The sequence below is a fragment of the Phoenix dactylifera genome, chromosome 9, assembly GCF_051530095.1.
Source record: "Phoenix dactylifera cultivar Ajwa chromosome 9, Ajwa_hap1_PhDact_Kaust_v1.1, whole genome shotgun sequence".
NCBI classification, from domain to species: Eukaryota; Viridiplantae; Streptophyta; class Magnoliopsida; order Arecales; family Arecaceae; genus Phoenix; species Phoenix dactylifera.
This window is the reverse complement of record NC_143198.1, coordinates 8,000,993-8,073,081: the sequence shown is the minus strand read 5'-3', so window position 1 is coordinate 8,073,081 and position 72,089 is coordinate 8,000,993. Positions and strand designations below refer to the sequence as shown.

General features: G+C 46.4%; 2 protein-coding genes and 1 non-coding gene across 3 annotated transcripts; 1 reads left to right on the top strand and 2 right to left on the bottom strand.

Moving 5' to 3' along the window:
• Nucleotides 1-13,917: 13,917 nt before the first annotated feature.
• On the top strand, nt 13,918-14,023 carry LOC120109622 (small nucleolar RNA R71). Its single transcript, XR_005510440.2, has one exon. It is a non-coding gene; the product is annotated as a small nucleolar RNA R71 (small nucleolar RNA).
• Nucleotides 14,024-25,466: 11,443 nt separating this feature from the next.
• Nucleotides 25,467-30,875, bottom strand: LOC149752815 (uncharacterized). Its single transcript, XM_089925447.1, has 2 exons — nt 27,618-30,875; nt 25,467-25,793 (listed from the first exon to the last, which is right to left on the bottom strand). Exons 1-2 carry the CDS (start codon nt 30,873-30,875, stop codon nt 25,467-25,469), a joined length of 3,585 nt encoding a protein of 1,194 aa, XP_089781573.1.
• A 14,059-nt stretch (nt 30,876-44,934) lies between these two features.
• Nucleotides 44,935-45,486, bottom strand: LOC149752814 (uncharacterized). The gene has a single exon (XM_089925446.1). The coding sequence runs from the start codon at nt 45,484-45,486 to the stop codon at nt 44,935-44,937; it is 552 nt and encodes a 183-aa protein (XP_089781572.1).
• Nucleotides 45,487-72,089: the final 26,603 nt, after the last annotated feature.

Here is a 72,089-nt window from a genome sequence, read left to right as displayed (position 1 = left end):
TAAGTTGTGCATTTTCTTTAATAAAAACTTCTTTATCCTTAACTAATGTATCATACTTACGGAGGTGAGTTAGGTTAGTTAGTTTTAATTCTTTGTTTTTAAGGTTTATTGTCTTTTACTCGTCCATTAATTCATTGAAGGCATCATATAATTCATCAAACGTAAAATCTAAATGTGTTCCGGATGTTACCTCAATGTCGTTAGCCATAAAGCAAAAGTTGGCCTTTTCTTCTTGTTCTTCATCCGATGATGATGATAATGTGTCAGAGTCCGATAGGGTGGAGACGAGGACTTTCTTCTTCTTGTACTTGCTTCTCTTCTTCAGCAAGGGACACTCAGCTCTGAAGTGCCCCGGCTTCTTACACTCATAACAACCAATCTCCTCATTTTCTCTTTTCTTACCTTTATCCTTGTGATAGAAATTTGAGGGGCCTCTCCTTTGATGTGAGGACTTCTTCCGGTTGATGAATCTTCTGAATTTTCTTACAAGGAGAGCCTCATCATCATCTCCCTCATTATCTTCTTCTTCACTGCTACTGCTGCAAGATAAGTCTTTGTTAGTAGAAACCGATTTTAAAGCTATTACCTTTTTCTTGTGAGAGGACTCCTCTTCATTGTGTTGTTTCATGGTGAGCTCGTGCGTCATTAGGGATCCAAGAAGCTCCTCAAGTGGAAGCTTGTTCAAGTCCTTGGCTTCTTGGATTGCTGTCACTTTGGCTTCCCATGACCTTGGTAGACAGCGAAGAATCTTCCTGACAAGCTCACTGTTAGTATAATTTTTGCCAAGGCTTTTTAGGCCATTGACAATGTCAGTAAATCTAGTGAACATGCAAGTGATTGTTTCATTAGAATCCATCTTAAATAGTTCATACTTATGAACTAATATATTTATTTTGGATTCTTTGACTTGATTCGTGCCCTCATGGGTCACTTCAAGTCTATCCCAAATCTCTTTTGCAGAATTGCAAGTAGAGACCCTATTGAATTCATTTCTATCTAATGCACAGTAAAGCACATTCATTGCTTTGGCATTGAGTTGTTCCTTCCTCATGTCATTGTCATCCCAATCCTTTTCAAGTTTGGGTACAGTGACACCCTCTACATAGATGGATGGGATGTATGGTCCATTTAATATAATGGTCCACATCTCATAGTCTTGAGCTTGGATAAATATTCTCATCCTAGCCTTCCAATATGAGTAGTCGGATCCATTAAAGAATGGGGGTCTTTGGGTAGACTGGCCCTCAATGTGGGAAGATCCAAATGGGGTTGTCTTTTTGATCTTTTACTCTTTGTGTAAAAGAGTTCCCGCTCTGATACCACTTGTTGCCCAGATAAACAACCCAAGAGGGGGGATGAATTGGGTTTTAAAATAATTATTACAATTATTTGATTTGTGAAATACTAATTAACACTTTTTGCAAGTTGATTAATTAGATGCTATGTGCTGTGAATGAATTGAAAGTAAGAGAGAGACACAAACAATCACAAACACAAAGATTTTATAGTGGTTCGGAGCTAACCCTTGCTCCTACGTCCACTCCCCAAGCCTCACTTGGAAATTCACTATAACCCCTCGGATTACAGCCGGTTGTTTTACAAGCTCACAACCAAACTTGTTGTTTTATGAGGTCACAACGAACTCGGTCGGTTTTCCCAGGCTCACCGACTAGAACCACCCCGATTGTTTTTTCGGGATCACAATCGAACCCTTACACCGTTGGTTTCAACCTAGGCTCACCAACAAACCTATACACCCTTGATTCAATCCCCTGATTGAATCAAGTAAAGACCAGATGGAAAGAACAAAGACAAACAGAAAAATAGAGCTTCTAAAAAGCAGATATACAGCGATATAAATAAGAGAAAAGTTAAGAGCCCTCAAACACGTTTATGATGAAGTATAGGAGGGCTTCTTGAACTCTGGATCTCCTCTTGAATGTCTTGAAGACTTGAAGACTGGAGGAGACTTCTTTAATGCTGGGAAGAGTCGGTTGAATGGAGTTAGTGGACCTCTTCCTTCTTTTCCGTTCAAATCCGTTTGCAGATGAAGGATACTTGTTATCTTTGAGTGGAATGTCACACCTCTACTTTGCTACAGTCCTCTGTGGCTATTTAAACCATTCCCCACGGAAACTAGCCGTTAGACACACTTTTCTAGCCGTTCTGCACATTCTGCACATCCTGATAATGTGTCCGTTGGGGTTGGAGTCGACTCGCACGATCTGAAGTCGACTCGGCTGTAGCAGGAGTCGACTCATGCTTTTCTGGAGTCGGCTCGGCAACTGTTCCGGATTTGAATTAAAGTGAGCTTCTCGACTGGGAGTCGACTCGACTTAATCCGGAGTCGACTCGCCAAAACCTGGAGCTGACCTGGCAATTTTGGAGTCGGCTCATCCCATGGAATCCATATATCTATTTTTCAACTTGACTCATTTGAGTCGACTCGAAAATTCTGGGAGTCGACTCGGCGCTCAGAGCCCGAACTCCCGATCTTCTGTCTTATGGCTCGTCCAGTCTTGGAGTCGACTCGAACTGTTCCGGAGTCGACTCGGCTCTCAGTTTTCGAAACACAGCCTTCTGTCTTTTTGGTGTAGCGCTGCCTTGGAGTCGACTCGAGCTGTCTTGGAGTCGACTCGCGTCTCAGAGACAACAATTCTGTCTTCTTGTCTTTTAGGGGTTGCGCTATCTCGGAGTCGACTCGGGCATTGCGGGAGTCGACTCGGCTCTCAGTGTCCGAAAACTGCTCTCTGACTTTTGCCTTGTATACCACTGAGAGTCGACTCTCGCTTTCTTTGGAGTCGACCTGCCAACCATCGGAGTCGACTCGCGTTTCTCAGGAGTCGACTCGGCTCTCAGGGTCGAGAATTGCTCTCTGACTTTTTGTCTGTAACTCCCTGGAGTCGACTCATACTACTCAGGAGTCGACTCGGCAAACATCAGAGTCGACTCACGCTCTTCAGGAGTCGACTCGCCGACAGATTTTGAATTGAGTCTTTCTGTTCATCTATCTGTTCTCAGTCGGAGTCGGCTCATAACGTTCCGGAGTCGACTCGAGCCTGTGCCAGTGCTTCTGATACGCCTGGAGTCAACTCGTAATATCCCGGAGTCGACTCGAGTCTCAGACTTTGGTTCAACTTGACTTCTTAACTTATCCAAAATATCTTGAACCAAATCTAGATGCGCTTAACCATAAATTTATAAGATTTTTACTGAAACACTAGATTGAATTCATTAGTAAGCATAAAGTATACTCAAATGCTTTGAGCTCATCAAAATCAAATAGGGTTATGATCAATCACTCCACAAATACGACAAGAAAATGTGCAAAAATAATCTATGAAAATTGGGTTGCCTCCCAACAAGCGCTAAGTTTAACGTCTTCAGCCAGACGCAGTGCTTCCTTAATCATATCATACTAGGTTCATGCCGAGTTCTCCAAAGAAGAAAATTTGTGAGAAACTGACTATCGGGCACAGAGTTGACTGCTTCTATGGCCTTGTCTATATCAAAGTCAAAATGGGCCAAGCATGTTTTCAGAGGGTCATCTGCTAAAATATAAGGAAAGGCTTCTTCTGCAAGATCGTCCATTTTATCTATTAGGAAGCACTCAACTTCCTTTGCGGGTTGATCAGAGGCATGAAATATATTTAACTTGACCTTCATATTTCCAAAGGATATATTCATCACCCCAGTTCTACAATTTATACTTGCATTGGCTGTAGCTAAAAAAGGACGCCCAAAGATCTTGGGGATTTGTTTCTTAGGATTAGGCTCATGTTCCATATCAAGAACGATAAAATCTACTGGAAAATAGAATTTGTCTACCTTGACAAGAACATCTTCAATTATCCCACGTGGTGTTTTTACAGATCGATCAGCCAATTGAAGGGATACCGAGGTTGGTTTTAACTCACCTAACCCAAGTTTCTCGCAAACTGAGTAAGGTAAAAGGTTGACACTTGCCCCTAGATCTAAGAGTGCTCGATCAATGAAATTACTTCCTAAGACACAGGAGATGGTGGGAGCACCAGGATCTTTAAATTTTGGAGGGGTGTTGTGTTGGAGGATGGAGCTCACTTGTTCAGTTAGGAAGACCTTTTTAGGTACATGTGTCCTAGATTTTCGTTTCTGTGTACAAAGGTCTTTGAGAAATTTGGCATAAGATGGAACTTGTCTAATAGCATCAAGAAGTGGGAGGTTGATTTTGACTTGTTTGAAAACCTCCATCATCTCCTCTAGTGAAGTTCCCTTTTTGCCAAAGGAAGAGGGTGAATTGAGAACATCAGGAAATGGGACCTTTGGAATGTGAGTTGTGGCAGATGGTGGATTAGCTGAAGAAGAAGAAGATTTTGGATTTTCATGTGATATATTTCTCTCATCTTCTTTACCTTCCTTATTGTTACCCTCCCCAATCTTATTGTCTACTACACGTCCACTCCTTAGGGTAGTCAGAGCATTGGCTTGTTCATGATGAATTGTATTTGGTTGATTTTCTTGAGCTATGCATTGGATTACTCACTGGTTGGCTTGGAAGTTTTCCTTCCTCTCGCTTGTTCAGTGCATTAGCTAGTTGCCCCATCTGGGATTCTAGCTTGGCGATGGATTGCGTGTGAGAGTGCACCAATTGTGTAATAGTTTCCAAACCTTGAAGGGAGCTCAACACTTTCTCCTTAAAAGCTGTGTTTTTTGGGGGTGCTGGAGGAGGGACATGTTGAAATTGTGAATAGTGAGTAAGAGGACGGTTCGGATGAACATTCCGGAATGGTTGAAAGTTTTGGGAATAAGGTTGGGAAGTATTGGGAGTCTACTGTTTCCAGGAGAAGTTTGGATGGTTGCGCCATCCCGGGTTATAAGTGTTAGAATATGGATCATTACCCGGTCGGGACTGTGCTTGGGCAGCATTAACTTGTTCTTGCACAAATTCAGGAAATTGTGCTGCCGAAGGGCACTCAAAGACAGTGTGAGATGGACTAGAACAGAGAGTACATACTTGTGCTTGGTGAAAGTTTGGAAGCTGTTCTCTAGACATTAGCTGGTCCAATTTGCGGGATAGTGCATCTACTTTCTCGGATAGACCTATGGACTGGCTAACTTCATATATGGTTCCTTTTCTTTGAGAACTCGGGGGTTGCTTGACGAGCGGAGGAGGCATGGTGGAGGAAATTTTCATTAAGGTTCTCAAACAATTGCCATGCCTCATGTTCACTTTTAAGCATGAAAGTACCCCCACAAGAAGCATCAACCATTTGACGATTTCGTTCGGACAGTCCGTCATAAAAGCATTGCACTAATTGCCACTTGGGTATTTGATGATGCGGGCATTTCCGGAGTAAATCTCTAAATTTTTTTCAAGTCTCATGAAATTCTTCTCCGTCAGATTGGGAGAAGCTCGTGATAGCACGCCTAAATTGGTTTGTTCTTCCTATAGAAAAATATTTTTTTAGAAATTCATGTTGCATTTGAACCCATGAAAGAATGAAATTAGCTTCTAATGAATGGAGCCACTGCTTAGCTCTATCCTTAAGATAAAAAGGGAATAACCTAAGTTTCAGAGCGTCATCAGTGAAGTTTTGAATTTTTACAGTGGTGCAGATCTCAAGGAACTCATCTAAATGTTTGGATGGATCTTCATTGTTAAGTCCATAAAAGGAGGGAAGCATTTGGATGACACTAGACTTAATCTCAAACTGTACAGCAGCAGTGGTATCAGGTAGTCGGATACAAGATGGAGAGGTATAAATGGAAGGAGTGAAGTACTCCTTTAACAGCTTGGATTGTTCTTCAGCCATCTTGATAGGTGAAGCAGATCTTAGGGTTCTATAAGTGCGGATTTCGGCTCGAAGGGCCCTAATAGAACGTTCTATTTCAGAGTCAAAAGGTACTAATTCAGGAGATCTGGAACGACACCCTAGCATACACTAAGACTCCTCTGATCAGTACAGTCAAGCATGCACTAAAAAGAAAAACACAATTCCTTATGTTCACCCTAAAATCACTAGACAGCTCCTAACTGGTTTGAAGAGGGCACCTAAGCCTCCAATCCGGTCTAATGACTGAGCTGACCAGGTAAGCTCCCAGGTAAGTGGGGGGGTCACGATGCGTTGCAAAGGTCCCACTTAAAAACCACTTGCCTCGAACAGATGAACTGTCTCCCTTAAAGGGACAAAGCTTGCCTAGACATCAACTGAGCCACAGAGCGAAATTGGTGCAACTTTCGGTGATCTTCGTCCTATTAAGCTCGAATGTCCCTAGGGGCGAACGTCTAATTGATTTTAATTAAGGTGAAAGCTATGTGAGAATTGATTCACCTAATTTGGGCAAGAATCTGGTGATGAAATCCAGTTCTTATCTTGTTGGGGTGATTGCCCTTACTATGTGCGGATTAATTGGTGTATGTGTATCAAGCATGCATTCATACTTTTTGCTGAATTTAAAATCAAACAATCACCACAAAAGGGAATTAATTTAAATAAGAAAGGTTTAGAGGTTACCAAAGAAAATTTCTCCAGCAATTTTTTTTAATTTTTTAATTTTTTAGGCAAACCTCTACAGCATTCCTTTTCCAGCAATTCCCTTTTTGATCGTCCCAGATGTCCTCTTCGATTCCTGATCAAGAAAAATCAAAAATTAGTAAGAGAGAGAAAGGAGATAAGAAAAGTAGCCAAAATAGAAAATATTTTTATTTTATTTTAAATTTTAGATATATATTATTATTATTATTATTATTTTATTTTTATTTTTTTTATAAAAAAATTTATGAAAAGAAAAACAACTATGCTAGCAATCCCCGGCAACGGCGCCAAAAATTAATAGTCAACTTTAAAGACCACACAATAGCACGTATCTGGTAGGATAGTGATTTCAGGTATCAATCCACAGGGATTGGGATATAGTTGTTTTCTTAAAAATAAAAATATTTAAAAGGAAGAGTTTGGAAGAAAATTAAACTAAGGAATTTAATAAAGAAAATACAATTAAAATGATATCAGTTTGAGGGAACCTAGGGCAAGGAATTCACCACTAACATCGGAACAAGGATTAATTATATTTTAATTTACTCTTGGATAAACATGCAAATTGGCTACAAGCCTAATAAGCATCTGAATAAAATTTCACAAAAGTAATTTAGGCATAGTCCATCTTCAGTTAGCATGAAATGTCTACCCTCATCTAAGGTGGCAGCACATCGCATCTTCCTTAAGCATGAACTATCTTATTTTTACTTCAATGATCATGAAGAACAGCTGTATAAACTTCACATTTAAAATCACAGAAATTAAACGTGAGATAAAAGAAGATATCCATTAAAAACCATAAGTTCATACAACCCCAAGAATAGCAATAAAAAAAATACAAAATCCTTATCCTTTTGCTAGGGCTGCATCCAGCCCTAGTGAAAAGCTTAGGCTTCCATGCAGTGGTGGACGGCAGCAGCAGCACAGCAGCGGGCTCCCATTCCTTCCCTCATTATTTCTTCCTTTAGGAAATATTCCCAAAACACCCGAAGTCTTCTCCCTCCTTTTATTTCCGTGGGACTTGGCCTGTGAAGAGCTTAAGGATGGATCGGAAGAGAAGAATGGAACGGAAGAGAAGAAGAATGCCCCCTCCTTCACATCTGGTTCCCTTTTATAGGCTGCCGGCTCCTCTTATCTCATCACGTCGTGGGAAGATAAGAGCCAAGAAACTGACACGGGTGAGACGAGTAGATGATTTGATTCGGGCGCTGGAAGCAAAGGTTGCTTAATCTGATCCTCACGGGCACTTCGGAATCCACTGATGCTCGAAATGAAGCTCCCAGTTCTGTTTCCGTGAAGTCTGGGAAGTGATGAGCTGCTGCCGTTTCACCGCAGAGGAGATGCGTATCAGATTTGTTGGGAGCGAATGGAAGAAAAAATGGCACGGGATGCTAAGATTTGGTTGGTTGGCTTCATTCGGAAGAGGTGATCCAGGAGACAGTTTATGGAATCAGTCTAAAATGATGGGAGGAAGTTGGGACTCGTTGGATTCATCATGGTTGGGTGGATAGGCTGGCACTCTGTTTGAAACAGGGGATACGTGAGTGGACATGATCCGGAGAAGAATGGGAAAGACGTTGGGAGGAACTGAGAAGATAAGGATGATAGTTTTGAAGCAGGGGAGAATGCATTCGGACGTTGGGATGCTTGACGAGCGAGATGAAGACTGGATCAACATGACGTGAGGCTGGATATGGCACGGGATGCGGAAGAAGCTATGATCCGGTTCTAACATGTGAAGCTTGGGAATCTAGTTGGGATAAAGATTGGTTGGTTTGGGAGGAAGTTTGGATTCAGCTGGGTCTTGGTTCCAAACGGGAGAAGATCACGAACGGGATGTGGGCTGCGGAGGACGTGGATCATGCACTGATCGGTTATTTCAATTTCAAAAATAAACCACGCAATAGCACGTATCCTGTAGGATAGTGATTACGGGTGTCGGTCCACAGGGATTGAAGAATAAGTTATTTTTCTTTTAAAAATAAATCAACAAGAAGGATTTGCTAACTTGATTTAACTAAATCAAACTATGAGTACAGATTGAAATTTTATCAAAGTAAATAGATCTAGGATTTGGAATCCACCACATAGCATTGCATCAAGGATTGTGTTCTTAATCTTATCTTTTGGAGAGGCATGCAATTTTGGCTACAAGCCTTATAAAATAAAAGCATAAAGAGTTTTAGGAAGATCCATCTTCGGTATAGCATGAAGTGTCTACCTAAGTATGCTAATCTAGGGTGTAGCACATCTCATCTTCCTAGGCATGGATCATCTTAGACTACTTTAGCAACATGAATAGTAAATGGCATGCTCAAGGTTTAAACATCATAAAATAATTTTTCATTGAGAATGAGAATTTAAACAAACTCCAAAAAGATTAAAAGAGTAAGAACTACAATGCCCTGTTACATTCCTAGGGCTTCATCCAGCCCTAGACTAGGTGTTCAGCCGTGCATGGTGGCCGGATGTCCTTCCATCTTCAAATGAAAGCCTTCACCTCTCATTCTTCCCAGAATAACACAAACTCTTCTCTTTCCTCCCCTCTCTCTTCTTTTTTTTTAATTTCTTTCTCTCGGCTTTCTTCTTCTTCTTCTTCACCGAAACAGGGGTTCTCCCCTCTTTTTTTTCTTCTCAACCGAGCTCTCCCTCTTTTATAGTCATCCAGTGTGCTCATTCGGGAAGGGAGAAGAGATCACGGGCGGCTAATTTCGGGGCGTGATGCTGGAGGGCAGCTTGCGGACGAAAATGGCGAATGGCTGGATCTCGGGAGGAAAGCATGATCCGTGGAGCGCCGGGTTGAATGCAGATGGCCGGATCAATGGAGCTGGCCGCTGGATCGATGGGAGGTTGACGTGCAGATGAGATAAGGTGAGATGGCCGCGGGATCGACGGAAGGAGCTGGACGAGCCGATCACGGACGGCTGGGCAGACGATGATCGCGGAGAAGGCTGAATCACAGAGATTTGATGGCGGAGGAGCTGGGAAGAGAGGCTGCACCGGTTGATGGCGGAGAAACAGGATGCTGGGGGGGGAGCGGAAGAAGAAAGTGATCGGATCCATGGCGTGATACGCTGGGATGCGATGCTGTCTCGGTTGCTCGGAATGGCAGCCGTGCAGGGGCGCTGGTCACGGTGTGGAGCTGGAAATCCGGAAGAGGAGATGCCGCACGTGGTTGATGGCGGAGGAGCTGGGAATCCGGAAGAGGAGATGGCATGAACGCGGTGGGCACGACGCGGGATCGACGGGAGGAAGGTGGACGGCCCTGATGCAAGGAGGGAGGAAGAAGATAAACAGTGGCTTATATATTATATATTTTTTTTGTAACACTGTTCATATGAACAGTGTTTTTCACGGAACACTGTTCATATGAACAGTGTTACCTCGGAATACTGTTCACCTGAACAGTGATTCCGGTAATTTTTGGGAAAAATTATTTTTCTTGCTTTATTTTGACATGAAAATGGGCATATATAAATTTAAAACAAGGATCTCCTCTATTTTGCTTAGTTTGGAAATGTGATGCGGAGACGGGAGTTTCTGAACCGTTGGATTGCTTGGATAGTGGTCGCGGGAAAGGAATAGGATTGGTTTGGGAATTGGCTTTGGATTTGAGGTAGGTTATGATCTTTAATTTGCTTGAACTTGATCTCGAGCCCAATGTTATTTAAATTCAATTATTGCTAAACTGCTTCAGACCGGACTCGATAAAACTAAAAACAGGACCGTGACTTAATAACATTAATCAAACATTTTCCCCATACAAAAATAATTAATTATAGCTTTCAATCTAATTAGGACCAAAACCCATTTAATTATAGCCTTAGCTTGATTACAACTCCATTAGGTTACCAAATCGGGTCAACACAATCTCCTCCTTATATGTTTTCATGAAAGATTATAACCAGGAGAGAGACAAGTTTAGAGTCTGTTTTGAGAAAAGAATTATTTACCTCTTACCATAATTTAAATTTAATTCAATGTTTATTCAATTTCATGGTAAAATATGTATTTATCAGTTTAAAAACATTGATAAGTGCTATGGAAAGATAACTAAATTATAAATTATTAAGCACTTATCACACCCCCAAACCTATGTTTTGCTAGTCCTCGAGCAAAATTAAAGAAGAATTCTAACTCACTTTCGCAGGCATCGCGGTTACATTTACCATATGTAACAAGGCTTTAAACCCCTAGGTTACCCTAGTGGACGAGTTATAGTCTCGTGAGGGTTTCCAGTGAAGATACCCACAAACTTCAATATCATTTATTGTTATGATTAATTTGTTGTTGTTGTTGTTGTTTTTTTTTTTTTTAATTCGATTGATGAAACTTCAAATTCCAAGTGCATACTAGCTAGAAAAAAAAAACTTTTTTTTTAAATTAAAATCTAATTTAAGATACATAAATGATAAGAATTTCAAAGCACACACGGTTTTATTTACTAAGTCAGCCCAAATTCTAGATTAGTATGCAATCTAAGTTAAAGTCATTAAGTTTCCTTTTAGGGAGTTGTAAGACTTATTTATACTGGAGTGCTCGGTGAAATCTGGGCCGTACCCAAGCTAAGAGTTCGGATCTCCAAAATATCGCTAATACCAGTAGTTTCCAAGGATTGGTCGAAGGAACCTACTCACTGATTCAAAATCATCTTATCTGCAGGATTTCGAGAGTTGTGGATGTTTACTTTAGTACCTCACGGGCTTTATCTGTAATATTCCAGTTTACTCGAATTTTTACAACGACGGCTTTCACACTATTGTCTTTTCGGTCAATACAGCATTTTTTCCTTTTTTTTTTCTTTTCTTTTTTAAGAAAGATATATAAATTGTGCACTTTTACTCTTGTGGTGATTTCTCCGTGTAACGAGCAATCAGTCGACAACTCTCACACTAGTTGGCATAAGGTGTCGGGCATCAAGACTCCCCTACGGACTTATGCTCGGAGTCCTCATCACAAGCCCACTTGACCTTTGACAATAGGTAGCCCTTTTCGATGTTCCTGACTAAATCCATTATTATTGATGATTTTTTTTTTTTTTTGGACTAGATAAGTATGATTCATCAGGGTCCAAGGTTGCTACCATACTCTCAACATAATGTCGAGCCTAGACCTTAGAAGAGTCGGCCAGTGTGTAGTGAAATTCCAAAGTATTAATTAGTTTACAACTCCCTAAGAGAGACTTAATAAAAAGAACTTAAATTTGTATTACTTCCCACTAGTCATTGGGCTTTTTAGATTTTATATACCTTGTGTGTTTATCATTCTCGCATAAATGTATATAAATTAGAATTTTTTTTTAACAAAAACTTTTTTTTAATAATTTTTTTTATTATTTTATAAAAAATGAAAATAAACACATAAAAAAATATTTTTATTTTTTATTTTTTTTCTTTTTTAAAAAAATAATTTTTTTTATTATTATTTTTTATTTTTTTATTTTTTTTTATTTTTTTTATTTTTTTTTATATTTTTTTATTTTTTTATTTTTATTTTTATTTTTTTTTGGGATGAAAATCAAGATGAATACCCCCAAACCTAAACCTAACATTGTCCTCAATGTTAAGAAATAATCTAAGAAAATTGGGTTGCCTCCCAACAAGCGCTAAGTTTATTGTCTTCAGCCAGACATAGTGAGATAGTTTTTGCATCTCCTTCTATGAGGTCATCTATTTTGTCTATCATATAACACTCAATTTTTCTTGCGGGTTGGTCGGCCGCATTGAACACATTTAATTTTACCTTCATGTTCCCAAATGATATGTTCATTACCCCTGTTCTACAATTGATGCATGCATTGGCTGTTGCTAAAAAGGGCCGCCCAAGGATCACAGGGATTTGTTTATTAGGATTGGGCTCATGTTCCATATCAAGGACAATGAAATCTACTGGAAAATAGAATTTATCTACCTTGACAAGAACATCTTCAATTATCCCACGTGGTGTTTTTACAGATCGATCAGCCAATTGAAGGGATACCGAGGTTGGTTTTAACTCACCTAAACCAAGTTTCTCATAAACTGAATAAGGTAAAAGGTTGACACTTGCCCCTAGATCTAAGAGTGCTCGATCAATGAAATTATTTCCTAAGACACAGGAGATGGTGGGAGCACCAGGATCTTTGAATTTTGGAGGGGTGTTGTGTTGGAGAATAGAACTCACTTGCTCAGTTAGGAAGACCTTTTTAGGCACATGTGTCCTAGATTTTCGCTTTTGTGTACAAAGGTCTTTGAGAAATTTGGCATAGGAGGGAACTTGTCTGATGGCATCAAGGAGTGGGAGGTTGATTTTAACTTGTTTGAAGACCTCCATCATCTCTTCTAATGAAGTTTCCTTTTTGCCAAATGGAGAGGGTGAAGTAAGAGCTTCAGGATATGGGGCCTTTGGGATATGAGTTTTGGCAGAAGGTGGACTAGGTGAAGAAGAAGAAGAAGGTTTTTCATTTGACACATTTCTATCCTCTTCTTCATCTTCCTTATTGTTGTCCTTCCCAATCTTATTGTCTACTACACGTCCACTCCTTAGGGTAGTCAAAGTATTGGCTTGTTCATGATGAATTGCATTTAGTTGATTTTCTTGAGCCATGTATTGTCCCCTAGGATTACTTAGTGGTTGGCTTGGAAGCTTTCCTTCCTCTCGCTTGTTTAGTGCATTAGCTAGTTGACCCATTTGGGATTCTAGCTTGGCGATTGATTGCGTATGAGAGTGCACTAATTGTGTAATGGTTTCCAAACCTTGAAGGGCGTTCAACACTTTCTCCTCAAAGGCTGTGTTTCTTTGGGGTGGAGGAAGAATGTGTTGAAATTGAGTTGAGGGACGGTAGGGATGAATATTTTGTTGGGTTTGAAAATTCTGAGAATTTTGAAAATTTTGGGAATAGGGTTGGGCTGTGTTCGAAGCTTGCGGCTTCCAAGAAAAGTTTGGATGATTTTGCCATCCCGGATTATATGTATTGGAAAATGGGTCATTACCCGGTCTGGGCTGTGTTTGAGCAGCATTGATGTGTTCTTGCACGAGTTCGGGATATTGGGGTGCTGAGGGGCACTCATGAATAGGGTGGGATGGGCTAGAACAAATAGTACACACTTGTGCTTGGGAAGAGTTCATGTAATGCCCACCTATCATCAGTTGGTCAATCTTATGGGACAATGCATCTACCTTGCTAGACAGGTCCATAGAATGACTTATTTCACAAATTGTCCCTTTTCTTTGAGAACTCGGGGGTGCTTGACAAGAACATGAAGCATGGTGGAGGGAGTTTTCATTTAGATTTTTAAATAATTTCCATGCTTCATGCTCATTTTAAAGCATGAATGTCCCCCCACATGCGGCATCAATCATCTGACGGTTTCGTTCAGTCAATCCGTCATAGAAGCATTGCACTAGCTGCCACTTAGGTATTTGATGATGTGGGCATTTACGGATTAGGTCCCAAAATCTCTCCAAAGTTTCATGAAATTCTTCTCCCTCAGTTTGGGAGAAGCTTGTGATAGCACGTCTAAACTGGTTCGTTCTTCCTATGGGAAAGTATTTTTTTAAGAATTCTTGTTGCATTTGACCCCAGGAATGAATCGAGTAGGCTTCTAAAGAATTCAACCATTGCTTGGCTCTATCTTTAAGGAAGAAGGGGAATAATCTAAGTTTCAGAGCATCATCAGTGAAATTCTGAATCTTGACAGTGGTGCAAATCTCAAGGAATTCATCTAGGTGTTTATATGGATCTTCATTGGTGAGCCCATAAAAAGATGGAAGCATTTGGATCACACTAGACTTTATTTCATATTGTACAGCTGCTACCTCAGGTAATCGAATGCAAGATGGGGAAGTGTAAATAGTGGGAGTAAAATATTCCCTCAGGAGTTTTGGTTGTTATTCAGCCATCTTAAGAGGTGGGGATGATCCTAATGTTTTGATCTTAGCTCGAATGTTCCTAAGGGTTCGTTCTATTTCAAGGTCAAAAGGTAATAGGTTTTGTACTCTAGAACGACTACCGTGCATACACTAGTACTCGATCAATCAAGCATGCAATAAAAGAGAAAAGCATATCAATCCTAGTCTTTGTCCTAAAATCACTAGACAGCTCCTAACTGGTTTGAAGAGGGCACCTAAGCCTCCAATCCGGTCTAATGAACCGAGTTGACCAGGTAAGCTCCCAGGTAAGTGGAGGGGTCACGATGCGTTCGCAAAGGTCCCACTTAAAACCCACTTGCCTCGAACAGATGAACTGTCTCCCTTATAGGGACAAAGCTTGCCTAGACATCAACTAAGCCACAGAGCGAAATTGGTGCAACTTTCGGTGATCTTCGTCCTATTGAGCTTGAATGTCCCTAGGAGCCAACGTCTAATTGATTTTAATTAAAGATGACACTATGTGAGATTGAGTTCACCTAAGTTGGGCAAGAGTCCGGTGATGAAATCCGGCTCTTATCTTGTTGGGGTGATTGCCCTTACTATGTGCAAATTGATTTGTGTATGTGTATCAAGCATGCATTCACAATTTTGCTATAATTAAAATCAAACAATCACCACAAAATTTCAAACCAATAATTAATTTAAATAAGAAAAGTTTAGAGGTTACCAAAGGGAATTTTTCCAGCAATTTAATTTTTTTTTTTTTTGCAAACCTCTACAGCATTTGTTTTCTGGCAGTTCTCCTTTTGATCATCCCAGATTTTTTTTCCTCGATTCCTGATAAAAAAATAAATAAATAAATAAAAATTAGTAAGGGAGAAAAAGAAGATAAGAAAAGTAACAATAATAGAAATTTTTTTAAATTTTTTTTAATTTTTAAATAATTTTTTTAATAAGAAAAATAACTATGCTAGCAATCCCCGGCAACGGCGCCAAAAATTGATCGGTTATTTTAATTTCAAAAATAAACCACGCAATAGCACGTATCCTGTAGGATAGTGATTACGGGTGTCGGTCCACAGGGATTGAAGAATAAGTTATTTTTCTTTTAAAAATAAATCAACAAGAAGGATTTGCTAACTTGATTTAACTAAATCAAACTATGAGTACGGATTGAAATTTTATCAAAGTAAATAGATCTAGGGTTTGGAATCCACCACATAGCATTGCATCAAGGATTGTGTTCTTAATCTTATCTTTTGGAGAGGCATGCAATTTTGGCTACAAGCCTTATAAAATAAAAGCATAAAGAGTTTTAGGAAGATCCATCTTCGGTATAGCATGAAGTGTCTACCTAAGTATGCTAATCTAGGGTGTAGCACATCTCATCTTCCTAGGCATGGATCATCTTAGACTACTTTAGCAACATAAATAGTAAATGGCATGCTCAAGGTTTAAACATCATAAAATAATTTTTCATTGAGAATGAGAATTTAAACAAACTCCAAAAAGATTAAAAGAGTAAGAACTACAATGCCCTGTTACATTGCTAGGGCTTCATCCAGCCCTAGACTAGGTGTTCAGCCGCGCATGGTGGCCGGATGTCCTTCCATCTTCAAATGAAAGCCTTCACCTCTCATTCTTCCCAGAATAACACAAACTCTTCTCTTTCCTCCCCTCTCTCTTCTTTTTTTTTAATTTCTTTCTCTCGGCTTTCTTCTTCTTCTTCTTCACCGAAACAGGGGTTCTCCCCTCTTTTTTTTCTTCTCAACCGAGCTCTCCCTCTTTTATAGTCATCCAGTGTGCTCATTCGGGAAGGGAGAAGAGATCACGGGCGGCTAATTTCGGGGCGTGATGCTGGAGGGCAGCTTGCGGACGAAAATGGCGAATGGCTGGATCTCGGGAGGAAAGCATGATCCGTGGAGCGCCGGGTTGAATGCAGATGGCCGGATCAATGGAGCTGGCCGCTGGATCGATGGGAGGTTGACGTGCAGATGAGATAAGGTGAGATGGCCGCGGGATCGACGGAAGGAGCTGGACGAGCCGATCACGGACGGCTGGGCAGACGATGATCGCGGAGAAGGCTGAATCACAGAGATTTGATGGCGGAGGAGCTGGGAAGAGAGGCTGCACCGGTTGATGGCGGAGAAACAGGATGCTGGGGGGGGGAGCGGAAGAAGAAAGTGATCGGATCCATGGCGTGATACGCTGGGATGCGATGCTGTCTCGGTTGCTCGGAATGGCAGCCGTGCGGAGGCGCTGGTCACGGCGTGGAGCTGGAAATCCGGAAGAGGAGATGCCGCACGTGGTTGATGGCGGAGGAGCTGGGAATCCGGAAGAGGAGATGGCATGAACGCGGTGGGCACGACGCGGGATCGACGGGAGGAAGGTGGACGGCCCTGATGCAAGGAGGGAGGAAGAAGATAAACAGTGGCTTATATATTATATATTTTTTTTGTAACACTGTTCATATGAACAGTGTTTTTCACGGAACACTGTTCATATGAACAGTGTTACCTCGGAATACTGTTCACCTGAACAGTGATTCCGGTAATTTTTGGGAAAAATTATTTTTCTTGCTTTATTTTGACATGAAAATGGGCATATATAAATTTAAAACAAGGATCTCCTCTATTTTGCTTAGTTTGGAAATGTGATGCGGAGACGGGAGTTTCTGAACCGTTGGATTGCTTGGATAGTGGTCGCGGGAAAGGAATAGGATTGGTTTGGGAATTGGCTTTGGATTTGAGGTAGGTTATGATCTTTAATTTGCTTGAACTTGATCTCGAGCCCAATGTTATTTAAATTCAATTATTGCTAAACTGCTTCAGACCGGACTCGATAAAACTAAAAACAGGACCGTGACTTAATAACATTAATCAAACATTTTCCCCATACAAAAATAATTAATTATAGCTTTCAATCTAATTAGGACCAAAACCCATTTAATTATAGCCTTAGCTTGATTACAACTCCATTAGGTTACCAAATCGGGTCAACACAATTAGGGCTGTCAAACGGGCCGAGCTGCTCGGGCTCGGCTCGGGCCCGGCTCGGTAAAAGCCCGGCTCGAGCTCAGCTCGTTAGTCAAACGAGCCCGAGCCCGAGCCCAAAATGAGGCCCGTTTAAATCTGAGCCCGAGCCCGAGCTCGAGCCCGAGCAGCTCGCGAGCCCAAACGAGCCCAACAGAGAGCTCCAAAATCGAATTGGATTGGTTTGGGTTGGGACTTAGCCCGTTAATCCAAACCCAATCCGTTAATCCTTCCCTCCCACCTGACTGGCTGACCACCTCCTCTTTTTTTTTTCTTTTTTTCTTCTCCTTTCTTCTGGGTTTATCCAGAAGCTTCCGGTGCCCTCCCCTCCCCTCTTCCGGGTATCCCTCCCCTCCTCCCCTCCGGGTGTCCCTCCCCTCCCCTCTCGCCTTTCTCCTCCGCCGCCGATGACTCGCTGCCTCCCTCCGCCGCCGATGCCGAGCTCGGTTCCGTTTCTCCCCTCTCTCTTTTCCCCTCTTTGCCGACTCCTCCACCGGCGATCGTCGCTTTCGCGAGCTCTCCAGATCCGAGCTTCCTCCGCCGCCCTTCGTTCGTCTCAGAAGAAGAAGGCACCGGTCGTTAGGGCTGTTAACGACCGCGAGCTCTCCAGATCCAAGCTCCCTCCGCCGCCCTTCGTTCGTCTCAGAAGAAGGCACCGGCCGACGAGGTGCGTCTTCTCTTTTTTTATTTCTTTCTTCTGAGTCGCCTTCGTTCGTCTCTCCCTCTCCCTCTCTCCAGATCCGAGCTCCCTCCGCCGCCCTTCGTTCGTCTCAGAAGAAGGCACCAGTCGTTAGGGCTGTTAACGACCGCGAGCTCTCCAGATCCGAGATCCCTCCGCCGCCCTTCGTTCGTCTCAGAAGAAGAAGGTGAGTCATTCTTCTCCTTTTTTTTAATTTCTTTCTATCCTTCTTCTCTTCTTCTTCTCTTTCCTTCCTTCATTCATCTCCGACGAACCGCCGGAACTGAGCTCGGCTGGCGGCTGCTCGTTCTTCTCTCCGACGGTCGACGGAGACAGGGACGGGGATGGCCGGATGGGGCTGGGGATGGGGCGGGCTCGGGCTCGCCACTCGGGCTCGGGCTCGGGCTCGGGCAAACGAGCTTCACGAGCCCGAGCCCGAGCTATGCCGCCCGAGCCCGAGCCCGAGCCCGAGCCCAATCCTGGGCTCGGTACCGAGCCCGAGCCCGAGCCGGGAAGTTGGTGAAACGAGCCGAGCCGAGCCTGCGGAGGCTCGGGCTCGGCTCGGCTCGTTAACAGCCCTAAACACAATCTCCTCCTTATATGTTTTCATGAAAGATTATAACCAGGAGAGAGACAAGTTTAGAGTCTGTTTTGAGAAAAGAATTATTTACCTCTTACCATAATTTAAATTTAATTCAATGTTTATTCAATTTCATGGTAAAATATGTATTTATCAGTTTAAAAACATTGATAAGTGCTATGGAAAGATAACTAAATTATAAATTATTAAGCACTTATCATGCACGCGTGAGCTTCTTCCGTGATGCTCGGCATGACTGGAAAACAGGAAATTTGGATGATGGTTGAGAGGAAACCGTGGACTACGTTGGGATGCTCATGGGATAATGATGAGAAGAGATGGAGTCAATCCGAAAGTTGGGAGGAAGGAACTCGTGATGAGCGTGATTCGGAATGGGATATGGCCGGGAGCGCATGGGAGCTGTCCGTGAAGAAAGGGAATGGTTGGATAGTTGGGATCTCTGTTCTTCCGTGGCGGATGCAGGGGATTGGAGTTTATCCGGGTTGTATTTGGACGTGGAGATCACATGGGATCCGGCTTTGGGATCCGTGCAACTAAGATAGTATGCTTTGAGATCTGAGAAACAAATAATTGAAGAGATTTTATTGTTTTTGAGATTAAAATTGGATTATGTGGAAAAAGAGTTGGAACGAGTGGGAAGAAAATTAGGTAACTGAATCAAAGGGTCTTGATTTGCGGGGTGCATGCGATTTGGGTTCAGAGATCATCCTAAATCAATTCGACTTGACCTGCATTCATTAGACTCAACCAATAATAAAAAGAATCAAACTTGAATAATTTATTTAAAATGAAAGGATCAAGGAAAACACATTTTTTTAGTTAAATTTATAAAATATGTGAATTAAAATAATGATAAGTGCTATGAATAAGATATTAGTTTATGCATTATTTAGCACTTATCACAAAGTCAAAAGAAATCCACAAGGTGAAGTGGAGAAATACAAAGCACGACTTGTGGCTAAAGGCTATAAGCAAAAGGCCGGAATTGACTACGAGGAGGTTTTTACTCCCGTTGCTCGAATGGAGACCATTCGCTTGGTGATTTCTTTGGCGGCTCAAAATAAATGGAAGATTTTTCAACTTGATGTTAAATCAGCCTTTCTTAATGGCTATTTGAATGAAGAAGTGTACATTGAGCAACCCAAAGGTTATGTCAGAAGTGGACAAGAAGATAAAGTGTTGAAATTAAAAAGAGCACTCTACGGTTTGAAGCAAGTATCTAGAGCTTGGAATTTAAGAATTGATGCTTATTTCAAGACAAATAGGTTTGTTCAATGCCCCTATGAACAAGCTCTCTATATCAAAGAGAAGGATGGGAACAAATTACTTGTCTCATTGCATGTTGATGATCTTATCTTCACCGGTAATTCTATACAATTGATCAAAGAATTCAAACAAGCAATGGTAAAGGAGTTCGAAATGACCGACATGGGACTTATGTCCTACTTTCTTGGTTTAGAAGTGAATCAATTAGAAGATGGAATTTTTCTTTCTCAAGAGCACTATGCAAAGAAAGTGATTAAAAGGTTCAAGATGGAAGATTGCAATCCTATTAACACACCAGTAGATTGTGGTGTAAAATTGTCTAAGAATGATGAAGGCAAGGTGATTGATCCTACACTCTACAAAAGCTTGGTAGGATGTTTGAGATACTTGACATGTATAAGACCGGACATATTATATGGCGTTGGTTTGGTGAGTCAGTTCATGGAAGAACCAAAATCATCTCATTGGAAGGCGGCAAAGAGGATCCTACGTTATGTTCAAGGTACTCTAAGCATTGGCTTATTCTTTTTTTTATTCTAATAATTTTCAACTTGAAGGCTATTCTGATAGTGATTGGGGTGGAGACTTGGATGACCGAAAAAGTACTTTCGGATTTATATTTTTTATGGGTAATACGGCATTCTCATGGATGTCTAAGAAGCAAGCGATTGTTACTCTCTCAACTTGTGAAGCAGAATATGTTGCGGCATCTTCATGTGTTAGTCATGCAATATGGCTAAGGAGCTTGCTAAAAGAGATTAATATTGATCAAAATGAAGCTACACAAATTTACATTGATAGCAAGTCGGCAATTGCTTTAGGAAAGAATCCAGTTTATCATCAAAGGAGCAAACATATAGATGTTCGTTTTCATTCAATCCGGGAGCATGTGAAGAACAAAGATGTGGAGCTTATTTATGTGAAGACTCATGATCAAGTTGCGGACATTTTTACTAAACCACTTGGAGTTGATCTCTTCAACAAATTCAAAGATTTGCTTGGTATGCAGGATGGAAGACAATTAAGTTTAAAGGGGGGTGTTGGAAATAGATAAACTTAATTATGCATGGATTCAAGAGATATTATTTAAGACATTTGTGTTTCCAAAAAGACCTTTTATTTTACCTATGAAATTTACTTAGAATTCCTCTTCATGAGTAAAACCGAAGTGTCATTCTTAAATATGACTCTTACTATTTTGTATAGAGCCTACTTAAAGGGTTGTAAAATCCTCTTTATAAAGGGTTTGTTACTTGAGTCATAATGTATTGAAGAGAGTTGCAGAAATTATATATAGAGTAAAGTCCTCTTCATTCCTTAGTGAAAAATACTACAATATTCTTCTCCTCCATCCACCTCTTCAGAAAATTTGTCCCTATGTGCACTCAGCGTTTGGGCATAGCTAAGACATCCGAAAACGTGTAAATGATCATATGTTGTTGCAACATTAAAAAGTCGTTCATATGGAGTCATATAATTAAAACTGGGTGAGTGAATTTGATTAATTAAATAGGTGGCAGTGAGCACACATTCACCCCAAGTGGAAGGCTGGCTTGAAAACACAAGTATCTACCTATGTTAAAGGTGATGATGCTTGCGTTCAGCCACTCCATTTTGTTGGAGTGTGTCAACACAAGTTATCTCATGAATGATTTAAAAAATGGTTGAGTGTTATGTGAGAGAAATTCTTGGCCGTTGTTGGTTCTAATGTGTTTAATTTGACTATAAAATTAAGTTTGCATATGGCAGAAAAATTTTGAAGACATTGTAGAGTTTCAGATTTTAATCTTATTAAATACACCCATGTGACTCATGAAAACTCATCAGCAATACTCAAAAAATAATGTGCACCGTTGATGTAACTGCCCCAAATGTCACAAAATATGGGATTAAAAATAAATGTGCTTGCATTAGCAACTAATGAGAAAGGGAGCCTTGTATGCTTGGCTCGTGCACATACATCACAATGTTCCACTTTATTCAAATTACACAAAAATTTTAGCAAACATGCAGAAGATGGGTGACCTAATCTTTGCTGCCAAATGGAAGGAGAAGAACCATAGGTTGCATGGAGGGCGGCAGTAGGTGGTGTTTTGGTGAAAGAGCTAAGTTTGTAGTAATATAGCCCGTCACGTTGTTCACCCACTCCAATCAGCTTCCTTGTGGTTAGGTCCTGGAAGATGCAAAAGGTAGAGAAAAAATAGCAGCACAATTGAGTGATTGTGATTTTGCTGATCGACAAAAGATTAAATCGAAAATTGGGAACAAAAAGAACATCTTGAAGTGTCAATGTGGGAGAGACTTGAAAAGTGCCAACATGAGAAACAGGAATAACATCACCTGTAGGAAGTCTTACTGGACTTGAGCGACTAACGATTGAAGGTTTTGTAAAAGATGAAGATTGGTTAGACATGTGGTCTGAAGCTCCGCTGTCAACAACCCAATCAAGAGATGAAGAAAATTGACTTGAATTAGATATAGAAGCAGAAGTATTACCAGCAAAGTTGGCTGCAGGATGCGTGAGAAAGTCCATTAATTGGCGATATTTCTCCTCGGTGAGACCAAGAATTGCACTTGGTGGTTGAGAGGCCATGAAACTACCAGATGCTTGATAGGCCGTTGGCCGCTTGCTTAGTTCCATCCGCTGAGTAGAGCGATTTTGGTTCTAGTATGGCAGGTAGCCAATGATCTTGTGGCAGCTTTTCTTTTAGTGTCCAGTTTTTCCACAATTGTCGCATTTGGCACGTCCCTTGCCTCGGCCCTCTATGTCGCCAGAATTAGTTGGAACAGAACGATTGACACTCATGGCGGCAATATCAGAAGTGGGCAATGAAAGATGTAAAAGTCGTTGGGTCTCTTCCTGGTGGACAATGGAGTACTCTGTGCTCACAAGAGGGAGTGGTTCCATGGCCAAAATCTAACTTTGAATTGTTGCATATGAATCGTTCAATCCCGTGAGGAACTCTTTGTAGCCTGCATCTCAACAAGTTCTTTCATTGCACCACATGTACACTCAGGGACAGATTGCAAGGCATTTATTTCATCCCAAAGTGCCTTAATATTGTTGTAGTATTGAATGATTGGCATACTCTCCTGGCGCTAGTTTGCTATGTCCCGCTTGAGACGAAATATCCGTGGATTGTTGTTTTGTGAAAAATGGGCTTCAAGATCAGTTCAGACATCATGTGGTATACTGCAATAAATTAAACTACTAGTGAGAGATTTGTCAATATTGTTGAGGAGCCAAGAGATCTTTTCCATAGTTGAATTGCTGTTGCATCACCCGCAGGTTTTTTGAGTGTTCCATCTACAAATCTGAACTTGTTTTTGGCATTGAGTGCCATTTTCATGGCTGACCACCATGTCAAATAGTTGTCGCCAGTCAACAAGGAGGAAACAAGGGATGCACTTGAATAATCTGCTGAATGAATAAAGTAAGGAGAAGCAACGTCGCTAATAGATTACGACACATCGGTCGAATTTGGAGTTTTCGACTCTGAAGGAGGAACATTGGCCATGGTGAAGCCCAAGTCGTGACATGCTAGGTACAAAAGAAAGAAGACCGCTCTGATACCATAATAAGAAATGAATATTACCACATGTTTGAATGGAGAGAAAATTGCTATGTTTGATACTAGGGGCACAGGGTTTACATATATAGTTACAAGAGGACACAAATGAGATGAGCTCCTAAAATCAAGATATGTACAAGAAAAAGGAAAGTTGTACACGCGGTGCTTTAAATATGAAAGTATGTCTCAAAGGCCAATACTAGAGGTTGAGTAATATTACAGGAGGAAACAAATGCGACATGTGCTCCTAAAATCAAGACCTGTACAAAAAAAGGGAAAGCTACACATGCGTTGGCCTCTAAATTTAGAAGTATGACTCAAGGGCCATAGCTGGAGGTCGGGCAATAGATATAATGTCTTAGTGGTTGCAATAAGGCTGGGTGTTGGATTGAGCCATTCCTTCATCAAAATTGAGATGGTATGATTTATGGAAGTTAGCTTCAATTCTGTAATCAATCAATAGGAAAAGTTATAAGAAACGTTAAAATCAATTTGATAGCATAAACATATGCCTGACCATTGTTCTTCTTATATAATTAAAGAGAGCAAGTCACAACAAAAAGATCCAAATAACAAATAGGTGATATAAAAATAATTGGTCTCATTAACAGGATTTGAAACCATAACCTTCAATTATGGAACTATATCAACAAGGAACTTGATTCCAAAAGTTTGAATTATTAAGAAAAAGGTCAACAATGTACAACGGTCTTAAGAGTTAATATAAAGTCTCATAGGATATCAATATTATGAGAGAATCCTTATGTCTTTTGGTGATTTAAGTGGTTAATGTTTGACACCTCAATAAGGAGAAGGTTGGCAAAAGAGTTGTCGTAGGTACATTTTCTATGTAAAATGAGCCTCTTAAGTAGATTCCATTTAAAACCAAGAGAAGATAAGTTAAGCTAGAAAATCAATTTCTATAAAAATTAAACCATTGTCTTTTTAATGTTGTTGGAGATCATCAAACCGAAAAATTGTTTAATCCTAAATTACATTGATTTTGAATAATAAATATTCTATCTAGGTAGGTAACTATTATCAAGGTGAACTGAGTTGGTATATCTAGATTGGTAACACCAAAACCGAAGGTTGGAGAAATGTTAACAAGCACAATATGTGTGGATAGATATGTTTGGAAAAGCATATAAGAACCAAAATAATGAAATAACAGTTGCTATAGAAACCATATCAAGAATAGACTTAGACATGAATATTAATTTTAATAATTAAAAAATATTTTTTTTGTAAAGCTTAGACAAAAAAATAATTAAGATAGTCTTATAAAATCATAAGTTTGGCATATCTTAGGATATACCAGTTATACAAGTCGCACCGATGGATCCCAGACTAATGCAAAACATTCTCACAAAAGAAAATAAAGCTCTTATTGATTATTAACAGTCAAGTAATGATGTCTACCAAATTTACTCAAGAAAGCTGAAGGTGGTGACAAGGGTATGCCCTTGGAGTTCATATAGTCCACATTCTATGATTTTTATTTTTGTTCATGTACCAATATGGTGCAGTTCCATTATTTTAATATTCAGCAAAAAAACAGGGGACCACCAAAACATTTAGCATTGGTGCCTATTCTCAAAAAAAATCAGGGTGGCCTCTCTTCTTTCGAGAGCAATCAATATCCTATGCCTGATGTACCAGCTCAATAGTACATTAAGCCAATTTATTTCCACCTCGTGGACTCTCTCATTCCAAAACCCTAACCTCTAGCTGTCCAGCCTCAACTCCCCCTCCCTTCTTCCTCCCCTGCTGCCATGGCCTTCGTCGTAGCCGTTCTACACCCTCTCGTCACCATCCAGCTTCTTGAAGACGACATGACCATCGACTGATCCAACTCCATCCCCTTCCCCGACATCCTCAAGGCCTTGATCGAAATGACATCATCCACTTCATTTATACGAACCTCTCCAAAAACCGTCGACAACCCTACGTCATCTCCAAACGTGTCGGCCAATAGACGTTCGTCGAGGCCTGGGGCACCTGCCATGCCGTCTCAGTGGCGGCCCCCATCATGTTGGCCAGCGAGCCTTTAGCAACATAGTTTGCAGTGGGTGAATGTTCAGGCCCACCAAGATCTGGCGCCATTGGCATCACTGCATCAATATCAACCAGCATTGCCTCACCATCATCTTCGACCTCGCAGCCCTTACTGCCCCCTTCCTCATCATGGCCCGTGACTACCACATCAAGTCCATGCTCGAGCTCTCCCTCATCATCGATGACTCTTCCGATGGTTTCGGCGGGCCGCACTAACTTGACAAAGGGTTTCAGGGGAGAGATGGAATCCCTGGGGCTGATTCTCCTCAAAAGCGGTGGTAACCAAGATGAAGGGATTATAATGGTGGATATTAAGATTCGGAAGCTTCATTATAGAGTAAAAGTGCTCCGATTTGAGATCAAAGATCTCGATGTGGCGGAAATTAGTGCCTTTTCTTCACATGACAATGGTGATCTGCTTCCTGTCGTATGACACCATCGGCATGAAGTTGTGGAGCCCTAGCAAAGGATCCGGCAGCTGACAATGAAGCCCAACGGGAATTCTCCAGATCTACTATGAGATCTGATTGAAAGATTCTTCACCAACTGTCGACTTTGCGATGTAACAACATGGTCGACTCACCGGATCATTTGTATACCGAGATAGATAAAATGTCTATATGGCAGCATATTATTGGTCCGGTGTATCATTGAGTATACTGGGTGTAGAATATAATTTCTGTCACAATTACTTTCGCACACTATGATATATGGTGCACGGTTCATTATTCTCCTGATGATTGTCACAACCCTACAGTTCTGTCAAAAGTTTACCATCAAATCCCTTTATTGCACCTCAAAAGCTCCATTCTAGAACCAGTAACAAGCTATGTTGAGAAAAGACTCGTTGCAGCCGACCATATCGTCGGCGATCTTTCTAAGATGCGCACTTTCCAAGCATTGCTTTACAATTGTTAACATCAATAAACAGTTCGAGCGCCCACAGGACATTATTTCCCCTCCTTGGTGATTTGTCTTGAATCAATGAGATATTGCTTCAGTCAAGATATACAAGTAGGTTGTCCTTTTCTATTTTAACTTGATGAATGCACTTTGTCTCGATTGAAGTTTGTCGTTGTGCTTGTGGATAGCTCTATCTCGTTGCTGGGGTATGCTGTGAGTGTTTTCTCGTAGTGGGAAACACTTGAGCACCTATTCCTCCGTTGTCGCTTTGTGGAGTTGCTGGGTAAGTTTCTTCATTCTCTGTGGATGAACATGGGGGGGAGGGAGACAAGGTGGTCGCGCAAAGATGTGCAACTTTTGGGATATTTTGGTATCCGCACCCTGCTGGTTTATCTGGCGCGGGCAAGCACCAGTAGGAGGGTCAAAAATATCCGTTTCAAGGCGCTTCTGCTGAGGGGTGGATGAGAGAGGCAGGGGTGGCCACTGGCCAGCTTTTTTTTTTCTTCTTTCTTTTTGTTTTTTTGGTAAACGGCCAGCTATTTTTAAATATGGGTCATAGCATGGCCTGAGTGCTTGTGTTATCACCCAACCCAAGCATGAAGGGAGTGTCTTTTTAGGCCTTCAGTTGGTAATGATTTAGACGGTTCTGCTTGTCCGATTCCTATTGCGGGCCTGATAGGCCTAGCCTGGTACTTCTTAAGAACGTAAATAAATTGAAATGGACCAGGTCATAAGCGACCCCAACCTAACTCAGTTTTTTGTTCGGATCCTAATATTAGACGCAGACCCAATGCAATAGAAGATCGGATCGATTACTACAATTTTTGATTTAACGAGTCTTTCGGATCGGGTTATATTCATGTATGATCCGGTCCCAACCAAAAAAGTTTGAGTTCGAGACGGATCCAGCTCATTTCCGGATTTCAGCTCACTCTTTAAACTGCTCCCTCTTCTAAACTAACAGTAGAATCCTGAAATGGCTCGCCATTCTTATTGCCATCCTTTTTTTTTTTTTTTTTTTTTTTGATCAAAGCGGTATTTCATTCATATACCTCTAACGTGAGTACAACCAGACATATCAAAGAAAAGCAAACAAAATAACGCGTGTGGAACACCATCTAAACTAGACCAAAAGACCTCCCCAGTGTGCCGGGCAACATAAGAGGCGACCCAATCTGCTGCACTGTTCGCCTCTCGGTAAGCATGGGCAACCTGACAGGAGATCAGCTCCTGCACCAAACTCCTAGTGTCCCGTATAAGAGGGTGACCATCACCATATATATCCACACCACGCAACCGGTCAATCACCGTAGAGCAGTCACCCTCGAGAACAAGTCTCTCGGCCCCCAGGACTCGTCTCGCAAACCAAACACCCTCCCAAGCAGCCTGCAGCTCTGCTCCCACCGCCGAAACTCCAAAGGTACTCCGACCCCCAGCAGCAATAAAAGTGGCCCGGTGGTCCCTGATAACGAAGCCCACACCCCCAGAGGCACCATCCTCCGCCATACCACCGTCAAAGTTCACCTTAAGATAACCAGGGGGTGGGGGTACCCAAGAAAAGAAACTGAACCTGGACGCTGAAACAGCAGTGCAGGTACCCCAGGTGTCCCTAGTCCTCCCAGGTGGAGCCGCCGCGGTCATCATAGATATCTCTGCTGCCTGTCTCAAGGCTCTCTCCATCACAACCCGTGGGGTCGACCGCCCACCCTCGAATAGACAGTCATTCCTGGCTAGCCATATGTGGTAGGCCAGATACGCCACAAGGGAGCCAGTCTCAGCATCACTCGGCCTCCGAATAGACTGACTCAGGAACCGGAGCATGTCCTCCACCGTCTCCCAGATAGGCGGCAGTAGCGCCGAGGCCTCTCTCCAACACTGCACAGCTGTAGGGCATCGAAGAAGGACATGGCCAACCGTCTCCTCGGCATCCAGACATACCTCGCAGAGTGAGCCCATCCTCATCCCCCGCCGGGCCAACACGCTCCTGGTCGGAAGGCATCCCCAGGCTACCTTCCAAAGAAAAAGCGCCACCCGGGGGTGCACCCTCATCCTCCAAATCCATCCGCCCTCAATCCGTCTCTCCGGCTCCCTCCTAGTCCACGCATGAATATCCCTGGCACGTACACGTGATCGGCCTGTCGGTAACCAGATCAGTCTGTCCGGCTCTGCCCGGGACGGAATCGGTAATGCCAGAATCCGCTCCACCAGCTGCTCCCCAAAGGTCTCCCGAATGAAAACCTCATCCCAGCTCCCCTCCCCCGGTACTAGTAGGTCACCAACACGACGTCCCAACAACCTGCTCGTATCCACCAATGCCGGTAGCCTGCTGATCGGTAGCTCAGTCACCCAGCTATCCTCAAGAACATCCACTGACATACCATCCCCAATGGCCCACCGGATGGCCGGGAGCACTGAGAAAGCCCTGGCACTGATCTCCCTCCAAATAGGGGACTGGAGCCGCCCCGCCCTAATACCAACCGTCAAAGCCCCGTACTTAGCCCTCATCAGTGAGGACCATAAACTATCAGGCTCCAGCATGAGACTAGCTGCCAACCGCATCACCGAGGCCTCCCGTCGCGAAACCAGTGACGGCACCCCCAAGCCACCACAACTGACCGGCTGACAGACCACCTCCCAAGCAACTAGATGTACTCTGCCTCTATCACCACGCCTCCCCCATATAAAGTCCCTGATAAGCCGCTCAACTGATCTCAGCGAAGCTACGGGAGGGACAGTGTGGGAGATAAGATATACCGGGATGGCACTAAGAACTGACCGTGCCAATGTGACTCTGCCCATCATGGATAGTGAATGCATCTGCCACCCCTCCAGTCTATGTCTGATACTATGCTCAAGAGAGATGGTATCTCCACTACGCATACGCCGCCCAAGAATCGGCACCCCCAGATATGTCAAGGTGCCCACCTGTTCGCCCACTCCCAGGGTCTCCATGATTCCGGCCTTTACCTGAGCCATGGTCTTCGGACTGAAAAGAATAGAAGATTTGTCCAAGTTGATCCGTTGACCAGAAGCCGAGCAGTAGGCTAAGAGGACCCTCCGAATCACATGAGCATTCTGCCTTGTCGCCCTAGCCAACAGCAAGCAATCATCAGCAAAGAGTAGGTGGGAAATCGGCGTAGCCCCCTGCACTGGCCTGTAAACCTCCAGAGTCTGTGTACCCACTGCAGCTCGAAGAGCTCTGGATAGTGCATCTGCACAGATAATGAAGAGCAAGGGGGACAACGGACACCCCTGGCGGAGTCCAACAGATGTCTGAAAGAAAGGAGATGGTGTGCCATTAACCAGAATGGAGAAAGAGGTCCCCATCACACAGCCCATGACCCACCTAATCCACACCTCATGGAAGCCAAAACTCTGTAAAGAATGTCGCAGAAACTCCCAGCACATCCTATCATATGCCCTCTCCATATCAAGCTTGATCCCCATAAGACAGCGCCGCATCGGAGCCTTCACCAGATCAAACATGAACTCTTGGGCAATTAGAACATTATCTGAAATGTTCCTCCCTCCTATGAAAGCACCCTGCTCAGGACAAATAATACTGGGTAAAATCCCTCTCAGTCTCATTGCCAAGATCTTTGCCGTAATCTTATATAAGGTAGAACATAGACTGATAGGCCGAAAGTGTCCAGGCTCAGTAGCATTCTGGCGCTTGGGAATCAATGCGATAAAGGTCCTCTGCCACTCCGGACTCATCACCGCCGTACTGAAAAACTGCTGAATGGCCTCAATAACATCAAGTCCTACAATCGACCAATACCTCCGAAAGAACACAGGTGGGAAGCCATCCGGCCCGGGTGCTTTGTCCCCCTCTAGGGACCACAATGCCTCCTGAATCTCCTGCCCCGATACCGGCCTTATCAGTGCTAAAGAGTCCACATCAGAAACCCTCTCAGAACATGGGGGGAGCTCAGTATGCATGCCACTCCCTGTCCGCTCTGTCCACCTATTTCTGAAGAACTGCTCAAGCACCCTGCATATCATATTCGGGTCCTCTGTGGAATGTCCATCCTCGTCCCTGATAGTTCTGATCCTATTCCGCTGTCTCCTGATCAATGTAGACTGATGAAAAAATTTGGTGTTCCTGTCCCCATCTTGGATCCACTGTACTCTTGATCTCTGCCTCCAGAAGATCTCCTGTTGACCAAGGAGAGCATCATGCATAGATAGGAAGGATCTCAATTCTGACAACTCCGCCTGTGATAGTCCTCCCCCCGAGGCCTCTCGAATTTGTAGATTTGCAATGGCCTCCTCTAACTCCTCAATTCTTCGGAATATGTTCCCTACCTCCATCCTGTTCCACCGCCGAAGGTGTCTTCTAGCCAACTCAAGTCTGCGAGAAATCCGATACATAGCATCCCCCCGGACCGGCATGTTCCAAACCTCACTCACAACACCCCAAGACCTGGGGTAACACAACCATAACCTCTCAAACCTAAAAGGGCAATGATAAGTGTTACGGGGGAACTCAGCCACCATGCCCCACGTGACCGGCACGCGCGCCCAAGAAGACTACAGCTGCCCCTTGATCCAGTAACCCGATCCCGAGTCGGATATCTTCGGCTTCGCAGCCCGACCCCGAGTCGGCTGCCCCTTGATCCAGTAACCCGATCCTGAGTCGGATATCTTCGGCTTCGCAGCCCGACCCCGAGTCGGCTGCCCCTTGATTCAGTAACCCGACCCCGAGTCGGATATCTTCGGCTTCGCAGCCCGACCCCGAGTCGGCTGCCCCTTGATCCAGCAATCCGACCCCGAGTCGGCAATTTCTCGACAGCGACAGGCTGTTTCCTCTGAAGCACGCCGCGACCCTCTGCTCCACTACTCCCTGCAACGGTCGTATCCGGCGCTGCTCCACGATCTCCTGTAACAGCCGTACAAAGCGGAGCTCCACTACGCCCTGTCATGGCCGTACCCAGCGCTGCCCCACGACGCCCTGTAACGGCCATGTCAGTGGCAACTCCATCGTGCCACACGATGACCAACCCCCCAGAAGGACCCCCCAGCCTGGTATATATGCGGCTGGGGGGGAGAAGGGGGGAGGTAAGCAAGAACTTCCAGAGCATTCTCCTACTTGCTACTATTATCTCTCCTTCTCCTCCAATCTCCTCTGACTTGATCGTCGAAGGGCCCCCACTACCCCAGTGGTGGTGTGAGACTTGCTTGCAGGTTTTCCGGTGGAAGGTGGAGCGCAATCAACACCAACCAAGGCAATTCAAACGGAACCCCGTTCACACCGCTGTGCCAATCGTTCTCGGTTTGGACCACCAGCAACAGTTGGCGCTAGAAGGAGGGCCGAATCTCAGAGCGATCGTAATGGCACGGCGAGGTGGTCGTGGAGCTTCCAATGCCTCCGGTCGCGGGGCCTCTCGCGCCTCCGGCCGGGAGGCCGCTGCGTCTCCAACACATTCTCAGCAATACTCCACCGTTCTACCCCCCATTCAGATGGTCGAAGCCGCTCAGTTCGACCAGTTAGCCCAGCAGGTTCGCACCCTCGCGGAGGCAGTGCAGAACCTGTAGGGTGTGATGTCTCGGGCGCCGCAGCGGGCCCAGGAGCCGCTGCTCCCTGAGCGCTCACCTGTCCTCCTCAACCCGCGCTCCTTCCTCTCACATGGGGAGGAGCGCCGGCGCGAGGAAGATTCTCGAGCACGGTCCATTCTGCCGGGACCTTCCCATCGGAGCTGCGCGGGGTACGAGAGGCGGGCCCGGGCGCGTTCCCAGACCCCCGAGTCCTCAAGGAACCCGCGCTCCAGTCGGTCCCCCTCTCGGTGCTCCTTGTCTCCCACCCATCGGTCGCGCTCCCTGGACCGGCGGGTGGACGATCTCCACCGACAACTTCAGGTCCTGAAGGGCCACTCCAAAGATCCCTTCGCCGACTTGGAGATCTCCTCCCAGCCGGCGCTTGCCTCGAGGATCCTGCGGACCCCGAATCCGTCGGGGTTTAAAATGCCGGCGATCGAGCCCTATGACGGGGCGGCGGACCCGCGGGATCACGTCGAGAGTTTCAGGACCCTTATGCTCCTCCACGGAGCATCAGATCCTCTCCTCTGCAAGGCCTTTCCGGCGACCCTCCGTGGCCCGGCAAGGGCGTGGTTCGCTGGTTTGGAGGCTAACTCAATCCAGTCCTTCGACCAGTTTACTCGCCTCTTCATCACCCATTTCGCCGTCAGTAGCCGGCGGCGACTGGTCTCCGACTCCCTCTTTGATGTCCGGCAAAACGAGGAAGAAAGCTTGCAGGATTATCTTATCCGCTTCAACAAGGCTACGCTGGAAGTCCGGAACCTGAGCCAGGAGGTGGCTCTTTCAGCCCTGAAGCGTGGCTTCCGAAAGGGCAGACTCACCTTCTCCCTGGACAAACGCCTGCCGCGGAGCTTCCCGGAGCTGTTGTCCCGGGCGAACCAGTATGCGGACGCCGAGGAGGCGGCCGCCCACCGGAGCAAGGAGGCCGCCGAGATCCCTCCAAAGCTCGGGAAGAAAAGGCGAAAAGAGGCACGCCAGAGGAGGAGCCCGACGCCTCAACGTCGGCGCAGAAGTCCGTCGCCGGCGAGGAACCACGGCGCCCTACGCCCTCGTTCTCCGCCCCGACGTTTCAACCGGTACACTCCACTCCTGACTCCCCGGGCCCAGATCCTCATGGAAATCAAGGGGCGGGAAGACCTCCCGGTCCCGAGACAGATGAAGAAGATTCCTGGGAGGAGGCCCTCTCGGGTGTACTGTGAGTACCACCGGGACCACGGCCACGACACCGAAGACTGCTTCCAGCTTCGGGACGAGATCGAGGCTCTCATCCGCCGAGGGCGTCTCAGTCGATATGTGAACGACCGACGTCCCCCCGCAGACCCGCGTCCGGCCGACCCGGCCCCTCAGGAGCCTCGGGAGCAGAATCGACCCGTCGCGGGCGTGATCCACACTATCACTAGGGGCTGCCCCCGGTCCAAGAGGAACGCAGGGGGCTCGACTGAAGCGTCAGGGGCAGCCGTCGCAAAGAGGCAGAGGGTCGGTAATATAATCACTTTTTGTGATGAAGATGTAAAGGGGGTTCAGACTCCCCACGATGACGCCATGGTGATCTCCCTCACTATGGCAAACTATGATGTAAGGCGTGTTCTTGTGGATAGTGGAAGCTCAGCTGATATTTTATTTTACGAGGCCTTCCAAAAGATGAGCTTGTCCAGACAATTGTTGCACAAAACATCCACCCCCCTCATAGGATTCACTGGTGACGCTATCTCGGCCGAAGGTGTCGTTGAGCTGCCTGTGACTGCGGGCGTTGCACCCGCAGAAGCCACGGTGCTGCTCGGGTTCTTGGTCGTCCGCGTCCCCTCGGCCTACAACGCTATCCTCGGACGACCCGGACTGAACGCCCTTCGCGCGGTGGTCTCTACGTACCACTTGCTCATGCGGTTCCCCACGGCGGCCGGGATTGGAGAGGTCCGAGGTGACCAACCGACCGCGAGGCAATGTTTCCTAGCAACTCTCAAAGGGAAGAAGCCCGTAGAAGCCTTAAGCGTCGAGTCCCTCGACGCCAGAGACGAGGTGGCCTTGCGGCACGGGGAGCCGGCCGAAGGTGTGATCGAAGTTCCCCTCGAGGAAGGTCGCCCGGACCGGACGGTCCGGGTCGGCACCAATCTCGACCCGGGAGCTCGGGCTCGGTTGGTGGAATTCCTCCGAGCCAACGCCGATGTATTTGCCTGGTCGGCGGCCGATGTACCTGGGATCGACCCGGAGGTCATTTCTCATGCCCTCAACGTCGACCCAACCCACCGACCAGTAAAGCAGAAGAAGAGACACTGTGCCCCGGATCGGATCCGAGTGGTCGACCAGGAGGTAGACAAGCTCTTGGAGGCAGGATTCATAAGGGAGGTCAGCTACCCCGAATGGCTGGCAAATGTCGTACTTGTCCGGAAGGCGAGCGGAAAGTGGAGGATGTGCGTCGACTACACCGACCTGAACAAGGCATGCCCCAAGGATAGCTTTCCGCTTCTGCGGATAGACCAACTGGTCGACGCGACTTCCGGATATCAGCTGCTGTCTTTCATGGACGCCTTCTCCGGCTACAACCAGATAATGATGGCTCCACAGGACGAGGAGAAAACTGCCTTTATAATAGACCGGGGGCTGTACTGTTACAAGGTAATGCCCTTCGGTTTGAAGAATGCTGGCGCCACTTACCAGCGCCTCGTCAACAAAATCTTCAAAGAGCAAATCGGCCGGAACATGGAGGTGTACGTGGACGATATGCTGGTGAAGAGCCGCCATGCAGACCAGCACATCGCGGATCTGGAGGAGACTTTCGCCACCCTGCGGAAGTTTCGCATGAAGCTGAACCCAGCGAAGTGCGCCTTTGGCGCTTCGGCCGGGAGGTTCCTCGGTTTCATTGTCAACCAGCAGGGGATCGAAGCCAACTCGGACAAAATCAAGGCCATCCAAGATATGTCCCCTCCGACCAAAGTGAAGGAGGTTCAGGAGCTCGCTGGGAGGGTCGCCGCGCTCGGACGATTTGTGGCAAAATCGGCCGAACGCTGCCAACCTTTCTTCAAGGTGTTGAAACGCCCGAAAGACTTCCTCTGGACGGCCGAATGTCAAGCAGCATTCGACCAGCTCAAGGAATACTTGGCGTCTCCTCCCCTGCTGTCCAAGCCGCAAGAAGGGGAGATGCTCTACCTCTATCTGGCGGTCTCCCCAACCGCAGTCAGTGCGGTACTGGTTCGGGAAGAGGCAAAGCTCCAGAAGCCTGTGTACTACATCAGCCGGGTCCTACGGGATGCCGAGACGCGGTATACGAAGGCTGAAAAGATCGCCTTCGCGCTGCTGACCGCGACCAGGAGGCTTCGCCCCTATTTCCAGGCCCATTCTGTCACCCTCTTGACCGATCAACCGCTGCGGCAGATCCTCAGCAATCCTGAGAATGCGGGACGGCTGGTGAAGTGGGCAGTAGAACTTGGTGAGTTCGACATCCGCTACCAGCCCCGACCCGCCATCAAGGCCCAGGCGCTCGCGGACTTCCTCGCTGAGTGCACGGTGCAGGAGGCGGAACCTAGGTTGCCGGAAATACCCAGCCTCGACCTCCCGATTTGGACGCTTCACATCGATGGGTCGTCGAACCCCGAAGGTGGAGGGGCCGGGCTGGTCCTCACCAGCCCTGATGGAGTGATAGCCGAGTATGCCTTGAGGTTCGGATTTCCAGTGACCAACAACGAGGCGGAGTACGAGGCCCTAGTCACGGGACTCAAACTCACCAAGGAGCTCGGCATCCGGCGCCTGAAGGTCTTCACCGACTCCCAGCTGGTGGTCGGGCAGGTCCGTGGGGAGTTCGAAGCCCGGAACCCGACCATGCAGAATTACGTCCGGAAGGTGCAAGCACTCATTCCTGACCTCGGCAGTGTCGACATCCAGCAGGTCCCAAGAAGTGAAAATGCCAGGGCCGACAGGTTGTCCCGCTTAGTGGGCGCAGACGCGCACAACTTGTCGAGGGCGATCTACCTAGAGACCCTGGATGCCCCGAGCATCGGCGAGGCTGGAGCGGTGATGGCGATTGATCCGGAGCCGTCTTGGATGGACCCGCTTGTCGCCTACCTCGCCGAAGGGATCCTCCCTGAAGACGAAGATCAAGCTCGGCGACTTGTTATGAAGTCCGCCCACTACGTACTCTATGAAGGGAGGCTGTATCGGACCTCGTTCACCGCCCCCCTCTTGAAGTGCCTCCGCCCCTCGGAAGCGGCCTACGTCCTCGGCGAAGTCCACGAAGGCGTTTGCGGATCACACTTGGGGGCTAGGTCCTTGGCGCACAAGATCATGAGGCAAGGCTATTATTGGCCTACCTTGTTGGAGGACTCAAAGGATCATGTGCGGAAATGCGACGCCTGCCAGCGCCACGCCAACGTCCAGAGAGTCCCTTCTGTCCCCTTGGCACCAATCACTGCACCCTGGCCCTTCGCCCAGTGGGGAATGGATATCCTCGGACCATTCCCAGTCGCTTCAGCTCAGCGGAAATTTTTGATTGTTGCAATCGACTACTTCACCAAGTGGGTGGAGGCAGAGCCGCTGGCCACTATCACGGAGGCGCAAGTCCGGAAGTTCGTGAAGAAGAACATCATTGTCCGATTTGGGGTACGTCGGGTCCTCATCTCGGATAATGGCCGACAGTTCGACAACAAGCATTTTCGTGACTTCTGTGAGGAGTTCGGGATCGAGCATCGGTTCACATCTGTGTCGCATCCCCAAACCAACGGCGAGGCCGAGGTCACAAATCGGACAATCCTCCAAGGAATCAAAGCGCGAATCGGTCGGACGGGGCAAGCTTGGGTCGAAGAACTCGAGAATGTCCTTTGGGCGTATCGGACCACGCATCGGACCCCTACCGGGGAGACGCCTTTCGGCCTAACCTATGGCACGGAAGCCGTTGTCCCCGTGGAGCTTGGACTCCCCTCACCTCGGGTGGCCGCGCACCGACCCGAGGCCAATTTGGAGCAACTCCGAGGGAACCTGGATCTCTTGGAAGAAGCGAGGGAAATGGCACAGGTTCGGATGGCGATGTATCAGCGGAGGGTGGCCCGATATTACAACTCCAAGATCCGACCGAAGCTTTTCAGAGTTGGAGATCTGGTGCTAAGGCGAGCTAAAGCATCTCAACCTGCGGAAGGTGGGAAGCTAGCGCCAAATTGGGAAGGCCCGTATAGGGTTCGCTGGGTAAACCGACCTGGTTCCTACCAGTTGAAGGCCCTAGATGGTCGAGAAATTTTAAGGAGCTGGAATTCCGCTAACCTGCGGATGTATTACCAGTAGAACGACAATGCCAGAAAGACAGTTCAAAAATGTATAACGCTTTTCATTTAAATAATTTCTGGTTACAATGGCGTGCTCGTGTGATTACAAGGAACTCCCAGAGGGGAATTAGGGTGTAAAGAAAGTAAAGAAGAGGCGGAGACTCCGAGGAGCTGAAGATTTGGGATCCCGAAACCTCCATCCAAAGCGGCTGCAATCCCGCCGGAAGTGGGTGCTTCCAACCGGAGGCGCCATCGGCGTCTCACGAAGAAGACGAAGAGCCGGCGCGGATGAAGAAGAAGTGGACGAAGGAGAAGTCCACACTGCTCCTACCCAGAGGCGCCATCCACGCCTCACGAAAAAGACGAGGAGCCGCCGCAGACGAAGCTCCCGCTGCCTCCAGGGGAACGCCACCTCCAAGGGATATTCCGGTCCTCCCCAGTGTTAGGGGAGAGAAGGAATACAAGGGGGAAGAGCATATGGAGGCGCGGTCCCGGATCAAGCGCCTGGTGCGGAGCTCAATCGGGAGGCCGAACTTCAAGGAGGGGAGACGTGATCCCGGATGAAACGCCTAGAGCGGAGTTCCGCCGGGGAGAACCTCCTTGTTGATCCCAGATGAAACGGCTAGTTGGCGGAAGTCGCGAAGGGCGCGCCTCCCGTTCCTTCGGTAGGAGTCTCTCAACCATGCGCCGGAGAGGAGGCCCACGATCCATGGCAACCTGAACAGCTCCGGCTTGGCAGGCTCCATCGCACCTGCACCTATATTTATAGCCAAACTGCGGCCCCCCGGTCGTTCCGATGCGGGTGGCTCCAATAAATGCGGGCGCATTGAATCCGGAGCAGATCCGGCTCTCGAGGCGTATCTTCCCGTGATTTCCTAAGCGTCATTCTCCTTAATCGCATTCTTTGTGCAGGACACTCCGGGTGGCCTGTACCCCTAGGTCCACGTATCTCCGCTCGCGCTCAGGCCGCATCCGCCTCGAAGAACGCGCGTATCGCGGCCGCTTAACTGACACTCCTCGCAAGCAGCAGCTGGCGATCCGATTTCCCAGGTAACCCCTTAATTAGCATTTAATGCCCATCTGGTGTTCCCCAGGCGACGCTTGGAGAGGAGGAGAAAGACGATCGCAGCTGGCCACGGAGAAATCCCGTCGAGCGGCAAGCGACAGGCGCACGACCAGCGAGCGGAATTTCCTGAGGCTCGGCCCTCGGATGCCAGGCTAACCCGATGATCATCCCGGGAGCAGACTAGCCTGAAGCCCTGACCGGTCGCCTCGGCTTGCGCCAGCCTTGGCCGACCAACGAGCGGAATTTCCTGAGGCTCGGCCCTCGGAGGCCAGGCTAACCCGATGATCATCCCGGGAGCAGACTAGCCTGAAGCCCCGACCGGTCGCCTCGGCTTGCGCCAGCCTTGGCCGACCAACGAGCGGAATTTCCTGAGGCTCGGCCCTCGGAGGCCAGGCTAACCCGATGATCATCCCGGGAGCAGACTAGCCTGAAGCCCCGACCGGTCGCCTCGGCTTGCGCCAGCCTTGGCCGACCAACGAGCGGAATTTTCTGAGGCTCGGCCCTCGGATGCCAGGCTAACCCGATGATCATCCCGGGAGCAGACTAGCCTGAAGCCCCGACCGGTCGTCTCGGCTTGCGCCAGCCTTGGCCGACCAACGAGCGGAATTTCCTGAGGCTCGGCCCTCGGAGGCCAGGCTAACCCGATGATCATCCCGGGAGCAGACTAGCCTGAAGCCCCGACCGGTCGCCTCGGCTTGCGCCAGCCTTGGCCGACCAACGAGCGGAATTTCCTGAGGCTCGGCCCTCGGATGCCAGGCTAACCCGATGATCATCCCGGGAGCAGACTAGCCTGAAGCCCCGACCGGTCGCCTCGGCTTGCGCCAGCCTTGGCCGACCAACGAGCGGAATTTTCCGAGGCTCGGCCCTCGGATGTCAGGCTAACCCGATGATCATCCCGGGAGCAGACTAGCCTGAAGCCCCGACCGGTCGCCTCGGCTTGCGCCAGCCTTGGCCGACCAACGAGCGGAATTTCCTGAGGCCTGACAACCCTCAGATGCCAGGCTAACCCGATGATCATCCCGGGAGCAGACTAGCCTGAAGCCCCGACCGGTCGCCTCGGCTTGCGCCAGCCTTGGCCGACCAACGAGCGGAATTTTCCGAGGCTCGACCCTCAGATGCCAGGCTAACCCGATGATCATCCCGGGAGCAGACTAGCCTGAAGCCCCGACCTGTCGCCTCGGCTTGCGCCAGCCTTGGCCGACCAACGAGCGGAATCTCCCGAGGCTCGGCCCTCGGATGCCAGGCTAACCCGATGATCATCCCGGGAGCAGACTAGCCTGAAGCCCCGACCGGTCGCCTCGGCTTGCGCCAGCCTTGGCCGACCAACGAGCGGAATTTTCTGAGGCCTAACCCTCGGATGCCTGGCTTAGTGCCGGAAGAATTTCCTGAGGCCTAACCCTCGGATGCCTGGCTTAGCGCCGGAAGAATTTTCTGAGGCCTAACCCTCGGATGCCTGGCTTAGCGCCGGAAGAATTTCCTGAGGCCTAACCCTCGGATGCCTGGCTTAGCGCCGGAAGAATTTTCTGAGGCCTAACCCTCGGATGCCTGGCTTAGCGCCGGAAGAATTTTCCGAGGCCTAACCCTCGGATGCCTGGCTTAGTGCCGGAAGAATTTCCTGAGGCCTAACCCTCGGATGCCTGGCTTAGGGCCGGAAGAATTTCCTGAGGCCTAACCCTCGGATGCCTGGCTTAGTGCCGGAAGAATTTTCTGAGGCCTAGCCCTCGGATGCCAGGCTAACCCGATGATCATCCCGGGAGCAGACTAGCCTGAAGCCCCGACCGGTCGCCTCGGCTTGCGCCAGCCTTGGCCGACCAACGAGCGGAATTTCCTGAGGCCTAACCCACGGATGCCTGGCTTAGTGCCGGAAGAATTTCCTGAGGCCTAACCCTCGGATGCCTGGCTTAGCGCCGGAAGAATTTCCTGAGGCCTAACCCTCGGATGCCTGGCTTAGCGCCGGAAGAATTTCCCGAGGCCTAACCCTCGGATGCCTGGCTTAGCGCCGGAAGAATTTCCCGAGGCCTAACCCTCGGATGCCTGGCTTAGTGCCGGAAGAATTTCCTGAGGCCTAACCCTCGGATGCCTGGCTTAGGGCCGGAAGAATTTCCTGAGGCCTAACCCTCGGATGCCTGGCTTAGCGCCGGAAGAATTTCCTGAGGCCTAACCCTCGGATGCCTGGCTTAGCGCCGGAAGAATTTCCTGAGGCCTAACCCTCGGATGCCTGGCTTAGCGCCGGAAGAATTTCCTGAGGCCTAACCCTCGGATGCCTGGCTTAGCGCCGGAAGAATTTCCTGAGGCCTAACCCTCGGATGCCTGGCTTAGGGCCGGAAGAATTTCCTGAGGCCTAACCCTCGGATGCCTGGCTTAGTGCCGGAAGAATTTTCTGAGGCCTAACCTTCGGATGCCTGGCTTAGCGCCGGAAGAATTTCCCGAGGCCTAACCCTCGGATGCCTGGCTTAGTGCCGGAAGAATTTCCTGAGGCCTAACCCTCGGATGCCTGGCTTAGTGCCGGAAGAATTTTCTGGGGCCTAACCCTCAGATACCTGGCCTAGCGCCAGAAGAATTTCAAGAGTCGGGAGTTAGCGAGACGCTACCAAGAGTTAGAAAGAAGAAGGATGAAAGTAAAATGAAGAAACTCTATTTGCATTAACTTTCATTGTTTCAGGGCCGAGACCCATACAACTTGGCAAAACGCCAACACACAAAGAAAAGTACAGAGGGTCAGCTTGGAGGAACCCCCGGGTCGGGAACGCCCGGCACGTCTGCAAGGGGTAGGGAGACGGTTGGAGAATCAACAGGCAATGGCGCCGGAGGGGAGTCGAGAAGGGAGATCCCACTCAGGTCAATTTCGGGGTACTTTGCCGACACCCTTGCCAGGCCTTCCTCGAAGCCTAAGACAAAGGAGTCGGACCCCGCGTCCGACATGTCACGGACGAACTCGTCAGACTGACGATAGGCCTGTACCGCCCCCGACATATCACGGGTGAACTCGGCGGACTGACGATAAGCCTGTACCGCCTGACGCCCGATCTCCGCACTCTTCTCGGCCAGCGCCGCCTCTGCTCGCTCCATAATCTGAGCTTTTGCCTCCAAGACCTTCGCCACAATCCGGTCATCTGCCTCGGAGGAGACCCTCAGCAGATCAGCTTGGGCCTCCTTGTGCTTCGCCTCGGCAGCGATGCGAGCAGCCTCAACCTCTTCCAGGCGCGAATGAAGCTCCTGGTCGCTCGCGCGGGACTTCTCCAAGGCCGACTCCAATTCGCCCAGCTTGGCTTCAAGAGACCGGGTCCGGTTGCGGGCGTTGTCGGCTGACCGCTGGGCCTTCTCCCACCTCTCCCGGTAGTCGGCAGCCTTCCGGGACTGCTTCTCGGCCCGCTCCTCCGCCTTCTTGATCTCGCCCTCGAGACCCGAGGCAACCTTGAGTTGCTCCCGAGCCTCCAACAGTTGCTTCTCGAGGGTGGCGAAGCCGAGTGCGCGCTCTTCGGCCACCTGGAGCCTTGTCTCGAGGTCCCTGGTCGTCCTCCCCGCCGCAGCCTGACCTCCCTCCTCTACTGCCTTCAGTTGGCTCTCGGCCCTCGCCAGAAGCCTCGCCTGTTCCTCGTAGCACTCCTCCAGGCGGATCATGTACTGGGCGAGCTAAGAGATAGGAAAAACGAGGGCGTCAGACGGGGATCAACAGAGCCTATAAATGATGAAAGCGACCGAAATAACACTCACCGACATGAGACAGACGCAGCTGGCAGCCCCAACGTCAGGGACCCTCATCTCCCGGACCTGCCTGCGGTCCTTCTCCAGCAGTACCGTCTCGATGAGGTTTCGGGCGCCGGCGAAAGTGAAGGCCGACCCCGACTTCTCTCCGGAGTTGGACGGTGGTTCTGCAGCCTTACCCTTACCCATCGCTTGGGGAAGAGTCATGCTGACCATGCTCGGGGCGGGGACCGCCCCTGAAATTGACAGGGTCCCGCTCGGCCGGGGCCTCGGCGCGTCCTTCCTCGTATCATCCGGAGCCGACCGAGTCGAAGGCTGGGCTGGGGACCGATCACGTCCGACCCGTCCATCTCGGGCGCGCCCGGGTGATGCCTCCGGAGAAACGGTAGTCTCGGCATCGGAGGGCTGATACAGCGTCAACTCCCGGTCCGCGCCCGCGGCGTCCCCCTGATCGGTGGGTCCGGACCCGTCTGTCGGCGTCGGAGTCGCCTGCCGGCGGGACTTCTTCGCCGGTGGGGCCCCGCTCGGAGGAGCTCGTTTCTTCCTCCGGACTGCTTCCAGTAGGGACGTCCTACCAACAGCCGTTGCCTTGTCCGACCGCATGACGTCGTCGATCTCTGCAAAAAGGACGAGGTGGTCGGAGGTTGAGAAACTGAAGGAAAGAACGAAACGAAAGAGGAGAAAAGAGTTAAAAAAGAAATGGTGGCGGGCTCACGGTCAGTGGGGACCGAGCTCAGACCGACGTTCACCAAGGTATCCTCGGAAATAAGGCGAGCCACCGGGGGGGGCCGGCCCTCGGCAACCAACTCCTTCAAAACGGCGACGCCATCGGATTCCTCCCTCGACAACCTCGATAGGCCAATCGGGGACTTCATCGGCGTCTTCCAGGTTGCCCTGATTCCCCAAGAGGGATCTGCGTCAACGAAAAAGAAGCGCCCCTTCCAGCCGTGAATGGAGGTAGGAGCCTCCTTGACGAGGCCGCACCCTCGCCGCACCGCAAAGCACCATCACCCTTTATCCTGGGGGTGGCCGCTCAGGCCGTAGCATTCCCAAAAGACATTCAGGGTGGCGGAAACCTCGTGCATGCGGCAGAGAACCTGAAAGGCCGTCAGGGCGCGCCATGAGTTCGGCACCAGTTGCGTCGGCGCCACTCTTAAACCCCGAAGCACCTGAACGACTAAGTCTGAGGGGGGAAAGCGGAACCCGGCCTGAAGAATGCCCTCATTGATGGCAACCTTCCCTGGAGGAGGATGGGACATCCTCTCCTCAGGCCCCGGGAGTGTAACATTGCAGGCCTCGGGAAGGTGGTATCGAGCCACGAACCTATCTAGGTCTTCGGCGACCAACTCCGACTTAATGCGGTCTGCTCTCACTTCGCCCATCCCTAATGGCCAGTGAATCTACGGTCAGGACAGGGTCAAGAAGGGGGAATGGACCGGAACAACTGGAGTACACTAATACAAAAGGAGAGTATGGAGAGCCCTAAATTAAAGAACGAGGCAACTCACCGGAAGAGAAGGAAGAACGGCTCCGAGAGCGTCGAAGGAGGAGCAAGCGAACAGTCCGACGGCGATGACGGCAGCGCAAAGGAGAAACTCGAAGATGTCTGTAAAGAGAAAGGCGGACGGAGGAGGACCCCCGGTTAAATAGGCGGAAAGGTGGGTGACGCCTCGGTGACGCCAGAGGACGCCTGGCTGCCGAAGGGTCGCTCGCGCCCCAAAGGCGAATCGACGCCATTAAGGAAGGATGTCCGCCGAAATCCTCAGACTGCCAGGTCAGCAACAACCGCCATACGCCATAAAGAAGGCGGGGAGCTCGAAGCGCGCGCGCCTCTCCGAGGGATGGCGGCAATCTCGAAGCATCACTTCCTTCATCCGTTCCCCTTCTGGTTCCAGGCTCGGAAGTGGGGGGCTACTGTTACGGGGGAACTCAGCCACCATGCCCCACGTGACCGGCACGCGCGTCCAAGAAGACTACAGCTGCCCCTTGATCCAGTAACCCGATCCCGAGTCGGATATCTTCGGCTTCGCAGCCCGACCCCGAGTCGGCTGCCCCTTGATCCAGTAACCCGATCCCGAGTCGGATATCTTCGGCTTCGCAGCCCGACCCCGAGCCGGCTGCCCCTTGATTCAGTAACCCGACCCCGAGTCGGATATCTTCGGCTTCGCAGCCCGACCCCGAGTCGGCTGCCCCTTGATCCAGCAATCCGACCCCGAGTCGGCAATTTCTCGACAGCGACAGGCTGTTTCCTCTGAAGCACGCCGCGACCCTCTGCTCCACTACTCCCTGCAACGGTCGTATCCGGCGCTGCTCCACGATCTCCTGTAACAGCCGTACAAAGCGGAGCTCCTCTACGCCCTGTCATGGCCGTACCCAGCGCTGCCCCACGACGCCCTGTAACGGCCATGTCAGTGGCAACTCCATCGTGCCACACGATGACCAACCCCCCAGAAGGACCCCCCAGCCTGGTATATATGCGGCTGGGGGGGAGAAGGGGGGAGGTAAGCAAGAACTTCCAGAGCATTCTCCTACTTGCTACTATTATCTCTCCTTCTCCTCCAATCTCCTCTGACTTGATCGTCGGAGGGCCCCCACTACCCCAGTGGTGGTGCGAGGCTTGCTTGCAGGTTTTCCGGTGGAAGGTGGAGCGCAATCAACACCAACCAAGGCAATTCAAACGGAACCCCGTTCACACCGCTGTGCCAATCGTTCTCGGTTTGGACCACCAGCAACAATAAGGGATGGGTCTGTCAGTGCATACCAGTATTGGACTGTGATCTGAAGCTATCCTCGGTAGGTGTTTGACATGATAGTCTGGAAACTCCTGGATCCATCCAGCTGTAGCAAACGCCCTATCAAGCCTCTCCCAAACTCTAGCCGGACCCTGTTGGTTGTTGCACTATGTGAATCTGGGCCCTGTGAAGCCCAGATCAATCAACCCATTTGTAGAGATAAACTCCTGAAACTCCCTCACCTTCCTCTGATAGGAGAATGGCCTCCCTCCCATCTTCTCCTGTGGGTCATCTATACAGTTAAAGTCACCTGCAATCAACATTGGCTGCCCCTGATCAACCAGCTTGGAAGCCTCCTCCCACAGTGACCTTCGAGCCCTGAAATCGGTGCTAGCATACACGGCTGCAAAAATCCATGGCCTCCCCACCCCGTCAGATATCACCATGATCACTTCTTGGCAACTAACATTAAAGATATCCAGCTTCCCACCATCCAGTTTCCATGTCACAAAGATGCCGCCCGACAACCCCTGAGCCTCCACAGCATAGAAACCCCAGGATCGTGGCAGTGCCCTCCTGGCTTTATCAATACTCCTCCCGGCCAACCGGGTCTCAAATAAAACACATATGTCTGGATTGTGCACCTGCACCAACCTCCGAAACGCCGGGGCGAACGAAGGTTTCCCGGCCCCCCGACAATTCCAAAGGATTAGCTTCATTGACAACTAAATTCAGTGGCTCGACTCTCCCTCCCAGAGCCGACCCCATTATCCACATTCACCACTTCATTCCCCTTCAATCCCATGCTGGAAGCAGGCTCAGAGCTCCCCTTCTGCACAGCTGCCAAGGTCTGGGACAGTAGCTCACTATGGCTCGGGGTACTGTTCCCCCGTGCCAAATGGCACAAAGACTTCACAGTACCATCTCCCTCCCTGCCGAAATCTCCTCTAGATGTAGCAGCGACCTCCGCTCGGGCAGACTCAGCTTGACCATCCGGCAGCTGCACCACGCCCGTCGACACCTCCGCCGCCTTCAAGACCGACGGGAGGTCCCCCACCGAGGTGGCTCGGGAGAACCTCCAACCTGAGGGTCGACCGCCGTTTGCTTCCCGCCCGCCTCCGGCCTTAGGCAGCTTCGACCTCGACGATGACGCCGGCGGAGGGGAACTTTGGCTTCTCCGATGCCCCACCGCCACCAACCTGCGGAAACCCCCTGCCGGACGAGCACCACAAGCGAGGCCCTGAATGTCGACGAAGCCGCCCTTCTTTGATGGACTGCGGGCGCGTTTGAGCGGACTCAAACCCGGTCCGCGACCCGCATCCAATACCGATAGGTCCCGGCCAACTGCTATTGGACCCAGCCCATCGCCAGGCCCTGTCACACCCGACCCAGTCTCAATGGGCCGCGCCCCGTTGCCGGCCCAACCTCCCAAAGGCCGGTCCCTCTCAGCCAGCACCGAGTCCCTGGTCGACTCGGACAAAACTCCGAAAGTGCCCCCCAGTTGACTCACATCGCCTCCCGAGCTGCCCCAGGGGCATTCACCCTTCTCCTTCACCGGCGATTTCCGCCGGGCCACCTTGGATGGTTTCTGCCAGCCATCCAGGTCCACAGGGGATACAGAGGGAACCGACTCCCCATCCACCGGAGATATCTTCGTCCGAGACGGCGTGCCCATCGATTGTGGACCAGTCTCCGACGCCATCGTCTTCCTCGGCTTCACGTTCCCTTCTCCGGCCCTCATCTGCCGAACCCTGTGTGTGACCAACCACGGCCCATACCCTGGGTTCACCGGAGGTTCGATACCACCGACCCCTCCCTGTGAAGGGAACTCCGATGTACCCTTCGGCACCTCCGTGGCTGCCTCACAACACCCATCCACCGGGGACACGAACGGATCCGCCACACAGGAGGCTTCTCCGTGCCCAACCCTGCCGCATTTGCAACACGGATTCGGAAGGTTCTCAAAAATGAACCCTTGCCAAACTCTCTCCTCCCTCCCCTGTGCCTTCCCCTTCACAAAGGTTCCTCCTCTCAGAGGTTGTTGGAGGTCCACCTCGATCTTGACCCTCGCAAATCCCCTCTTCTTGCCCTGTTCTGTAGTCTCGTCCACTGCCAGTGGCTTACCAGCCTTCGCCGCCAACTGGAGGATGACGGAGTCCTCCCAGTAGTCCAATGGCAGCCCGGGCATTCGTAACCAGACCATTACCTTGTTAAGCTCGCCTGCGCCGGGGTTGAAATTTGGCCTCCACCGCTCCATGGCATGGATCTACCCTGCCACCAACCATGGCCCCCAACTCAATGCCTTCTCCCTGTGTTCCTCGCAGGAGAACCGCACCACGAAGAAGCCATCCAGTAGTGGGAAGATCTCTGGGAGGTCGGGAAGCTTCATGGCACGCCGAATCTCCTTAACCACCCATTCGGCAGGGACGACTCTTCCCAGGCTCCGAATCAGCACTGCCAGGGCCTTCCATGGCTTCCTGATTTCCTCCAACTTATCATCGTCGACCTCCACCTCGTCATCATCATATCGATTCTGCATCGCCACCAGTTTCCGATCGGGGATCCGATGGTTCGTCCAATGCGGCCTCCTCGGAGCGCCTCTAGCCACCTCCGACCACGACGGTTCCCTCGCCACGCCCCCCCCCCCCCCCCCCGTGTTCCGGGTTGGACGGGTTGGGGCGCCATCCACCAACCCCGTCTTCTTCCCCACCTCCGGCTCCGCCATCTCCCCCGACCGCCACTCGTTCGGGATAATCCCCGTGAGACCGCCCACGGTCGCACGAAGATTAAAGCACTCACTCACTCGAGCCTTTCGAGCATGTCCGTAGTATAAGGGTTTCTTCTTATTGCCATCCTTCAAACTGCTCCAATTCTTCTAACTTGTAGCATCTCGTTCACTAGACAAGTGAACTCCTATATGACTAATTCATAATATAGCTAATTCATGTTTGAACCAGAAGTCATGTTTCTAAAGCAATAACCATATTTAAAATTTACTGTATGGACTTTGATCACGTAGATGAACAATCTCGCTTTGCATCACAATGGCTTATCCCCCTCAAGGTCAGCAAAATAAGCCCACTGGGCGCTGGTTTTCCAGGCAACTAAGAGGAGAAACATGGCAAGCATGCGGTTCTGCTATCCTCCAACAAATTAACCAGAAAAAGCATATGTTAGAAGAACATCTAGAACCAGGTATTGATGACGATCTAATCACTCTTTTTTCTCCAAAATGAGATGGACTTGACTAAAGAAAAAATCAAGAAAAATGGTCTACTCATAGCGAGGACTATAAGTAGGCAGTCTAGATGTGCCATTAACACCTACAGAGCCTCCAAAGTTTTCAGAAACTAATTGTCTGAGGCCGTGGGATGCATGGGACTAATGTTTTTTTTTTCTATAAAAACTACATGATGGTTCTTAGATTCAGAGTTGCATGCAGCTAAGCCATGCCCTCAAAGTAAATCTAAACAGGGACAGTCCTCTGGTAACTACTTGTTCCGGCTATCCGATCTTCTTCATCCTGGTTCTCCCAGAACATCTCTTTCAAAGATTTCCCCTTGGACTCCGGCAACAAGAAGGTAAAGAAGAACCCCAAGAGAATGCAGCCTGTCAGCAGGAATTAATAGCGAGTTCCTGATGCCAACGCCGGCCGGGTAGCCGGGATCTGCCTTGGCCTTGTCCTCGTTCTGCGCCGCATACAGGAAACCGAACGCCCCGACGATGGCGCCCGCCTTCCTGCGGCCGAGAAGATCCCGTGGCACGTCGACCGCAGCCTCGCCGGGAAGATCTCGACCGGCACGGTGAAGATGCTGCTGTTGGGCCTGAAACGAAAGGTTGTATTCAAACTTATAGTATATAAAATTAACCAAGGTGGTGCAAAAAAAAAAAATTTAGAAAAGTCTTATTACACAAAAGATTTGCGGGCCCAAATAGTTTATCAGATTCAATTAAAAACTCAAAATTATCTAAATTTTAAATGAATTGAATCGAACATATTAGAATTTAGAAAACTTAGATACAACCCCACAAATAGAAAGGATCCAATTTTAGAACCCGATCCGGCCCCACAGGTCTTTTAAAACTGGTCGGATCGGTCTAAATGGATCAGGTCACTGGTCAATCTGACTCATTTGCAGCTTTAGTATATTTTTTTTCTTTCAAATAAAATTTCTTCATGTTTCACAATTGATCTTTGGGCAAATTTTAAATTGCTGATGTTGGTAAGTGCTGCTTTAACTTTTTAACTTGCTTATTTGGCTGTCTTTTGATGATTTCATGGATCCTTCTTGGCTTGCTTCCGTCTCACCCACTGTAGCCTACCTTTTTCTTAAAAAAATAAAAAATGTGAGTAGAATCATAACATTAGTAGGTTAGGTTGACCCTAATTGTGATTAATAGACTTGTGCATGAGCTAGGCCGAGCCAGATTTGGGTCAGGCTAGCTCAAGATAAAACTGGCTTTAGACGGGTCGAGACCTGACCCAAGCTGGCCTATAGGCTTACTTCCTAGGCCCAAGCTTGGTACTTACTTAGGCTTCGAGCCTTGAGAAAGGTGTGGATTATACTTCCTACCTCTCCCTTTGTGGCACATGACTCTACAACACCTCGTACCCAACTAATTATGTACCTTAGGCCCTAAACAATAGGAGACCCTAAGGAAAAAAAACAAGTATTCTGGTTGCTCATTATCGAATCAAAATAAAATCAATGGAGGACAAGGAGGGGAAACAATAATGCTATTGTTCTTGGCGAGGAATAAAGGGTACTTCTTGAGGGGCACTAGCAAGCTTGTAGAGCACCCAGTTCTCGATCCCCAACACCATGTCATTGCTACAACCCGTCTCTTCAGCCACCGCTCTGCCTCCACATCCCCAACCCTCCCCCTACCCGGAGGGATCTTTTTTAGATGAGCGTGGATGTTCTAATCCTTAGCCGGAGTTGGTGCAGAAAGTGCAGGAGGAGCTTTTCAATGATCTCTATCTCCATACCCTTCTCTTTGGCTGATGGCCGCCATGGCTTGATTGGGCTGCTCTACCTACTGGGCCTTGCTGCCTCGCCTTACTGCTTCAAAGTTCTATCCTTGGCTACATCTTGCTTGCTCACTACCCTTGTTGTAGCTAGCTTTCTGGCTGTTGGACTACTTGCTTACAGCTAAAACCGGCTTTCTTGGCTATGCTATCCGAGGTATTTCCATGAGTCCTCGAAATGGGATGATGGAAAGATTTTTGTCCAAGCAGTAAGTACTAGAGACTAATTATTGGATAAAAGGGTCCTTCGAAGGAAGGTTGGAAGATGAGCAAGCTAGTGCAGATACTCGCAGCTTTAGAGCTGGCACCGAGCAAAGCAGCAAGGCTCACCAGCAAGGAGAAGGCTAGTGAGGATCGGCATAGCCCTGTTGCTTTTTCATCCATTCCTTCTTTTTTTTGCCAATGTTGTTGACTGGAAATAACTCTCTTCAATTATTCCTAGGATGGGAGGGAGCAGGTCATGCTCCATATTTGTTAATTTATTTCTGGTTTCACACAACTTCAGGCAGATAAAGTAGCCATAAATAGCTATCAAGACTCTTGGTTAATGAGGTCCTTGTTGAATAAAGTAATCGGCATTGCCACTGATGTTTTGATCAAGGAACTCTATATACAAGCCTACTTGTTTTCCAAGCAAGTCTGGAGGTTAGGTTGTAAGTTAGGTTAGCTACATGTTGTGCTTTATTTGAAGCAATATGCATCTTGCAAGGTAAAAGGCACCTCCATCACTAATGGTGAAGGCTAAGTATAGACAACCATAGGGGCACCTTAGGCTTCTACTTTGATGCTCTACCATTGGGGTTATTTCCTCCATCTCCACAACCTACGAACTCTTCATAGTTGCATGGGATTCCACTGCTTATTAAAGCTGCTTGGTCTCCACGCTACCACTAACCTGGTGACCAACCCACAAGCCTCTTATCCATTCTCCTTCGATCATGGTGGGAGAGCAAGTTAAAATAGAAAAACTCACAATAGGTTTAGGAATAATCAAGCTCAAACTGATGACTTCCACCATGTCAAGGTGATATTCTATTGTTGAGTTATAATTCCAGCTTATTGAATAGTGCTGCTTTCCCTAAAAATACAACTACAACAGGCATTCTAAAAAAATCATGAACCGGAAAAGATCATCATTGAGAGACACTACTTAAAAATTTTCATTCTCCTTCTATTTATAAAGAGAAAAAATAGATTTCTGGTCACAGATCAAAAATTTTAGAGCAAATTGAAACTATTAAATATTTTTACGCTCCTATTATACTCTTAGTCTATGAAGGATGAGAACCAACTATGTAACATCTACATCAATAAATTAAGTATTGTATATATCGTTAGTCCAATCCTTTGTAAGAACTATCCGTAATAATGAACTTAAGAGAAGAATGTTTGCCCAGAGGGTTTTTATGGCATCCTGTTCCAATATGGGACTCATCCCCTTTTGCTCTCAGGTTGATGAGGTCTTCACCGAAAAATACTTCTACAAGAAGGTTTTATTTAAAATGTTCAGAAAAATTAGAAAATAAAAAATATTTTTTGGTTTTGATCCAACAACTAGTGATGGCATTGCTTGTATTCATAGTCATGATAAAGTAATGATAGATGAATTAGTAGAATTTGAAGAAGTACGATAGGAATTGCTTTGAACGTGCTAGTATGTTGAAATCCTCGTTAAGATAATGGAGGGTGATGTATCTACATCTCATGAGAGTGAGGGGTAGAGCTACAGAATTGCTTTCGATGTTAAGAGTTCCTCTTTCCAATGCCTCATCATCTTCTTCAAACAAGGAGAAGAAAGTAGAATACTTATGATGCCAATGCTTTTCACATATGAAGATGGGCTAGAGAAGTTTTGTCACCAAAGACATTTTTAGATAAATCAGTTACTTCTGTAGAGTGTCCAATATCTATTTTACATCTTCTAGTAGAAAAAATTCAATTCGCATAAGATGGGTTATAGTTTTCCTTGTGATGACCCAGGATGCAACCATACGTGTGATATTTCTACTGGGAACACATCAACAAGACTTTGAATCAATAGTTGTGCCAGAACGAGACATTCAATAGTACATTGTCGTGAGCTTAAATTGAAGTAAGTAGGAGGTTTCTTCTCCTATCATTATCAAATAGAATATGGACTCGAGCCAAGGTATTCATCCAGGAGGGGCCAAGGAGCTACATCATTGTGCCAAAACACTGTTTTCAGCCTACTTCGTCTTTCCTAAGCTAAGGAGCTTATTTAGGATCAACCAACCAAATGGACCCGGGGGAGAAATTAGAAATCCAAAAACAATAGTAACAACTGGAGCAAAGAATGCGATTGCATTATAAGGTCACAATGGCTCAAATCGAGCAAGTTCAAATTGATGCCCCTATATTTAAAGCTGTGGATCACATCTCCTAACTCAACAAGTTCAAAGTCTTAAGTATAAGTCTTGTTTGTGACATTAAAGAATGAAAATTCAATTCAACAAAATGAGATAGATTGCTACTTGCAGGCCTATTTGGTCTTTATTGGACGCTGCTAATCCTGGTGTAGCATTTAATACAATTCTTCTTTCTTTGTTCTCCCACCACCCCCTTCATTTGTTGTGGGTTGCATCTCACTGCAGGCAATGAATGAGTGGGATTGGTGCAGACCTGGGAAGAGCAGAGGCTGTTTCGATTATAGCGCCGGAGACGAAGTGAGAGTAGCTGATGGGAGAGAAGTCGAAGAGCTAACAATGAAGAAAAGAAGCAAAGACTCATTCATATCCCTGTGCTACTGTAGTGGGCTGGGTTTACTTTCTTAGGGGATACAACTGTAGTATGTTAGAGAAGTGACAAAATCATATATTTTTCATTATAAAACCAATAAACAAAAAAAAGATAGATGGTCTTCTGAAAAGAATCTTTGGAACTGTATTAGCTAATCAGTAAAGAAAGATGGAAGGACAGGAATGGTAGATTAGATAAGAATAGCTTAGATTAGAATAGATTACCCAACATGCAACCCTCACTGCTGGTGCCACCGATCCCTCCTCCTCAGCCGCCAGTTGCTGGCTGACTGGACGATGACCGGATCACGAAGCCAAATCCCTCTCCTGTGGTGCAGCAATCGGAGGGCCACAGCAATCCCATGGTGAGGTTGAAGAAAAGAGGGGAGGACGAGATTGGGAGCTTGCCTAACATAGAATTTCATTTTCAAGCAGTTCAACAGACATTGCAACAATGCCATCATATATTATAAATTTCCAAAAAAACATGAAGCGGACTATGCTCACTGTTGGCTAGGAGGAGAGATGGCAGCAACAAAGGGCTGGTTACTTCCACCAAAAAAAGGATTTGCAGAACACAGCGAGCGGGCATCCCTAAGGAGGAGCCGACAATGGTGCTGTGATTGATGGCTATGACTGGCGAGGGATGTGTTGGAGTGGGAGAAGAAAAAGAATTAGGCCTCATTTGGCAGCGCTGTTGGCAGTAGAGCTTTCGGAAGTAGTGCTTTTTGAAATAGAAAAAGCTATTTGTTGTTCGATAACTATATTTCTAAACTGTGGTGTATTTTAATATATGTTTGGTAAACAAACTGAGAAAATACTTTTGGTATGATAAAATGACCAAAAAAAATATTGCATAGTATTATATATATAATAGAACATAATAAAATATAATATATATTAATACATAAATATATAATATAGTATAATATTACGGTAATATAATATAATATTATTATAATATAGTAATATAATATTGTATACTGTATCATAATAATATAACATAATTTGATATTATATAACATAACATATCAATGTATTATGACCAAGGTACACCGAATCAATACCGGTCAGCGTACTGGTGACGATTCGGACCGAGTCGGTACCGGTTTGGGCCGTACCAAACTGGTACCGACCCGGTCCGCCGCGCTGGAGCGCGCCCGCACGGTTCCCAGCGCACGCTCCCGTGTTGCCCAACGTGCGTGGGACGTGTTTTCCCCGCCCCATGCATTTCCATGAGCATTTTCCTATGCGGGATGTGTTTCCCCGCACGAGATGTGTTTCCTTATGCAGGATGTGTTTTCCCGGGGGGGGCGCGGCCGCATTTTTTTTTGCTTTTTCTTCTCTTCTTCCTTTTTCTTTCCAATTCTTCTCTTTCCTTCTCCTTTCTTCTCCTCTCTCCTCCTCTCTTCTTCTCTCTTTCCCCCTTTCTTCCGCGAGCAAGGAAGGGCGAGCACCCCGACAAGGATCACCTCGACTAAGCCCAGTACCAGTAAATCTTCTTCTTCTCCTCCTCTTTCTCTTCTTCTTCCTCTTCTTTCTTCCTCTTTTTTCCTCTTCTTCTTTTCCGCGCTGCAGGCGCGCTGCCCCACTGCATACCGGTGCAAACCGAACCGGTTCGCACCGATATGCAGCTTGAATTGGTCGGTTCTAGCTCCTATGAGCCGGAACCGATTTCCACAGCTAAACTGTACCGGTTGGCCTCGATACTGGTACGGTACGTGCTAAACCGGCCGATACAGGATGATTCAGCATACCATGATTATGACATAATGTAATATAACATTATATTTATAATATAATACAATAAAAAATATAAAATATTATAATTATTAGTGTAAATTTATTCTCCATCCTCCCAATGGTTGTGGTATAACAAAAAGTCCTTATTGATTGGAACTACCGTTTTCTGTCCAGAAATTCTGCTAATCATAATTCTCAATCCCTAATAGCGATTTCTATTTTTTTAAATTTCGAAGATACCCCCATGATCCCACCAAAATGGTGGTGGAGGGTTAAACTCCTCATGCAAGAAAAGATGCGGAAGATGAAGAGGGCGAAGGTGATGATGGCAGCCAAAAAGTATAGGGCCTTGATGGATTGTAGTGGTTTCTCCCTGTTAAGGGAGGTATAAAGTGTTCGTAGTAGAGAAAATTAACATTGAACCATATGCCATCAAATGAGAATCACACAAATGAGAATCTATTTAGTATGTACCGTGTATACGTGGTTAAATAGAGGTTGGAATACACTTTATATAGCATGGCACACAGTTAAGTCTTCCTGGCATATAGTTAAGTAAGCTTAGAATGCAGTTTATATAGCCTGGCACATATTTAAGTCTTCTTGGCATAAAGTTATATATATATATATATGAGTTAGTATTTTACACTTATGCATGAAAGTTAAAAATGTATACCTACAATCATAATATATTTAATTAATATTCTTATGCCTATATTATAATATATAATTAAAATGCATACCTCTAGGAAGGTGTGGAAATTGGAGCTCTTATCTGCGTATAGCATCTAAACAATATGAGTATCATGAGCAGTACCCTTCCATCTAGCACAAACAAAAGTGACATGCATGGCAAAATCACAACAGGCCATAATATTTTGTGTAGGAATCCCATTTTGGTCAATATATTATACTTGTTTGGATGGAAAAAATTTTACTGGCTTATAGGTGCCATCAATTGCTCTAATATTGTCCTTAAAATAAGGCCACCAACGACTATCATCACAGAATTTTACTTGAAATATTTTTGAACTCTTTATCAACCTGACTAATAATATTCTTAGGCATTCTTAAAACAACATTTAAAACATGGGTGAAATATCTACTAATTGTTTCTCCGAAATGTTGAAATCTTTCTTGAACCATTCTATTCCCAAATCCATATCCTAGATCAAAAACATAGACACCAACTCCTCAACAGGAATATATCTAAAAGCTTTTATGCCATATCTGACTTTCAATTCCATGTACAAATTAATAAATACATGTTTTTCCATTTGAAATTATTATTGGCATCTATCTATATTGCCATGTAAAATTGCTGATGCAAATCTATATCCGGTTTGATAGGAGGTCCTACCAGGCTCCTTCTTAATATATTGTGTAATATTCGGTAACCGTACCAATAGTTGCAGATGGTACAATATAAAAATTATCAACATCAACTATCTCATCTTTGTTGGAATAATTCTCCTCAAAACTATTGTCAATGTTACCCATATACCTGTAGAAAAAATATTATGCAAGAAATAAAACATCTATAACAAATAAAACATATGATATATAAACATATAATACAAAAAAAAACAAACAATATAAAAAACCACCAACACATATCATCTATAATATCCATAAAATCAATAGTGTCAACGCTATATTATTCAGGACATAACACAAATACATATAGTCCACCATAATTCTGCAATAGAAGTTCATAATTAAAACTACAAAACATATCGCCATAATAATACGTCAACAACTGCTTCCATAGGTTTGACATTCACTTGAGCCATTCAATCTAAAGATAAGTATTTGGGAGGGCCACAAACATCTCTCGATGTTCTCTTTTAAGGAGGACCACAACAGCAATTAGAAGCAGTTCAAGTTGTGTTACCATCTCAGGCATCGCACGCACTAGGCACATCACCTCATTAATACTACATCCAGGTTTATCAGACATCTTAAATGACACTGTACTCCTCTTCTCTACTGCATTAGTAAGACGACTCAATTGCTGAGATAGTTGTGCAGCACCCCTACCTTCTTGCATTTCTCATCATGCAAAATAGGGCTGACTCTCATCGTGACAGGGTAGGGTTAACATTATCCATATCAGTGGGAAAATCATCAACTTTATATACAATCATATTAGGGTCCTCGTCTGAGTCACCTAAGCCCTCAAATGTATCATTATTAAACCCATCCAACCTCTTATCTACTCCAATTGTGCCCTAAACATCCTTCTGCACCGGTAAAGCTAGTGCCTAGGCTTCCTCCCCAGTGGCACTAGTATCTTTAAATAACATATCCAACTTCATAGCATGTTGCAGACTACATTCTTGGAACTAAGCTGCATCAGGAATCTCCTATAAGTTAAGAATATATATGTCAATAGTAGTTTGTAAGTTAATATAAAAAATCTTACAAATATCAAACTAGTGCCACATGTACCTGCAATTTTTTTTCCACCATGCATTCAATGTATCTATTGTATTTCTAACAGGATCCCATCCAAGCCTTATTTTTTTTTCCACCAATTTCATCCAAATTCTCCAATTTGCTTTCAAGTTATCTCACTTATTTTTAAATTTTTGTAGTCATATTGATTTTCAGTCTTCTCATTGAAGTTTTAAATTATATTGGCCCACCCTAGCCTATTGAAATGTGTTCTTGGGCGATTACCAACTTCAACTTCACCAATACATATATTGATAAACTCCTCCATCAATTTGTGATTCCAAATGGACTTCTTCTTCTTCTCATATTGGGTTAATGGACTAGCAAAGATATGTTGGCTCTTCTTAAACATATGTTCTTCTTATAATGCAACAATAAAGATAAAAAATATTTTGTCAATCATAAGTCATGATTTCATCCATAATCATAAAACACCTTGTAAAGCATATCTAAATATGTACAATAGATTACGTATATATATAACTTGCTTATAAGTCCATTTCTTGTACAGAAATAAAATTACTTATGCATTAAAAAACATAATTAATAGGTAAACGTATCGCATAGATTCCATAGGGACCACTAAAAATAACAATTTCCTACAAAATTCTAAAAATATCAATTAAATTAATATTATGTGTCACGCCCCCGCCTGCGCGAGGCACGTGAGGCACCCAGTGCCCACGTGGGGGCCACATGAGGGGGGAACACGAGGCTCCCCTGCCAGATATTGTCCGGTTCTGGAGCTTCACGCAAGCGTCCTTCACCCCTCTCCGGTTTTGTTTTCCACCCAAAACGCGTCTGCAGGATTAGGAGACACCCGCCTCATATGCCCAGGCTCTAGAACGAGTCTTTCCGATGTGGGACTATTGGGCCTCACACCCTTCCCACCATCGGACAAGAGCCGTCCTCGGCTCTGATACCAAATGTCACGCCCCCGCCTCTGCGAGGCACGTGAGGCACCTAGTCCCCATGTGGGGGCCACATGAGGGGGAAACACGGGGCTCCCCTGCCAGATATTGTCCGGTTCTGGGGCTTCACGCAAGCGTCCTTCACCCCTCCCCGGTTTTGTTTTCCACCCAAAACGCGTCTGCAGGATTAGGCTTGTTATTACTGTGACAAAATGCATTCTGGTCCTTGCTTGAAGAGGATGGGAGCCTGTTTTATATGTGGGCAGCCAGGACACATAGCCAGAGATTGTCCGAACAAAAAGAAAGTTGAATCTGGACCTTCTAGACCAACTGATCAGATGCAGAGAGGAGCTGCACGGGTGTACGCACTGACACAACAGGATGCTAGTGCCAGTGACAGAGTTGTGGCAGGTATGATTCCCATCAACTCTGTTGATGCTTCAGTACTATTTGATTCTGGCGCTACACATTCCTTTATATCCTCCAAGTTCTCTGCATCCTTGCATCTTATGCCTGATAAGTTAGATGAGCCTTTACTTGTTGCTACCCCTCTCAAGAAGACAGTAGTGGTGGATTCTGTTCATAAAAACTGCATAATTCAGATAGAGGACAGAAAATTTTTGGCTGACTTAGTACTGTTAGACATGTATGATTTTGATGTCATCCTTGGTATGAATTGGCTGTCTGAATATCATGCTCACATTGATTGCTTTGGCAAGAGGGTAGTGTTTCAGATACCTGGTGAACAGAAAATCTTCTATCAGGGTGATGCACCCACTAAGAATCCCTCTTTGCACATTATCTCTGCAATGAATGCAAGGAAGGCCCTCAGAAAGGGGTGTCAGGCCTACCTAGCTTGTGTGGTAGACACTACAAAAGAAACAAGGCTAGAGGATATCCCTATTGTGAGAGAGTATCCAGAAGTATTCCCTGATGATCTACCTGGATTACCTCCTGATCGGGAGATTGATTTTCGGATCGATCTCTTACCGGGTGTTGGGCCTATCTCGAAGGCTCCTTATCGGATGGCCCCGGCAGAGCTGAGAGAGTTGAAGGTTCAGCTACAGGAACTTCTAGAGAAAAAATTCATCCGCCCGAGTGTTTCACCATGGGGAGCTCCTGTACTATTTGTCAAGAAGAAGGATGGAAGTATGCGGCTGTGTATTGATTACCGGGAGTTGAACAAGGTGACAGTGAAGAACAAATACCCTCTGCCCCGGATTGATGATTTATTTGATCAGCTACAAGGTGCCCAAGTCTTCTCCAAGATAGATCTGCGATCTGGGTATCATCAATTGAAAATTCTAGCAGATGATGTGCCGAAGACTGCATTTCGAACCAGGTATGGGCACTATGAATTTTTAGTTATGCCATTTGGACTAACCAATGCGCCAGCTGCTTTTATGGATCTGATGAACAGGATCTTTAGGCAGTATTTGGATCAGTTTGTTATTGTTTTCATTGATGATATACTGATCTATTCTAAGAGCAAAGAAGAACATGAAGATCACTTGAGAGTGGTATTACAGATTCTTCAGGAGAATAGATTATATGCCAAACTGAGCAAATGTGATTTCTGGCTGGATAGTATTGCATTTCTTGGTCATGTAATCTCTAAAGAAGGGGTGTCAGTGGACCCAAAGAAAATAGAAGCAGTGGTGGATTGGCCTCGTCCTACAAATGTCACTGAAATCAGAAGTTTCTTGGGTTTGGCTGGTTATTATAGAAGATTTGTGGAAGGATTCTCTCGGATCGCTACTCCTTTGACTCGTCTGACCCAGAAACGAGCAAAGTTTGTATGGAGTGAAGATTGTGAGCAAAGTTTTCAAGAGCTAAAGCAAAGGCTGGTATCTGCTCCTATTCTTACTTTGCCAACCAGTACTGGGGGTTTCATTATCTATAGTGATGCCTCCAAGAAAGGATTGGGCTGTGTACTAATGCAGAATGATAAAGTAGTAGCCTATGCCTCTAGACAGCTGAAGCCATATGAGCAGAACTATCCGACACATGATTTGGAGTTGGCAGCAGTAGTTTTTGCTCTGAAGATTTGGCGACATTATCTATATGGTGAGCCTTGTGAGGTTTTTACTGATCATAAAAGCCTAAAGTATATATTTACTCAGAAGGAATTAAACATGAGGCAAAGAAGATGGCTTGAGCTACTAAAAGATTATGATCTAAGCATCAAATATCATCCGGGAAAGGCTAATGTTGTGGCAGATGCTCTCAGTAGGAAGTCAGCAGTGGGCTCCATATCTTTGCTTACCACTCAGAAGCAGATTTTGAAAGATTTTGATATGATGCAGATCGAGGTGATTACCAAGGGTGCTGGAAGTATGTTGGCTAGTTTGTTGGTGCAACCTACCTTGATAGAAAGAATAAAAGCTGCTCAACAGACAGATGCACATTTATGTCAGCTTAGAAATGATGTGGAGAGAGGGTTACGACCCGAACTCCGAATCCACCCGGATGGTACTCTGCATTTTGGCAGTAGATTATGTGTGCCCATGGATGCTGATCTAAAAAGAGAGATTCTGGAGGAAGCTCATCAGTCTCGTTTCTCTATTCATCCCGGCAGCACTAAAATGTATAGAGATTTACGAGAACATTTCTGGTGGAACGGCATGAAGAGAGAGATAGCAGGATTTGTAGCTCGGTGTTTGGTATGTCAGCAAGTAAAAGCTGAGCATCAGAGGCCGGCTGGTTTGCTAGAACCATTAGAGATTCCAGAGTGGAAATGGGAGCACATTACTATGGATTTTGTTACTGGGCTTCCGAGGACAGTAAGGAGGAATGATGCAGTATGGGTAATTGTTGATCGCCTCACGAAGTCAGCTCACTTTTTACCCTTTAGGGTTGGCACTTCACTTGACAGGCTGGCTCAGAGGTATATTGATGATATTGTGCGCTTACATGGGGTACCAGTAAGCATTATATCTGATCGGGACCCCCGCTTTGTATCTGAATTTTGGAGAAGCTTCCAGACTGCTATGGGCACTGATCTGAGACTCAGCACTGCTTATCACCCTCAGACTGATGGTCAGTCAGAGAGGACGATCCAGACCCTGGAGGATATGCTGCGGACTAGTACTGTTGATCTGGGAGGTTGCTGGGATGATCATATATCACTAGTGGAGTTTGCCTACAATAATAGTTATCATTCTAGCATCCAGATGGTACCTTATGAAGCCTTGTATGGAAGAAAATGTCGGTCTCCTCTACATTGGGATGATGTTGGAGAGAAGAAGTTGTTGGGCCCTGAATTAGTTCAGAGTGCTAGGGAGAAGATTCTACTGATCAGAAAAAGGCTCAAGGCAGCTCAAGATAGACAGAAAAGCTGGGCAGATAAGAAAAGAAGAGAAGTGAAATTTCAGGAGGGGGACTTTGTATTCTTAAAGGTTTCACCCTCGAAAGGTGTTACAAGATTTGGAAGATATAGTAAATTGAATCCTCGCTACATTGGACCCTTTGAGATTCTTTCCAGAGTAGGGGAGGTTGCTTACAAACTAGCTTTGCCACCAGAGTTATCCAGTGTGCATAATGTCTTTCACGTTTCTCTTCTACGGAGATACATTCCTGATCCCAGCCATATAGTACAGCACGAGCCCCTGCAGATTGATAGAGACCTGATTTATAAAGAGTATCCTATACGCATCATTGATCATAAGGAGCAGGTCCTGAGGCGACGTATCATCCCCTATGTGAAAGTTCAGTGGAGCAACCATTCGGAGAGAGAGGCCACATGGGAACTTGAGGAGGATATGCGAGCGAGACATCCACAACTCTTTGACAATGCAGGTATGTAAATTTCGAGGACGAAATTTTAATAAGGAGGGGAGAATGTGATAACCGCCCCACACCCAAGAGAAACGGAGGGGGGGGCATTACACCGTCGTGCAAGCGTTACGATGGTGGGCAGTTACAACCGCCCGCCTTTCCCAGCAATCGGAGGCTTCAAGAAGCCTCGATCGGTGGGGAATTTCATCATCCTCTTCCCTCTTCTCCACTGTCTCTCTCTCACAAACCTTCACGGTTGGCAGGATCCGGTGTTAGACCCACGCCGTCGGAGCAGAGGGCTGCATCGTCGGAGTAGGAGACGAACGATCCCCTTCAAAGCAGGTAAAGCCCTTCTTCATTTATTTTTTAAGATCCAGCTTAGAGATAAAAAAAAAAAAAGAATAAGAGAGATGAAGAGAGGGAGGCAGACCGCGGCTACCGAGGCTGCCATAGGCGCAGCTGGTGCCGTCGGCCCCAAGCCGACCCTCTCCCGAGCCTATTCCCCTTCACGGGAGAAGGAAGGGGGAGGAGAAGATTAAAAAAAAAAAAAAAGACTTACCAGTGGGTGATCCGCAGCCGCAACCGCGTACACCGGCCTCGGCCGTGGGCCGCTGGTCGTCGGCCGTGGGACGCGGGTCGCCGGCAGCGGGAGGCAGACGCGGCCGCGGGCCGCCGATGCGCCCCCGAGCACGACCACGGGCACGGCCGCGGGTGTGGCCGTGGGCGCCGCGGGCCGGCCGCCGGGCGCCATCGGCCGCTGCCCGTTCCTCCCGAGCTCGCCCTCCTCCCTCCATGGGAGAAGAAATGGGAAGAAAAGGGGGAAGGAGAAATCGGGAGAAGAGAAGAGGAGGAGAAGAAAAAGAAAGAAAAAAAAAAAATGGGAGAAGAAGGTTCGGGAAGGAAGAAGGAAGAAGGAAGAAAAGAAAAAGAAGAAAAGAAGAAAAAGAAAAGAAAAAGAAAAGGAAAGGAAAGGAAAGAAAAAAAAAAAAGAAGAAGTGAGAGACCCTTAACGGGTCCGACCTAACGGGTCTGATCCGGGTACGGATCCGAACCTGTTAGGCCCAAATAAAATAAAAAAAAAAAGGGTTTAGCCAAATTTGATTAAAACCGAGCCCAGTCAGATTAGGCTAAGTCCGGACGAACCCAAACTATAAATTGGGTTAAATCCGAACCAAATTAAACCCAATTGAGTTTGATATGAACCTAATTAAGCTGAGTTAGTCTCAGCAGACCCAAATTGAATATGAATCAAGCCCAATTCAAAACCAGTTTAACTAAATTGAGACCGAATTGACTTTGGGCTGACCCTGACTCAAGCCTAGATGAGCCATATTGACCCTGGACCAAAATTAAACTTAATTGGACTTGAAATTGAGCCCAATAACATAATCAGAAGACCAAATTGACCCGATAGGGCTAGACCCAATCAGGAACCGAGCCCAATTCTTTAATTAAAGACCCAATTGACCTACGTGAACCCAATCTGGTTCTAAATCGAGGCCAAGGGCTCTAAATTAAATAAATTGGACTTGAGATCCAAGCAAGTAAATTCATGTTATGATAAATTAGAAAATTATGAAATAAATAGAGAATAATGTTGTTGGGAACCCGCCCATGCCGCTGATATTTCAAAAATTTTCAGATGGCAGCGGAATCGGCATGCACGGGTTCGACGTTCATCGCATGAACGCTTGTTTCGAGACCTTTCGTAATTAGGTAAGAATTAAAACTTTTAGAACTAAGAGGAAGATCAAATCTTCACCTTGCGCGGGTAGATGATCACCGCGAATCTGAATTCGTGGTTTTGGAAGAGGGTTCGCTTGAAGCCGTTCAAACGTCCGGCCTCTACGGGTATCCACACGAAGTAGAGAACCGATCAAAGCTTTCTTGTCTTCCCGGGGTGCTAGCTCCCTTGCAAAGACTCCTTTGATGGCTGATCTCTTCTCTTTCTTTCAACTCTTGAAAGTGCTTGAGAGGAGGAAGAAGAAGGTTGAAGAAGAGGAAGAAGAAGAATCCCCACGCAGCCTTCTTTCTTTTCCCTGCGTTGGAAGGAAGAAGGGAGGAAGAGGATGCCGCCAACCTTTGGCCTTGGTCTTCCTTGCTTGCGGCTGATCACAAGAAGAGAGGAGAGGGAGGCTCACGGCAAGGAGAAGGAGGAGTTCTTCTATGCAAAGGGCGCCGGCCTCACACCTCCTTTTATAGCCATCTAGGGTTCCTACTAAGTAGGAGCCCTAGACATCTTTCCAAAGAGGGGGCGCCGGCCCCCTCTCTTGTGCCGCACCAATGGATCAAGGGGGAGGGGCTTGCGCCCCTCCCTCTTGGTAAACCCTAGTCCACATTAGGGTTTGCATTGCCCTAATGTGGTCAAGCCCTAATCCTATTAGGTTTAGCCCAAGGGTGAACCAATGGATCCAATCTAGGTAAGTCCTAATCCAATTAGAACTTGAATCAATTTTGACTCAATTGAACTCTTCAATCCTAATCCAATTAGGAGTCTTATTGATTCATTAGATTAATAATTAATTGTGACTTAAGAAACCCTAATCCATATTAGGATGTATTTAGTCCTAATCCAATTAGGATTAGATTTGAATCCGAAGTCCTAATCCTATTAGGATTTCTAGGAATCCTACTCCAAGTAGGAATCCAATTTTAATTCAAAACTCCTAATCTCATTAGGATTGAGGAATCCTATTCCAAGTAGGAATCCCAGTCCTAATCCAATTAGAACTCTAGGTATCCTATCCGAAGTAGGATTCTTGTTTCAAGTCCAATTAATTAATTCCCTTTGTTCTTCTTCAACTTCTTATCAATCAAATTGATTTCTTGTGATTCCTAATCACGATTTCAACCATCGGATCGGTCAATACTTCTAGTGTGTGTGACCCCATAGGTTCTATTCTGACTGGTAGTGAGATATATTGTGATCTCTATCACTATATCATTGAAAACTCCTTTCAATGGGTTGGAACGATTCCAACTCAACTCATTGGGGTTTATCGATCATCAAGATAATCCCTATGAGTCCCACCATCCACCAGTGACACCTAGCAGCATGTAGTGGCTACCCAGCAGAATGGAATGATGAACCTCTAGGTGCAGTTAAACATGTGATACAGTCCTACTATCGTGGATCCCTACAGGACGGAGGTCATGGACAACTCGTCAAACCCCATCGTCTGTCATATGTCAAGATTTATTCGACTCGAGTTCGATAGTGAAAAAACTCTTTCTCCACTGTGCATACTGCCCCGGCCGAGGTCTTACGAACTCAGTCTTATAAATCACATAGGATCTCTCCTTATCTATCAAGGTCGATAGATTCCATATAGGTGCATACCCTACTCCTACAGTGAACTTACTGCAGCCAATCTACATTGCATGGACCCATATGGCTAGAGACCATGTATGTGTGCAGTCAAACTACAATAACCTCACTGTGAGTAGCCGAAGTGCCGCAGGTCAAAGGACCAGTCACACTACTGCAACATCAAGCAAGTCACTGACGAGTGGATAGACATCCAAGTGACTTCTTGTATTGGTCACGCTCAGTACCCTTGTTCTCTAACAAGCACCTGCACTATCACTTCAGTGTCCCTACACTGTGGACTCAAGTCTCGTCCATCCAGAAGGAGAGTGATCTGTGCACTGATCGGATCGATCACCGTCCTCGTGATGATCCTTTGATCAGGAGCATTTAGAAATTAATCACCAATGATACATGGCTCAAATTCTCAACTCTTGAGAATATGTATCATCATCTTATTAATTTCTTGGACGATTCATAGACACATAAACAATATGAATGAAAAAGATGCCTTTTATTTATTCAATAATAAATAGTCAAGTACAAAATTATGTCCCTAGAATCAACAATGTGTCAGCCAAATTGGCTTCTAGGGCATACATCTAACAATCTCCCACTTGCACTAAAGCCAATTGGTCATATATCTTAGGCCCATCTTCTCAAGGTGGGCTTCAGTCTTTTGCTGACTCAGCTGCTTAGTGAAAGGGTCTGCCACGTTATCCGCGGAGTCTACTCTCTGCACCTCTACATATTTCTTCTCCACATAGTCGCGTATGAGGTGAAAGCGCCGCTCTATATGCTTAGACTTCTGATGAGACCTTGGCTCCTTAGCAAGGGCTATGGCGCCATTGTTATCGCAGTAGAGTGTTATGGCATCTGATGTCATCACATCCAGCTCTGCAATGAATTTCTTGAACCAGAAGCCTTCCTTAGCAGCTTCAGAGGCGGCGATGTATTCGGCTTCCATAGTCGAATCAGCAATGATCGGTTGTTTAGAACTCTTCCAATTCACCGTACCACCATTGCACAAGAACACGTATCCAGATGTTGACTTCCTGTCATCGACATCAGTCATGAAGTCTGAATCTGTGTACCCTTCTACCTTTAACTCTGATGATCCTCCAAAAACCAAGAATAAATCTTTAGTTCTTCTCAAGTACTTAAGAATATTCTTCACAGCTGTCCAGTGTTCTTCACCTGGATTCGACTGATATCTGCTTGTGACACTCACAGCAAGAGCTATATCAGGTCGTGTACATAGCATGGCATACATGAGGCTTCCTATTGCCGATGCATAAGGAATCTTGCTCATGCGTTGAATCTCCTCAGATGTGTTGGGGCACATCTTCTTGGAGAGATGAATTCCATGCCTTAGGGGTAAGAGACCCCTCTTGGAGTTTTCCATGCTGAACCTCTTCAGCACCTCCTCTATGTACATCTTCTGTGAAAGGCCAAGCATCCTTTTAGATCTATCTCTATAGACCTTTATTCCCAAAATATAGGATGCTTCCCCAAGGTCTTTCATGGAGAATTCTTTTGACAACCAGACCTTGACCGAGGTTAGCATGGGAATATCATTCCCAATCAGGAGAATGTCATCTACGTACAGTACGAGAAAAACGACAGCACTCCCACTAACCTTTTTGTAAACACATGGTTCCTCCTCGTTTTTGATGAAATCAAACGTTTTGATTGCATCATCGAAACGAGTGTTCCAACTCCGAGAGGCTTGCTTTAGTCCATAGATGGATCTTTGCAGCTTGCAGACCTTGTGATCTCCATCACTGGAAGTGAAACCCAAAGGCTGTTCCATATAGATATCTTCATCAAGATATCCATTCAGGAAAGCAGTTTTCACATCCATCTGCCAGATTTCATAGTCATGAAATGCTGCAATGGCAAGCAATGTCCGGATGGATTTTAGCATGGCTACAGGTGAAAAGGTCTCCTGATAGTCAATACCTTCGCGCTGACTATACCCTTTCGCCACAAGCCTTGCCTTATAGGTCTCTACCTCTCCATCCGAACCTATCTTCCTTTTGTAGATCCATTTGCATCCAATAGGTACAATACCTTCTGGTGGATCTACTAAGGTCCAGACTTGGTTGGAATGCATGGAGTCTATCTCTGACTTCATAGCTTTCAGCCATTTCTCGGAATCGATATCAGATATCGCCTCGTTGTAGGTTTTGGGATCCTGTATGTGATCCCTATCTCCCACTAGGAACATTTCCTCGGTATCCTCTTCTAGTATACCTAAGTATCTATCGGGAGGATGGGAGACCCTACTAGATCTACGAGGTGGTTGAGGGACATCGTGTACTGGCTCCTTATGAATAGGTTCTATAGGATCCATGACTCGTTGCTTTTCAGAGACTTTCTCTTCAAGCTCAATTTTCCTCCCACTGCCTCTATCAAGGATAAACTGATTTTCCAAGAAGATGGCATGACGGCTCACAAACACATTGTGATCCTCTGAGACGTAAAAATTGTATCCTAATGACTCTTTAGGATATCCTATAAAACGAGCACTTATGGTCCTAGCCTCTAACTTGTCCGCCTGTAGTCGCTTGACGTGGGCCGGACACCCCCAAATCTTGAGATGACCCAGACTTGGTTTCTTACCATGCCATATCTCATACGGTGTGGTAGGAACGGATTTAGAGGGAACTCTATTCAATAAATAAATCGCTGTGAGTAAGGCATCTCCCCAAAGGAACATAGGTAAATCAGTGAAGCTCATCATGGACCTGACCATATCCAATAGGGTCCGATTTCTCCTCTCTGACACCCCGTTGAGTTGAGGTGTACCCGGAGGTGTCCATTGTGAGACTATGCCGTTTTCTTTGAGATAGTCCCGAAATTCCCCACTAAGGTATTCTCCTCCTCGATCTGATCGAAGAGCCTTAAGAGGTTTTCCAGTTTGTTTTTCTACTTCATTCTTGAACTCTTTGAACTTTTCAAAGGATTCAGACTTGTGTCTCATAAGATACACATACCCATACCGTGAATAATCATCGGTAAAGGTAATGAAGTAAGAATAACGTCCCCTGGCTAGCACATCGAATGGGCCACATACATCTGTATGTACTAGGGTAAGTATTTCAGTGGTCCTCTCCCCATGTCCTACAAAGGGCAGTCTAGCCATTTTTCCTTGAAGACAGGACTCGCAAACTGGATATGACTCGGAAGTCAATGAGCCTAAGAGCCCATCTTTATCCATTTTGTTCATTCTATCTTCTCCAATATGGCCAAGTCTGAGGCGCCACAAATATCTTTGGTTTATCTCATCTCTGGATCTTTTGGATCCTTTGGCACTCACATCTTGCTCGGTAACATTCACAGATACATCCATATGTAAATGGTAGAGACTGTCAGTCATAAAACCACGTGCGACTATTTTATTTCTCAAATAAATAGAACAGCAGTCTTTGTCAAATGTAAAAACATGACCTTCCTGTGCTAGACATGAAACAGAAATCAAATTTCTGCTAGCAACAGGTACATAATAGCAGTCTCTAAGTATTAAACTAAATCCAGATGGTAGTCGCAGATGGTAGGTGCCCACAGCCACAGCAGCAACTTTTGCCCCGTTGCCAACCCGAAGGGTTACCGCACCTTCCGCCAGCCTTCTACTTTCCTTTAGACCCTGCATGGTAGTGCACAAATGAGCACTAGAACCAGAATCTATAACCCAACTAGAAGTAGAAGAAACTGTTAGATTAGTTTCAATAATGAGCAAGTCTATACCTTCTGAAGGTGTGTCACCTTTCTTGTTCTTCAGGCTCTCGAGGTATGAAGGACAGTTTCTCTTCCAGTGGCCTTCGACATTGCAGTGGAAACATTTTCCTTTGTCGTTAGCCCTTTTCTTTTGAACTTCCTTCTTTGGCTTCTTGTCTTTCTTCTGCTTCTTTGCAGGCTTTTTTTTCTTCCAAGTAGACTTTCTCTTGGAACCAGAAGTCAACTCAGCAGCGAGGACATTGCCCCTTGAACCTTTCAAGGCTCCCTCAGCAGTTACCAACATGTTGATTAGTTCAGTCTTAGTGCATTCAATCTTATTCATGTGGTAGTTTACTATAAACTGACCAAATGAATCAGGAAGTGACTGTAGGATCAAATCCACTTGCAATTCCTTGTGCATGTCCATACCGAGCTTCTCAAGCTCCTCTAGGTCCTTGATCATGGTCAGACCGTGATCATGGACAGACTGCCCCTCGCGCATCTTCGCTTTGAAAAGCCTCTTGGACACTTCAAAACGAGCTGTGCGACTTTGCTCACCATACAACTCTTGCAGGTGTGCCAGTATGTCCCTAGCAGTCTTTATATTTTCATGCTGGCATTGGAGTTCATTAGACATAGATGCCATCATATAGCATTTTACTCTAATGTCATCGTCCAACCACTTTTTATGCATCTCACGCTGAACATCAGTGGGACGTGCTGGTAATGTGGGGATATCTGAATCGAGTATATAACCTATCTTCTCACAGTCCAAAACTATTTTGAGATTTCTAAGCCAGTCCTTGTAATTGGTTCCGGTCAGTCGGTTGGTCTCAAGAATACGGGTCAAAGGGTTTGAAGTCGACATTGTCTCTGCAGAGAGTAAAGATTCTAGTTAGACTTTTGTACTTGATCCTAATCTGTCCTAAGGTCTTTTAGAACAAATGTGACTCCCACTATTTTCTCGAATTCCTCACACTCCCCTGGTAGGAAAACGGAAATCCCACACGACTAGGGTTTCTAGTGGGTACTGCGGTCCCACCAATTTACATGCCACCTCACCTAACAGTTATTGGTGACACATAGATGGATGAGTGTACAACTCTTGTACAATGCTTCTCAAGCATGTTGCAGTGCAACTTGGTCTCTAAGCCATGAAGACCTCACCTAACAGTTATTGGTCTCATTTCTTAGTTAAGTCAGACCCACTGTATAACCGTAGGAATAAAGTCGTCATTGGGTCCTCACCTAACAGTTATTGGTGCCCAACCCCACCTTTACCCTACAACATCTCATGTCTATAGAGAGGTCCAGCCCCCCAATGCAACTTGACCACTGTATCCAGCCGAGACAAGTCAACATTAGAAAGGCCTTAGCAGCTCTACTACAGTGGAAGACCTATTGACTTAATATTGGTTAATCAGGTCTTAGTGTTTGCAACTTGAGCCTTTCATAAGAGGTAATCGAACAATTGGCCAGGTAAGCAGGTGGGAGGCTCCCCTTACTCAGAGAGTAAGGTCCTAATTAAGTAACCACCTTTCATGCTTTCCTAGACACCAATTAGATCAATTAATCTAATATGACTTGCTCATGTCGGTTCACTCTCGACTTGATTGAGGAGGTTTTGATTTAGGTCTCAATTGGGTTTGCTACATCACATGTAGACCTATCTACCCGACTCTCATTCACATCACATGCAAACGGCGCATTGCAGGCAGTTATAATCGCGGCAATAATTAAAGCTAAACTTTAACTAGGTGATGATCATGGATTCTAATTAGGTCGTATTACAAGCACATGCACATCAATCGATCAAGTGGTCTTCAACTCTTGAATTGGATCCAAGCTTCCTTGATTCGATCCTTGATCAACTCTTGATCCCATCGCCATCAACTGCTTAGATCACCGTCATCTCATGCCTTTGCTTCAACTTGATCGTTGATGTACATCACATCACAGAAATACAACCAGATGTAAAATAAAAATAAAAATAATTTACATCTCCTTTTAGGAGGCACGCAGGCCTCTCAAAACATCAAATAAGATGCATGCAAGCATCTGAAAAATTACATGACATCGCAGATCACATCGCAGGTCATTACATTTGATACCAAAAGGGGTTGAATCCTATGATCATCACCGTATGCTACAATTATAATTTTCAGATCTGAAACTTAACTGATTATATCATGACATAGGTCGCTGATCATGCTAATCATGATTCTAAACTTTGTAATCCCATTAACAATGCAATTAGAATCATCTTTTTATCACATAAAAATCAGCATGTAAAAATCAGCACCCCTGAAAAATCTGCATGCAGAATTTTTCAGCATGCATGATCATTTAATTTTCAGATCTAATATGCCTTTAGATATTTAATTCTTACCTTAATCTACGAAGCCTAGGCTCTGATACCACTGTTGGGAACCCGCCCATGCCGCTGATATTTCAAAAATTTTCAGATGGCAGCGGAATCGGCATGCACGGGTTCGACGTTCATCGCATGAACGCTTGTTTCGAGACCTTTCGTAATTAGGTAAGAATTAAAACTTTTAGAACTAAGAGGAAGATCAAATCTTCACCTTGCGCGGGTAGATGATCACCGCGAATCTGAATTCGTGGTTTTGGAAGAGGGTTCGCTTGAAGCCGTTCAAACGTCCGGCCTCTACGGGTATCCACACGAAGTAGAGAACCGATCAAAGCTTTCTTGTCTTCCCGGGGTGCTAGCTCCCTTGCAAAGACTCCTTTGATGGCTGATCTCTTCTCTTTCTTTCAACTCTTGAAAGTGCTTGAGAGGAGGAAGAAGAAGGTTGAAGAAGAGGAAGAAGAAGAATCCCGACGCAGCCTTCTTTCTTTTCCCTGCGTTGGAAGGAAGAAGGGAGGAAGAGGATGCCGCCAACCTTTGGCCTTGGTCTTCCTTGCTTGCGGCTGATCACAAGAAGAGAGGAGAGGGAGGCTCACGGCAAGGAGAAGGAGGAGTTCTTCTATGCAAAGGGCGCCGGCCTCACACCTCCTTTTATAGCCATCTAGGGTTCCTACTAAGTAGGAGCCCTAGACATCTTTCCAAAGAGGGGGCGCCGGCCCCCTCTCTTGTGCCGCACCAATGGATCAAGGGGGAGGGGCTTGCGCCCCTCCCTCTTGGTAAACCCTAGTCCACATTAGGGTTTGCATTGCCCTAATGTGGTCAAGCCCTAATCCTATTAGGTTTAGCCCAAGGGTGAACCAATGGATCCAATCTAGGTAAGTCCTAATCCAATTAGAACTTGAATCAATTTTGACTCAATTGAACTCTTCAATCCTAATCCAATTAGGAGTCTTATTGATTCATTAGATTAATAATTAATTGTGACTTAAGAAACCCTAATCCATATTAGGATGTATTTAGTCCTAATCCAATTAGGATTAGATTTGAATCCGAAGTCCTAATCCTATTAGGATTTCTAGGAATTCTACTCCAAGTAGGAATCCAATTTTAATTCAAAACTCCTAATCTCATTAGGATTGAGGAATCCTATTCCAAGTAGGAATCCCAGTCCTAATCCAATTAGAACTCTAGGTATCCTATCCGAAGTAGGATTCTTGTTTCAAGTCCAATTAATTAATTCCCTTTGTTCTTCTT

Bases quoted from the DNA above. Each gene is read 5' to 3' on its own strand.
- LOC149752815 (XM_089925447.1), bottom strand. From the start codon at position 30,875: ATGCCGGTCCGGGGGGATGCTATGTATCGGATTTCTCGCAGACTTGAG. The intron at 25,794-27,617 runs GTCTTTTGGTCT...CCCTTTGTCAAG, and splicing joins TTGCCCGGCACACTGGGGAG to TTAGTGCGGCCCGCCGAAAC.
- LOC149752814 (XM_089925446.1), bottom strand. From the start codon at position 45,486: ATGAAGCTAATCCTTTGGAATTGTCGGGGGGCCGGGAAACCTTCGTTC.